The 72,089-nt window shown below is 37.0% G+C and overlaps 1 protein-coding gene and 1 long non-coding RNA gene across 3 annotated transcripts; both read left to right on the top strand.

Moving 5' to 3' along the window:
• The first annotated feature begins 13,399 nt into the window (after positions 1-13,399).
• PPDPFL (pancreatic progenitor cell differentiation and proliferation factor like) lies at positions 13,400-17,513 on the top strand. The gene is made up of 4 exons (XM_068671710.1): positions 13,400-13,558; positions 14,454-14,543; positions 14,632-14,731; positions 15,118-17,513. Exons 1-4 carry the CDS (start codon positions 13,504-13,506, stop codon positions 15,128-15,130), a joined length of 258 nt encoding a protein of 85 aa, XP_068527811.1. The 5' UTR covers positions 13,400-13,503; the 3' UTR covers positions 15,131-17,513.
• A 4,427-nt stretch (positions 17,514-21,940) lies between these two features.
• On the top strand, positions 21,941-45,827 carry LOC137851014 (uncharacterized). 2 transcript variants are annotated; one of them, XR_011092955.1, is made up of 5 exons: positions 21,941-22,601; positions 25,911-25,979; positions 27,394-27,430; positions 37,540-37,591; positions 38,424-45,827. It is a non-coding gene; the product is annotated as an uncharacterized lncRNA (long non-coding RNA). The 2 variants fall into 2 exon arrangements; XR_011092954.1 differs by lacking the exons at positions 37,540-37,591; positions 38,424-45,827 and having other exon boundaries at positions 21,956-22,601; positions 27,394-31,398.
• The last annotated feature ends 26,262 nt before the right edge of the window (positions 45,828-72,089 follow it).

Here is a 72,089-nt window from a genome sequence, read left to right as displayed (position 1 = left end):
TATATATACATATTTTAGAATGAATCCTTTCATCAATATTTATAAAAAAAAATAAAAATCTTTAACCTCGGTGTTTTGGTGTCCTTGGGTCTCCCAGATTAGACTATACAGGTAGAAGTAATAATTTGATAAACTGGAAAGCACCTGTACCCAGATCCTCAGAAGTATTTAGCAATACTCCTCTTGATTCCTGTCCAGGCACTGGCCCTTCTAAATGCCAGAAGGACCAAGCTCATGAGTTATAGAGTAGATGTGTGAGAAATAAAGCTAGTGCGGGGCAAAACTACTTAATTTTGATAGCTTATCCTAACTTTACCACCCTGTGCTTGTCCCAGCACCAATAGGAACCCTTCTTCAGACAAGCATAGCTACCTGTCCCTAAAGGTGGCTCATAAGAAAACTGAAGGTATAATGAAAAGCTGTTATTTTTAACAATTACTTCTTAAAATTTTGTTCCTATTACTTTCTGGCAATCCTGAAAGAGCTTCAGGTGGGTTGGTCAAATATCATGTGGCAGCAGTTCTCCCTCTCAGGTTGGCAGTAGCTGTCGTAGTAACAAGTGAGGACAGCCTGTGATTAGTGGCTTCAGGATTTTACTTTACCCAGGGAAGTGATAACCACCTTCAATTGCCAACAGCAATTCATTCGCTCCAAGGTGAGAAAGAGAATATGAACACTTGTGGCCTATTATAAGCTCTTCTGTCTTTGTTGGTCTAGAAGAGCTGAGCTGCAGGAAAGTCTCACTGCAGGGAATTGAGATGAATCAAGCAGAAGCAATATTTTGAGAGTTGCATAATCCAGTTTTAGGTATTTCTAGGCTCTCTGAGCTCATACACTCCATTGTCTGTGTCTGCACTGATACAGATATATGAAATTAATCCAACACTTCTCTCAGCTTCTTTTGCTCCCACCTTTCTTTGGTCAGACAAGCAATTGGAACATATTCATTGGTTATAAAAAAAAAACTAGCAAACCATAATCAGTAATGACACAGACATGAACCTCAATCATTTGTTACAGATTGACAGTTTTTATTTACTGAGGATATAGAGAGTTCATCAGAGATAGATAATCCAGGATTTGATTGTGTGTCTTCTGTCCTGAATTCTATTCTTCAATTCTAAAAGCACAGGGTAGTTCAAGACACTACATGGCTCATTTGCATATGATAATGAGTTCTTTAAGCCTTTAATAGGTCTTGCAAGTACCAAAGAAAAGCAGTGTTTGAAAAACATATTTCCATTTCCACATAAATGTGTCACCTGGTCTTATTTTCATATTCAGAATAAGTGTAACACGGACACTGGCAATGCAAATTTCCTGTCTCACATACATGAAAGGATAGCATCTTCTAACTTCTTTAGTCTTTAGTCATTTGCTTGGGCTGTCAAGGATGGATCCAGTTAATAACAGTTGCACAGGTGCATTTTATCTATACTACCACATTAACATCTATTTCATAAGAAAAGAACTGATGACACTGACTCACTTTATAGGCAACAAGCAATCATTCAATCATTGCCATTATTATCATGGTCAATGGCAACTTTTAATCAACAGCAATGAATCTATAACTCCTCTTGAGTTGGCAATCTGCAGGTAACAATTTTCATTCCATTATCAGCCACAGTAGTAGTACTGTGTTATTAAATAGAGTCAATATTTTGTTTCCACTACCTGAAAGAATGAAGTGTATGTGTAAAAAATCAGAGCTAAGGCCTACTGTTATCCTTGATTTTGTTATGCCTGATGTCTATATTGCAGATGATACACTTCCACAGCAAAGACTTCAAGGAGTCCGGATGAAAAGATGTGCGCATTGTTACTTCTGTGCATTGCACAGGATTATAAATACCACAGTTTCAAATGCAGCATTGTACATTTTTGGTCATGTCAGTCTGTGTTAAATTTTAGAAGAAGCTATGTGAAGAAAACCTCATAGGGATGTACAGATATATCTAAAGTTTTAAAATATTTTTAAGTATGTTTTATCTTGGTAGACTCTAAAATAATAATTCCCCAAGCACAGGGGAGATTTCAGAAAAGCTGGTGTTTGGTTAACACCATAGTTGCGTTATAGAAATATTACTGTAAATGGGTGGTGTGCAAAAAGAAACTGAAAAAGATAGATATCAAGCTTGAAATTATTTACCATTTTGTTGATGAATGCTGAGTTATTAGTTACTTTTAAACCACTTCTTCAATCGCTTTTTTTCTTCTTATTATTTTGGTTTGATTTTCAACTTTATATAAACTGGTAGAACAACAGCATCAACACACCTTTCATGTAGCAAAGATAATTTCCTAAGCCGTATCTAGATTTCTATATATTTGTCAAGACTCATATGTCACAGTGGCTCTTTGAAGAGAACAGATTAATTATCAAGCTTTCTTTGTGGTACAGGAGGGATCACATGCTTTTAGTTTGTAGCACTGTAAGCAGAGCAAAAATTATTGTTTACTAAACCAGAGTTTGGAAAAGGAGAGTCTTAGCCCACCCTTTGTAATTTTGTTGGGTTGTTTGTTTGTTTGTTGGACAAAACATATTTTTGATGAACCTACTCTTCCCACAGAAAATATTCAATTACATCTTTCCCTTTTTAGTTTATAACTATGATGTAATCTGTTGAAAATCAGAAGGCTGAGAGGTGCCTCTTTAGACATTTTTAATATATACTCAACTAATGCAATTCCGGTGAAACTGTCTGGTTTTGGCCATGATTCCTCCAGAGGACCACCAGAAAAAGGCAAAAACTGAAAATGGAATTTCACTGTACATATGAGGGTGATCTGCTATTATTTTGTGATTAGGTAAACAGTTTAAGTGGACTTTAAAAGACAATGATGTACCTCAGACTAGAGCTGGAATTCCTTTTAACAAGTGAGTACAGAGAACTTAGTAATTGCTTTGAGGAGGTCTTCTGATCTAACTCTCGGCATGGTAGCCGTGCTTTTTTTTTTTTTTTCCCCCTTCCCACATGAATGGATTAATCCATGAATTCTTATTTTCTTTGTCAGTGGGCTGAGTTCATGCTTATCACAGTATGAGAGTTGTTCAGCTTGTCACTTCAGTCATCATTTTTCCAAGTTTCCTCTAGTCATTTCTTTTGTCTTCTTTGAAGACTCATTCTATTTTAGGCCACTTAAAATTGGATGATACCAGGAAACTGAAATAGGTTTAACAGTAATCTTGTTCTTCTTTGTGTCATCCTCCTTCACAAGGCAATAAGCCTCTGCTTTTCATCCTAGATGTTTATTCAATACTTATCTTTTCATTTTCTGTCTGAGAGTCTCAGGTGGAGGGATCTATGACATTGCAAGACTTTTCAGTCATGAACTGGTAACTCAATTTCTCTGTGGGAAGAATAGTCTATAAGATTTAGAGGCTTTAAAAAACCCGCATTTCATGCATTGGGTCAGTTTGACTGTTGCTGTGCTCTAAACACAAATCTGTATGTCCTTCACTACCATTTCCACTGCATTTGCTCATTCTATTGCTTTGAGCCAGTTATTACATTTCAATCCTCTAAATGTTACCGCAAGACAGACATGTGTCCTATATTATATCCTCCGGGATATTTTCAAGTGTTTAACAATCAGACATTGTTTCTGTTTTTATAAGAGTGACTGTTTCACCTTGTCTGTCCATTCCACTATAAAGACTGAAATGTTACTTTTGGTGGCTATAGCACATTAGTGGCTTTGGTGGTCTTCTATAATTTAGTGGTTTTAACAAGTAAATTCTTCAAATGGAATAGATTCAATTGCCACTGACATGAGAAGATGGAAAACAGGAGGAGGGATAGAGGGAGCAAATCAGTGTTAACCTTAATCTGTGATCTCATACATAATAATTTAGTGTACCTTTTCAATTGCTGCCAATTTTATTTTTCTGCCAATAGTCAATTTTCACACAGAGTGTGAAATGCTTTCCATTTCCAAATTTGTAAAGGATCTGTTGGACTTGAACTCACTCCAGAAACTTGCAGTTAATTTAACCATATCACAAGTGAAATGAAGGGAAAGATTCCACTTAAACAGGGCGAGGGAAATGGGCAGTGTACTTTTTGTCTGACCGGACTCCTTTTAGATGAGACTAATGCTTGCAAGGCCATTTTGCAGCTATTGTATTTCAGAGGTATGAATATAAATGATAAAATTCATATCATTCATCTCACTGGTAAATTAGTGTCTAAATTCACCCCTTTGTACAAGATCTTGTTATAAGAAGTACATAAAACTGATCAAAAGAGAGTAAACATGAAAATTTAATTTAGCTGTGTTATGCTTTGACTACACTACTGATTGAATTTTGTAGACCCCTGTCTAATTTTTGGTTTTCCTTATTGGTTAAGAAAATCTACTCTGAACCTGAGCAGTAAAATTATATTACAAGTATACATGTGTTTCTGAAATTGCTAACCTCCACATAGACATCACTTCTCATTTGTCAGGGAGAAATGAAAGGAACTGATGCAAGGTTGAGAATATTTTAAACTATAAGAACAGAGTGATGGTCAAGGAGAGAGTCAAGCAGCTATATGCAGAGTTTTCTCTTCCATAAGTACGGAGAACAGTCACTGAGGAGAGGAACCTATAGCTTGAACAGAGTATGGTCAGCCTCCCAGGTACCTTCAGGAGATATCTTCGGCCAGTAGCACATCAGTCTAAGCACCCATTTCTGTGATTTTACATCATATTTTATATAATGAAATGCCATTAGACATCATCATGTCATTTGATATAAATCAATGTCAGTAAACACTACAAAAGCACTAGGTAAACCAAGACTGGTGGATAAATTGCTTATTCTCCCACTAGCACATTTAATAAGGGAGGAATAATAAATCATTCCTGCCTTGATCAGAAAGAGGATCATTCTCCCTCCAGCCTAACCACAGGCTGTCACCTTTAGACTCTGGGGTCTGGCTCGCCTGAACAGGATACTTCTATAAACTGTCAAAGCAAGCTCCCAGTTCAGAAACACACTGCCTACCTGGCAACGTGTTGTTTTTTCCTTTTCTGAAAGCCTTTCTTATCCTTTTGGAACTCCTGTCTCTACTCTCTATGCTGTTTTCTGGACCCTGAACTCCCCAGGAGCTGGCTGTGCTGCCTTGCAGCAGCTGGTCGTACAAGGAGATGAAGACTCAGGGGCCCCAGAATTACTCACAGAAATGAGAGAGGTCAACATGCCTTTAACAGTTCAAACATATTTATTCAAAGAGGAGAAGGGAAAACTAGGTCAAAGACCAAAACCAAGCAAAACAGGATAGGAAAACAAAAAACACCATGCAGATAAGAACCACAGTACATAGCCAAACACAACATGAACTAGCAAATATCACACAAACCATGTCAAAAAGAGTTCTCAGGCATAAACATTTGGATGCATGAGCAAAGGGACCTGAGAAAGGCTTTTATCATCTTTCTTCGGCTTCAGCAAAAGCTGTCGACTATGCCTTCATTACTAGTGAGGCGTGATGGTGGTTGGCATCAATTTCTGCTGGAATGCTGGGTATCTCTTACCCTGAGACTCAGCTTGGCTCCCTTTGAGTTTTTATGGAGGCAACTTGAAGTGCAGTGTCAGTATGTCACATCTAGAGGCTCAGCAATGGTTTCTAGCAGGTCTGAGACTAGAACTAAAGAAGCTCACAAACAAAACCAGAGTTAAAGCGGCTCCTGAATAAGCTACTTGTTTTGTTCTTTTCACTTTTTTTGATCTTAGGGAGGTCTTAATTTGTCATAGAGGCAGGGATTGGCAGTGACTATTCTCTACCTTCTTCACTGCTGTCATGCGGGATACTTCAGGCAGAACGCTCCCCACCCACCACATATTTGCTGAATGGGACTATGCACCATCTCTTGCTGTGCTGGAAGACTTGAAAATGGGATTGTACAGGCAGCTTTGGAAGAAAGTACAAAAGACCCACTTTTCTTGTAAACCTATTTGGCTCTGGACCTCTTACCCTGGGCATCAGTGAAGTTGTATCATTTTAGCTAAACCATAAGTTAACACTGAGGAGCTTTGTCAGGAAACTGCTTTGCCAGAAACTTTGTCAGAAGCTGATTGTCTATGCTATGGAATAGTTAGAAAGGTGCTGGGATGGTCTGTGGTTTTCCCAGGCTTTCTCTCCAAAAAGTCCCAGGCAGCTTGGGGTTTATCACAAGCAACAGACAATTCTTCACAGACAGTTTTTAGCATACTTAACTTGTTTTGCAGTATAAAACATTATGGATACGGGCTTTTCCACACCAATTGTCTTCAGGGCCAGAGAATGGTCCCAATCATACTTAATTACACGTACAGACAAACTTAAAGTGTGTGGGAATCTAGAAAAAATGGCTGAGTCCCAGGTCAGCCATAATGGTATTTCCACTTCTGAGGCCAACTGGTTAAAGTGTGGAAGAAGAAACAATAAGTATAAAGAATTGAGGATCCAGCCTGTTGCTGTTGCGTGAGAAATATAACACTGTTGGTGTTCCTCCATGATGCCTCTCTGCAGACTGATCTGATTTGTGAGTGAATTAAGACTTTTATGCTACTTCAGGTGTCCCTGGATGGAGCAGGCATCTGAGATATTCAATGACATGCTGGATATGTTTATTATAATGGAGCAGATAATGGATATTATAGCAGATATTAATGGAACAGGTTGCCCAGAGAAGATATTGCTATATGATATTGCTGTGATGTGCTTTTGGGACACTAGAATCCTTGCAGATTGTCCACATGCAGAACTATTTATAATTTCTTGCCTCATGCAAGGCTTCCTTCTAACTAAATTCCAAGTGACTCATATCTGGCAGACATCATATAGCCTGTTTTAAAAGAGGACCAAAGTGGAAGTAAAGCGGAGATTAATGGAATAGATCACTTCATCATGACAACAAATTATCACTATCTTATCTTCCTGAAACTGTGAACCCGCCTTACCACATTCCCTATCTCATTCTCAGTTGTGAGGGATGGTAGAGAACATTCTTTTTCCTTTGCCAGAGTACTCTTTATCTGATAGATCTGTTGGTGTATGGCCTTCCCGTGGCTGTCCATAGCCTGAGGAATCTTATCATGAGAGTATGGCTAAAACTTGGCCAGAGATTTCTCAAGGATGTATCTCTGTTGTGGTATATCTCTTCCTGAGACTATGGCTTAGACATGGGCAGACAGAAGGAAAGCTTTCCTGGAGAGATATATGGGATGCCAGAGGAAAATGAGGTCACATTAGTGTTTTGAGTCATGCCATAAGAGTGCAGTAAATAACAAAATAACAGTGCTGTTATATTACTGGTTATGGAGCTTCGTGGTGCTTTTTTTTTTCTTTTTTTTTTTTTTTCTTTTTCTTTTTTTTCTTTCAGAGTACATTGTGCAGAATTTGAAACTTCACTGCGTCTGATGTGGGATGTCACTATCACATATGTGAATTGAAGTCTGATGTATGGGGTGCTCTAAAGACCTTAGGAGACTTGAATTAGTCAGGAGGAGATCATGCTCCACCACAGGAAGCAGTTGACTTCTTCACCATTGTATTGTATCTGTTGCTTTCCTTCCCAAGGACAGCACACAACCCTGAAGTGTGATCAGCAAGGAATAACCCCTTCCTACCTGTTAGAAGATACAAAAGTAGTATGGAGAAGAAAAAAATGTTAGCAAAATGAGCCGTCTAAATGGGGCTTCTAGGTCTTCCTGAAAACACAGCTTTCACTAAATCAGAGGACATTTGTCTTTTATAGAGTTTAGACAACTGCTGTAGAATTACAGAATGGCTCAGGTTGAAAGGGACCTTAAAGATCATCTAACTCCAACACCCCTGCTACAGACAGGGATGCCACCCACTAGATCAGATTGGCCAAGGCCTGACCATCCAGCCAGTTCTTCATTCTTGTTCCCAGGAATGAATAACCATTCACACTAGCAGAATGAGTTCCTGCAGCAGCTTACCTGTTTAAGCTTCCCAGAAGCTTAATTTCAGAAATGGCCTTCAACACTGTCAGGACTGTTGTATGGGCTGAGCTGTAGGTTATTCTGATGTGACCTGTCAGGAGGACATTCCTTCAGCCTTCTAACCACCCCCGCAGAACTCAGTAGGACATTAGCAGAGGGGTTCTGGAGATAAGGCAGGGACAGGGGAGCTTACCATCTCCATCGAAAGTGCCACAGATCATCTGACCACAGGACATAATCACCTCACTGTGTGGGGCTCCTACATGCTCATGACTTTGCCTGTCCTGACAGTCTGGTCTAACCCAAACATACAAGTATATTATCTTTGACTTGTCAAATTTGAAACAGTTCTGTGGTGTGGTGGATGCTGGCCTGGGCCAGCTCTGTTCCTCAGTGAATGGGAAATTTTTCAGCTGCAAAATTATGAATGTGTGCTTCATGTTCACAAGCTCCTTTTGCACCTCATGCTGCTCCATTCTGAGCATCTGGCCTGATGACAGAGCAAGTAGCCAAGAAATGGGGATGCCAAGAGTGTCATATCTCAGTGCTGTTTGTATACTGTGGTACATGTTAGGCTATAAGTACCTTCTAAGACGTTTTTGCAGAGCAGTGGAGGTGTCAGGTTGAGTCTGATGTGGCGAGGCTGAGTCCATGCTACTTGCAAGGACAGAAAGAGGGTAGGTACAGAAATAAATCAGAGCAGAGACTGTGTGAGCTTCAAAATCTATGTTTTGGAGACAGTCAATGGCATGGGACTCAAGTGCAAAATCAGAAATATGGAAGTATATCATGTCTACACAGACACAACTGTAAGTCCAGAACACTCCAACAGCTGCAAGGAAAAGTCTTTAGCATAGATCTGTAGTATATCTGAAATTTACATTTGAATTTATAAGAAATGCATTAGATGTAGTGTCTGGATTCCAAAGTTTGTAGGACTCTCCTGATTATATTTTCATGCTTCTTTTCCTTTTTTTTTTTTTTTCTTAATTAATGACAATATGCCTTCTAACATTATTTTTCTACATCTTCTGTGAAAAACGTGTTTCATGTTGCACTGCTGCATGTCTATCAAAGGAAAAAAGTATGAAACCATAGGAACTAAAGTGACTTTAGTTAAATTAGATATTCAGTTCTGCTTATAGAAATCAGAAAAAAAAAGTAGATGCAACACAATAAAATGCTTATGTGATCCAAAACAGACAAAGGTACTAACCCACTCCCACCCCCCTTTGGACATATTGAAGGGGTATATTAATATGCATATGATTCAACTTGACTTCTTTCTATTGTATTTCATTCAATTGCATATTCTGTTTCATAAGAATACTATTTATAAGCCCCATATGTGGTCATGCTGGAACCTTAGGTTTTCTTCTTTGGAATACTTGAGAGATGAAAGTAACAAAAAATCCAAGTTTCAAGAATCCAAAATTCATATGCTGCCCTAAAATGATGTAAATGATATAGCTGTCTGGAAGAATTTAATCAAGCTTGTGCAGCTTGTTGTATCTGGATTGAAACTGTCTTTCAATTAATGCTAAAATCGAGCTCAAATGACACACTTTTTTTTTGTCTTCAGTATAGTATTCCTTCAGACATATGACTGAATGAAGAGAAACTTGTAACAATTACTTTTGCAAACTTGATGTACGTATAAGCATGCTAAGTTGTACCTACAGTTCAGCAAAATATATAATTTTGACAGTGCAGTTTACAGCTCAAAAAATGTGTTTTCCCTACTTTTGTTGACATTTCAATGTGCATTATTAAGAGATGTGCTGCCTGCAGTCCAACCTTCAGTATTTACCCTTTGCTTTCAGTGTCATCTCATCTGATGTCTAAAAACTTACAAGGAGATTGTTGTTGTTTCCTCTGGGGAAGAACAAATCATAAGACAAGAATTTCAGTATTTGACAGAAAGAGAATAAATGGCTGGGCATATCACAAAAATAACTATTTTTCTTTTGACTAACTGTTTTGTTTGTTTGTTTGTTTGTTTGGTTTGGAGTATTCCCTTCACATTTGTAGTAAGGATTAGAAAATTAGGGACTATTATTATTAATTAATTATCAATAATAATAAGTGCCAGAACTGCCATGAACAACTACTTCATGACCAGGAATTGTCATTACTAGAGAGCTGATGAATTGCAGTGGTGCCACCCACTGCAGCAGTTTTTGCTTTTGCAGTCTCTTCCAGAGTCAGAGTGCTCAGGATCTCCCCGGCAGCTCTATGTCTCTGTGTGTCTTTTGTAGGATACATATGACAGAATATTTCATTCCCCTGTTGCCTTGCACACTGCCACTTAATTCTTCACCTGTTCCTCAAATCTTCTTGGATAATCTTGATAGATTAGCCCCACATTCCTGCAGAGCTGTCTGACTTGAGGAATATTTGAAGAGTAAAACAAATGAAGGAAAAGATAACAGGTGGCACTGGTCCTTGGAAGTAGCTAACAAACCCAACAGGTTTTAATAACTGGTTTTTGCATATCAAAGGTTCTTTACATAGTAGGGCTCCTTCATTTCTTTAATGGAAGCCTCTTTCTATATACTCCTTTTAAATTTAGTCAAGAAGTAGTATGCAAAATAATTTGTTGAGGCAGTTACTGAAAGACATGTGAAAGATGTGATCTCAAAATGTTAATATACCTATTATAAAAACCTGCTCAGGGAAATTCATATTTTTCGTGGAAAGTTATGCCATCATATTAAACCACAATTTCCTTCAAATAAGAGTAATTTAATCTTTCTCTACAAAACTTGATGGAAATGTTACTTGTGGGTAGGCAATGAGACTGGACAATTAAAGATGTGCAAAATCTGCTCTTCCAGAAGCCTGGAAGAAGGGAATAGTCAACCACCATTTGTTTAAAATATACATTTCTGCATATGCATGTGGAGAGATGCTTTCACAGAATTTGTTTGCATCTCTCTAAACATTTATAGCAGAATACCTGTGCAGTCATTCCAGGGACACAGGCACAAAGCAACACTACAATTTCAAATGTCACACTACTCTTCCATAAGGTAAAGCAACAAGGAAAATTCAAAAAGTTGGTGCACAAATGCATAGAAGAAAACAGCCAAAACATGTCCCAGAAAAGATAGGCATCCTGTTCATGTGTTCCAAGAACTGAAAGAGTAGCCATGTTTATTAGATAAACTTTTTCTAGTGAATAATTAACAGATCAGCTTCAAGGTGAAGCTCAAAATAGACAGTTCCTTTGTTTTTTATTGTTGTTACTGAAATATTTTACTGTCTGAAAATGGGTTATATCAGGTAATGCTGGCAGGATTAGGTGGGAGATTCATTCAGTTAATGTGTCACATTACTTTAATTTTTAGATCTAAGTTATACATTTGATAAGTATCTATGATTCATGGGATGACATATAATCCAATGTTTGGTTTATTTTATAATTATGCATACACAAATGTTAAAGGAACATGTTTTTTAAGGTCACAGTATTAGTCAGTCAAAAGACTTAAAATACTCCTTCTGTAAATGCATTACTATAAAACTGGGGATTATATACCTTTTGTTTTCTGGGGGCCCTGTCTCTTTTGGCATGAAACGTGGATATGAGCTGAAGCTTGTGAAGTTGCAGTGATCTTAGAGTACATTAAGTAGGACTTCCACATTCATGAAAAGTGAGTAGTGACTGCAGCAAAGGCTTCCAAGGGAGAAAAGGACTGGCTGGGGGTTAAAGCTACTTTATGCTGTCATGAAAGCTAAATTATAACCTTGCTCCTGAGTTTGAAATTGACACTATGGGATTTACTTACAGTAAATTTATCATAGATGGTCCCAACCTATTTTTTCAGTCTGATAAGAATCTGATTCTTATCCCCCTTATTGATCTCCTATCAAGGGACTGAATGCTTAAATCTGGATCTGAAGTGAATGAGAGCTATAAGTGGGTAAATAAAATGTGGCATAGTACTGAATAGGTATAAAAATCAAGTCCTAGACCTCTCTCAAATGAGACATGGAAGCTGTGTGATTTCTTTTATCTGTGCTCCTTTGAATCTCAGAACTCCTGCTTGTCAGCTTAAGATAATAGCACGCCTTAGTTGTAATTCTGTGAAAATAAATGTACTAGTATTTTAGAAGCATTCTGTCAAAATAACCATGGCAGAAAAAATGCTGGCAAAATACATGGGTCTGTATTCAGAGCATTACTTGAAGAGAGTACAATAGATAGGACATAATGCCAGACTGAGTAGGAGAAACAGTGGAAAAGTTTTCATCAAATTACGACTTTCTATTCCAGTGCAATGCATGAAACAGGACTCCAAAACAAAACCAGTAAATGACCATGTACACTAAATTATATGCTAAAATAATATGCATGCAGCCATGAAGCAAGCTAAAGTTTCACAGAGCTGGTGTTTCCCCAGCTCCTGATCGTTTTGTTGTAACTCCAATGTGGGTAGATATTCATGAGGATTGCTGCAGAACCGCTTATGCCTGCATTCTTACCAAATACAGTGCCTAAACCATGGGCATTTTAGATCCTGAACAGTTTTGTTGTTGTTGTTTTTTTAAAGTAATGACCTTGAAAAGGTTATGAGTGTATTAAATCAAGTTCTTAAAGCTGGAAAAAAATGGCAGATACAGTAAAAGACAATGTTACTAGCTCAGTCAGGACACAGTGTTGCCACTACAGATGCCCAGACACAGGGCAAGGAAGAGCTGTGAAATGGTTATCAAAGCACTTGCAGAATTTTCTACTTTGTTGGTGCTTTTTTACATAACAAGATAAACATAATAGTTAATTCATGCAAGTTCTTGGTACCAGCCCAGATGCAAACTGTTTTATGTCTCAGTCACAAAGGTGACCCTTAAGACTTTGCTCAGGAAAGACCACCACGTTGTCAAAGATTCAGGCGCAGGTCAGTAAAAAGGCTCATCTGGCCCAGCTGCTGTACAAGTTTTATCTTACAAGCAGTTTCCCTGCAGTACGATTTATATGCTTAGAAATACGTGAGGAACTACTATGAACTATGTCCTTATCATCTGAGATAGGGCACAGTACTCAGGCGGTCAGATACATTGCAGTACCATGGTATATCACACACCACCCATATTCTGACCCATGACTCTTGTTATGAAAAAAAAAAAGTGATAAAATACTTCCTTGTGGAGCAGGAGCACTTCAAATAGCCAAAGTTACTTTTTCACCATTAAAGACTGTGAGAGGGAAGGCAGCACATTTTACGACAATTTGCCTTGAGATAAGGTTTAAAAAAAATGTAAAGAGGGTTGTGCATTTATCGAGGGGAAGATTTTTATTTTTTTTTAATGCACCACGGAAAAGTGTCCTGAGGAAGAAGTCCCAGGCTGTGCCCCAAGCACATGCCACTGTCAGTACTGTTGGTAGCACGGAGGGGACACGGGTTGGGGGCAGCAGCGCGGCGTGAGCTGGCTCCATCCCATCCCATCCCGTGCCGTCCCACCGCCCCCAGGGAGGGCCGCCCGCCGCCGTGACCCATCTATATAGGGTCCTCCCGACGGCTGCTTCTCCACCGGAGAGAAGCGTTTTCCCTGCTGCTATGGCCTCAGTACCCTCCGCCGGCTGCCTGCTGGCCAAGAACCAGTACTACCGCAGTAAGTGCTCTGGGGGGTGCGGAGCTGCCCCGCGATCCCCCCGTCTCGGGGATGCTCCGGGGGCTGAGAGACACCCGAGTTGTTGCCGCAGGAGAAAGTTAGGAATTGTTTCGGGAGATTTCTGAATGAGCTGGAGGCAAGAGGGTGTTTTTGCTGTGGTCTTTTTTTTGACTTGCTCGGAGAGTTTTTTTTTTTTTTTTTTTTTTTTTTTTTTTTCCTCCTCTATCCAGGAACTGCAGTTTTAATGAGTATCTGCTTCTGGTTATTCACCTATTTTTTTTTTTTTTTTTTTTTTTTAGAATAGCTCATTAGGAATGCATGGTATCAGTCTTCTTACTGTAAAACATGACATTGAAAAAACATTAGGCAAACAAATCTTGGCTTCTAGCTGTATTTCATATTTGTTTTGCAGATTTAGAATGCATTATCAACTCACAGATTTGTTTCTTAGTACATGAAGCAGTTGCCAGTGTGAGACTACATCTGGTCTTTTTAAGACCCTGTAGCACAAGGTGCAATGCTATAGCACAAATACAGTACTCTTAATTGTACCACAATGGAAGGTATAGATGTTGTTTTGTGCCTGATTATAGTATAATGTGTAAATGATCATGAGATACATTGCTGATTTCATGAAATCTGTACAAGCAGATCTCAACATGCTTTTATAAGTAGACTGAGATCATTTTGATCTCAGGTTAAAAGCTTAAACCTAAACAACCAAAGTAAATTGGTATATAAAATATTGAAGCCATACTCAGCAGCTAAGTGCCTGTAGCTAAGTTTATCTTTTACAAACATTGTTCTCTCTGAGATAGTAGCAGTTCTGAAAATGTATTGGTATAGAAATCCATTCATTTTTTCCATAATGTATGTCCTTCTTTTCTGTGAACAGCAAGACAGAACTCAGAATCCAGTGTTTCTTCCAGCTCCTCCTGCTCTTCAGATCCTGTGAATGTTGCAGACCAGGACAAAGCATTTCATGGTATTGTTCCCTTCTTGCAGTATTCTGGATTCTCTCTCTTTGTTATTCTGCTAGTGTCTAACAGTGTGAGCTTTTTCCCTTTTTCCAGGGTTACCTGAATTACTTGATAAATGTTGGTGGATAAAAAGCTTTTTCCACTGTGAACCATCTCCACCAACTGTTGGCAGAAAAACACTATCTGCAAGCAGGTGAGTCCTGTTCTTACTCATTGTGTTTTCCCTTTGGTAAAAGTGTTAAACAAGTCATAATCAGCTAAAACAATCTGGGGGAACAATGCTATTTTGATGACTTAAATAAAAGATACTGCAAGGGTATGGCTTCAGAAGCGTCCCACATTTTCATTTTAATAATTGGACTCATATTATGTATTTTGCTAGTGACTATTATTGTCATTTGTAGCAATATTTATTAAATCATCTACCCGTAGCACTTGCACACCTACTTATGCAGTTCCATTTTACTTTGTTAAAAAGATTACATGAATGAATCCAAAAATACTTAGGCAGATAAATACCATTGTGGAAAAAGTAATGATAATCTTACGCATAACCTTTTTGTATATATACTTCTGCAGTGCCAACAGTTGAATATGACAGCAAACTGAATTACCGACTGAGATACTATGCACAGACTTATTTTTCCAAGAGGCTTGGGATCTTCTGAATGTCTGGGTTCAACTGCGAGAAGACAACAAGACGTTTAAGAGAGAGGAAAGGTGTACTTTCAAAAAAAAAAAAAACAAAAAAAGTTTTGGCAGTAGCTTAAACAAAGTTGCTTAATGGACATGTCCATGACTTACCTTTTTCATTACAGAGTTACTATAATTTGAGATGACTAATGAAAGTTACCTGGATTAAATATCCTGATATCCTGATGACTTACCTGGATACTTAGAAAAAAGGAGAAAGGAAAAAAACGATGTAAGATAGTGTAGGTTTAGGAGAAATATATTTATGGTATGACTTTGCAATAGCTGATACTGTATCTAAGTTTTACCTCAAATATGTCAGCTCTGTAGACAATCACTCTGCTGTAAACAGGATAAAAACAGAGCAGTCCTGCTCCGGACTGTAAGGTGTATGTTTTTATCATGTATTAAGTATCACTAACAGTGAGCAGAGTTTACAAGCATGCCTGCTAATAACTTTGGTTTTATAAAGCCTGATTACACAAAGAAACAGTAATCAGTTTGTTCTTTGTTCCAGTTGGGTGTGTAGATCCCAAACTTAAATGCACAGGTACAACTTTCATTCACGTCTATGCATGTTTAAGGATAAAATAGCAGAGATACAAGAAACCAGTAATCCTAATGGACACTGACATTTGCCAAGCAGAAGAGCAACCGTAATCAGAGTTGATACCTGCAGCTCTGTTTTACTTTTAGATTACTCTCACCTGCCTCTTAAAGACCCACTTGTTCTCAAGTGACTATTAGTATTCACTGCTGTCTGTCAGCTTAGTTTCTTAGGTCTAGGAACTGGCAGTATGTTCAACTCAAATAATGTTATTAACCAAGTCTACCTTTGTCATGAATCTTGCTTTGAAATGTACTCTAGTATACTTTCATTTGGCCTTCAGCTCTGCAAAGCAGTACATCAGGTTGTTTATTCTACTGGGTATGACTGAAATGCATCAATGGTCATAGAAAATTACAAATATTTTGCTGGATGACATCACTTCTGTGCATCTATGCAACCTTTTGATGTACTGTCACCAAATCTATCTGACCTTTGTCCATCACTGGATGAAGTAACAATCGCAAACATCAATATAAGTGTAACTTTTGCATTATAAAGTAGTAGTTGTTATGGTTATGCTTAAAAATCTAAAGTATATCAAGCACCAGTTTCAGGAAGCTTATAATTTTGGTGCAGGTAATGGGTGCCTGGCACATGACAGCAGAAAAGAACACAATGATAAGCACACAGTTTCAGGAATCTTTAAATTGCCTTGTTGTATCTTTTTATCTTATTTTTGTTGTGCAGCTTCATCTTTATCCTTTCTCTAAGTGTACAGAATGAACTATTTTTTACATAAAGATTTTTTTTTTGTATTAATAAAGATTTAATGTGACTTATTTTTGGGCTCTAATACAAACTGTTATTCACTGTTTCTTGTTTGTTTTTGGTATTAAATGTTATTTTGGTCATGTAAAGTAGAAAAATTCAGAATTCCACTGAAAACGTAGAGGAGCGACATTCCTCCGTTAGCCACTTTAAACTTTTATGTGTGTTGAAAAAAAGAGGGATGGAACATAATGTAGGAAAAAGACACATTTTAATGTAACCTTGTATTGTAAAAGAAGGGAAGAGGAATCTGCGACTGTTAATTTTGGAAGGGTGATTCAAGCTATTTCTGAAGATCCTTGAAGCCATAGAAGAAAGAAAGGAAAAAAAAATAGAGAGAATTTAAGATTGAGAAACTATACATATATAAAATCTGAATTCAGGTAGGACAAAATGTAAATAATAATCACCAAATCATTAAGGTTGGAAGAGAACTCCAAGATCATCTGGTCTAACCATCACCCTACTATCAATATCACCCACTAAACCGTGTCCTTAAGCACCAGGTCCAACCTTTCCTTGAACACCCCCAGGGACTGTGACACCACCACTTCCAAGTATACAACAGTGATGGCCTTATAGATTCTGTTTTGCAATGTCAAGGTGGCTAGAATTTGGAAGAAATATAAATTTGCATTTTTCTTTCAAGAATTTTCTTGCCTACATGTGAGCTAAAGAGACTTTATGAGAGTATCATATGTCATACTACAAAAAAAGTATCATACTGTCATACTACATATATTGTATGGACAAGAGTAAGGATTAACTGTAAGGACTATAGCTATTTCTAAGAAATTAGATTTTATTTTTGTATACTAGCCTGTTCTGTAGAAGCAAGAATGATAAGTGAACCCACTTAAGAAACAGGTTTTCAATAAAAGAATAAACCACAAATCAAACTCAATTTGAGTTGTCAGGAATATTTTTTTTTCTAATATGTGCATTGATTAAGACTCCCATAAACAATGTACTTTAGCATTCATTTGTAACTTACTTTAAAGCTTTGTTTCTGTTTGTGATATCACACCTTCCTGAAATGTAAAATATGTGCAAATCCCTCTTCATTTTCCTTTATTTTATTTTTGTTAACTAATCGTATATTATTTCTTCATGAAAGCACACCCTTAATGTCACTTCTCAACTCTTCTGCAAAGGAAAATCTAAACAGGGTTCATTCAGTGCCAGGATCAATATTGTTTGCAAAATATTTATTGGATTATTGCATTCACAGCTGGTGATCATGAAAATTTTGACCACGACCATGTTCAGTGTGCTGGCTGACTTTTCAGTTATGGAGGGACTCTGTCAAATTTCTCTTGTGCGCTTTGTCACATGCCATTTTAAGCAGTAGCAGATGTGAAATATACTGCACATAGTCACCAGGAGATATGTCTTTGTAATAGAAAATGGCTATCACTAACAACGAAAAGAATCAGATCAGTATAATGGGAGGAAGCCAGGGAAAAACAAAAACAACATTTTTTCCTTCTTTTCTTTTCTTTTCTTTTCTTTTCTTTTCTTTTCTTTTCTTTTCTTTTCTTTTCTTTTCTTTTCTTTTCTTTTCTTTTCTTTTCTTTTCTTTTCTTTTCTTTTCTTTTCTTTTCTTTTCTTTTCTTTTCTTTTCTTTTCTTTTCTTTTCTTTTCTTTTCTTTTCTTTTCTTTTCTTTTCTTTCCCTGCTTCTCTATGCTTCAAACGGCAGAAAAAGAAATCGCTGTTTTTCAAACTTGTGCCACCTTCTTGTACAAAAGAGAAGATTCAGCTTCCACTTACAATAATCAATTTTATGTTCAGAGTCACACTACTGGCTTTTTCTCAAAAGTAGAAATATATAAGTTTCTGTAGTCATTATGATGGGACACAATTGCAAGAGAGAAATAGTTTTATAAAATCAACTCATAAGAGGAAGAGGAAGGGCCTGTACATTCAAAACATTGTTTTCTTAGCTGTCAAGCACTGCATCTTCTTAAATCTTTGCCATATTTGGCTTCAAGAGAATTTATTTTCAGTCATAACCATAAAGCAAAACCTGTAATCCCACCTTAGTTATTTAGCTGAAGTAGCAGTACAGGGTACAAGATGAAAATGTTTTGTCATCTTTAGAGTGCACTGAGATTCAGTATCTACTGTAACAGAAGAGGACTGACAGAATTGGTTGTGTGTCAGTCTCACCACTGGCATCATGGAGGCTAAGGCCAGGGTGTCCTGGAGAAATGCATCAGTACTTTGAATAATTTTTCCAAAAGAAATTATTATTATTATTATTATTATTATTATTATTATTATTATTATTATTATTATTATTATTATTATTATTATTATTATTATTATTATTATTATTATTAATTTTCTCTCTTTTTTTTTTTTTTTTCCCCAAGAAAGTGAAAAACACCTACAACTGACTTTGATTTAACGAGTGATGGAAAGTCCGTAAAACACCCTAGCAAAAAAATTCTACAGTTGATCACCCCACCTTTACAGATCTTTCCCATTTTTGCCAACTTGAATTTCTGCTTGAACAGCAGTTCAGGGGTTAGTCATGAATGCATGACACAAGTAACAAACAAGAAAGTTTTAAAGTGCAGATTTCACCACCTCTTCAAGGACCTTGACAGTGATTTCAGAAGAGGTTGTATCATTTTATTTAATCCCCAGCCATACCTACTTCAGGAATTATTTCAGCACAATAGGAGTGGATCAATAGATGGAAGCAGCTGGAGATATGCTTTTTGCTTCTGTGGGTGAAAGCTAAAAGCCAAGCTTTTAGAGTATGTTCCCACTCCATAGTTTACTTGTTTCAGATAAGGTGAGCACATACAAACCATTGCTAAGAAAAGTAAATGAGAAGGAAAAAGGTTATATTGTGGTATTGCAACAGCATAAAAACGTTGGACAGTTTGAAATCTTGGACCACATGCTTCATCACAGTTCTTTTGAAAATGAAACTTAATAAAAAGACTTAAATATCTGAAATCTTGATATATTTAAAGGCCCTACTCATTACAACAAGCTATTTGTATGAAATAGTACTTGCACTCATTTTTATTTTTTTAATTTCATTTTAAAATGATTTTCAATCACTTTTTAATTACAAATGTTCTGTATTTGTCTCTGTGTGTGTAAATCACATTATAAATATTATTATCTGCATTTCAAAATTAGTGCTAAATTTTAAGGAAGATTTTGCCATCTATAAGAGGTTCTTAAATGAAATTATTTTAGTTGTAATCTGTCTCTCCAAGAACCTCTAAACTGCAACTTTTACTGCCTCATAATAGTGCAGAAATAAAAAGAAAGTTACTAGGGATAAAATACATAATGTGATAAGTTGTTTTGAATGGGTATTTTCCCGTTACGTTTTAACCAGGTTAATTTAATTCTGCTGTGACTCCGGTTAAGCCCCACTGTATGTTTAAATTCAGGTGAAGTCTGGAATTACTATTGAATCACACCAACAGAATGTTTTGGGAGCTAGAGTATCTCCCCATGAGAGTAGCAGATCAAGTGAAGTCTTGAATGCAAAAGGCAAGGCAAACATACATGGTATGTGATAATTCCTTCTTATTGTCACGAAAAAATATCACCTGCAAAAAATGCAATCCGTTTTAAAACAAACAAACAAACAAACAAACAATTGTTCTCTTTTTGTGCTTTCCAGAAACAATTTTTTCGTAAGTGAAGCATTAGTTGTTTTGTATTTCTGTCTTCATTGCAAAAGAATGACAGGCTGAAATGCATTAAGAAAACAGATTGTTACTTCCCCTCCTTATTTTTCCTGGCTGTCATAATTATTGTCCTTCATTAATCTTCTGTCAGTATTGGTTAATGTATTTAGAGAGGGAGGTATTTGTTCTCTCTGTATCTGCTACCTTGCTGTGAATGCAACAGGATTGTTATCTGGAGGGGGCAGCTCCATGATGTGAGTGCTTTCTAAACACCCACGCTGCATTACTGCAGTGCTCCACTGACCAAGCAGCTCTGCTTGAGAGTTCCAAGTTAAATTTGTGCAGACCCCAACTTTCCCATCTAAGGGCTGAGTTTTATTCTGCATTTTGCAACATAGCATTTGATATTAATCTTGAAAGACGTCAGCTGCTAGGTATTATAATATTACATAAGCCTTTATAGCTAATTCTGAATATGGTTGTCTTTTCACTTCTTCTTGGACATTAAAGCACCCACAGCTTTTATTATATATTTTAAAGGAATGCATGCCATGAGTACAATTTATTGGCCCAAACATTTTTCAGCTAGAACAGGACTATTTCAATATCAATCAAATACTACATCCTCTATATATTTAGCTTCCTCACTCTCACAGCATTTATTTTAGCTCCCAAACAGGAAAGTCATTTGAGATTTATTCAAACCAAAGGTAATTCTTCTTCAATGTCACCTAATGCTGAAGTTCACTGGGATGAAAGTGCTTTTTGTAATAAATACATGGAAATTCTTTGGTGGTGGATATGAAGTTAAAAATAAAAAGGTTACAAAATGGACTGTTGTGGTAGTCATTCCCACCTACTCAAAATCCCAATTATAAACATAAATAGGGATCACTAGGCTCAGAGATATTTATGTTTGTCAATGCTCACTCACTCTCTTTAGTTACTCTCTGAAATAATTAAAAATAATAAAAATAATAAAAAAATACCTTTCTGTACCTAAGCAGCAACAACACAGAAACTATGTAGAAAGGTCATCCAAGGCATTCAGAAATTCCTATATTATCCTAGATTGGGTCAACCTATCTCCAGGACATACATCTTTTAATCTCTGGAAGAAAAATGAAAAAATAAAGGAAAAGTTAAAGTTAAAGGAAAGTTAAAGTTAGGAAAAGGAAAAGGAGGGAAAAAAAATGAAAAGGAATTAAATATTTCAGGAAATAATCAAGGACATACTAGAAGTTCAGACAGATCAGGCACTGCCCAGTATCTTTTATGTTGTATCAACTCTCAGATAAGGAAACTGGATTGAGAGTCCACAGCCTTGCTATAAAACAGCAGATGGAACTGCAGCAAAGTCTTTTACCTCAAATAAACCTTTTCTTTTTGGCAGAAAAATAATATTGCTGAAATAAGTTGATGGTTGTGTGATGGCTAGTGGGAGTTTTGTTTAACAGCTTTTTTATGGGCTACTCTCTGAAGGAAATACTTGTTTGATTCCCCTCAGATTTTATGCACATGTTGCATTAATGTGGATTAAGTCCTTACAGGGAACACAGTGATATGCTATAGCCAGGCAAAAACTCCTTGAGAAGTACCTCAGGTGTGTACTCAACTTAAAATTTTAAGAATTTAAGAATTTCACTGGGAACATCTCTTTTTTTTTTCTTTCTCTCTTTCTCTCTTTCTCTCTTTCTCTCTTTCTCTCTTTTTCTCTTTTTCTCTTTCTCTCTCTCTTTCTCTCTCTCTTTCTCTCTTTCTCTCTTTCTCTCTTTCTCTCTTTTTCTCTTTTTCTCTTTCTCTCTCTCTTTCTCTCTCTCTTTCTCTCTTTCTCTCTTTCTTTCTCTCTCTCTCTCTCTCTCTTTCTCTCTTTCTCTCTTTCTTTCTCTCTCTCTCTTTCTCTCTCTCTCCCTCTTTTTTTTTTTTTTTTTTAAATCTGCGTTATTTCAGTAAAAGGACAGATAAAAAACATGTCAAAATATTCTGACTGACAATTGTTACAAAGAATGAGTTGCATTTAACATTAACGTTCAATGTCAGAGAGAGAAACTATTTTCCTAATCTCTAAGAAAGCAACACTAACCTCTATAGCTATGTACACATGGGGACCTGATTCTCCCTTCCTTTCAGCAGTGGCAGTGAACTAGAGCCACAAAATATGCAGGCTGAGAGGAGGTAAACAGGATAAATAAACTGAGCTCTCACTGACTGCCACATGTTTTCAGGAAGAAAATCTGGAGGATCACTTGGGTTCCAGACAATATGAAAAGCATTTCTTGTCACAGGTGTAGTGAAGGAGGTTGCTGACCATTTTACAGTAAAGATTCAGGTACTTTTTTTTTTTTTAAACCCTACAAATGCCCCAGCTATAGGAACTGAAAATTCTAGAGCTGAAACTCTTGATTAAATGGATAACAAGAGAATGATACTCTTATTTTTTAACTCCTGAAAATTGCTCCCTGAAACCTAGTGACATATACTATTGCAATTTTGATATGCATTTAATTTAAAATAATGCAGTTCATCATCTGCAGTTACTTCCAATCTACATCACTTACAATATGAAACATGACTATGCAGCTTAAGGCAGAATATATGTAAGGACATATTTTTAGCAGGATTTCAGCTACTTTGGCATCCATTTAGTTGATAACAGGGATGTACTTTCAGAACGAACAAATAAAGGATACTTCATGGTATCTTTTCAGGATTAAAAAGAGTATTCAGCCAAATGTAAAGTTCAGTTAATAAACCTTACTTTCATTTCCCACATGCAAAGGAGTGACCTAGAAAGAGCACCACTTGCATTTGGCTGCTGAAATACTGTACTACAAATACAGCACAAGTATTTCATCTCATGTAGCTCCTTATTTCCAAGAAATTTGAGTGCCTCTGGTATTACCTAAGTCACCCAGGACACTGAAGCTGAAGTTATTGTGCTGAGGCTTGCTTAGCACTGTTCTATAATTAGTGGGCAAGTCAATTCAACATTTATTTCAAGTGCATGAAGCAGAAGCAGATTCATGAATTGATAATAGAGAATACATACGTTGTCTGAATGCATTAGTTTAAAAATGTTCTTAAAATACTGTTTTATTTAAAACATGCATTTGGAGATCTTAGAGTATTCCATCTGCAAGTCAACACATTATGTGCATTACATTTGTATCAGATTACTATGTGTCTCAGCTAAATAAAGACCCTCATCTCTGATGCTTCACATTTATGAGCCTCCTATGGTAATGCATGTAGAGGCACATGGGAGAGAAGCAGAGAAAGAATTCTTTGTACTTTCAGCATTTATTGAACAGTGCAGTTTTTGGGTCACCACAAAGTGTAGGCACAATTTAAGCAGTAGAAGCAAAACCAAAATCTCTCTTTTAAGACTGTCCTTTTCAGAATTAACAGGATTTCATTTAGCATTGTCTAATGTCTTTCTGACATAGCATGAAATAGTAACACAGAATTCTAAAGTTGTGGGGCTGTGTGGGGCTGTTTCATGAGTTGTAAATGGAAAATTAAGAAATATCAACATGCACACTCAGTATTTAAAGAAATAGAAAGCCAGAAAGGTTTGAGAAAGGAGGTATAGAAACAGAGAATGTGGAATATAAACCCCCTGACTTCAGCTTGCTTCTTCCTCCTTCAGTTTTCTGAAAAAATTGAAATGACCATTTGTTATCAGATTGATTTCTACCATGTCATAACTATTCTGCTTCTGCCAACCATGCCCCTGGCTGAACAGGAATGGGAATACTTAACATCAGTGATTTGTAACACACAGCATATAGTAGTGAGAATCTAAAACCTAACACCTATAAGCACAAGACTTTTCTTTCAAGAAAAAGTAGAATGTTATTGCAAAGCCTGTATTAATATAAGGGCAAAGTAACAACATTCTGCCTTACCAAATGGAAAGATTACTATTTCTGAAACCATGTTCGCAATTCTATAAACATGTATATTATAATGCCCATTAAATATTAAACTACATATTTATTGAACTACAACCCCTCCCACAAAATTATATTACTATTTTATTTTATGCAACATAGTGTTTAGCATTTCCACATAAACTTTTATTTGCATATACTAACATTTCCGTCTGTAATCTTAAAACTGTATTAGCATGGTTTCTTTTATTTTATATAAAAAGGGTAATGCTGCATGTATTTCATAAAGCAATCTATTTCATTTCCTAGTTCCTTGTCTTTACTCTCATATCAAACCACCAAAGCACCACTAATGATGTCTTTACCTAATTAGTGGGGCCTGTACTAGAATAAGTTTATAATCAAGGATGCTGTGTAATGGTGCTTGCATTTCTGCAGGGAAAAAAGCTTCTGAACATACAAAATTCTTATAAAGCAGTTTTCTTTTTCCTAGCAGCTTGACTCGTTTTTGTAAAAAGAAGAATTTTCATGTATATTATTTGCATGTACATAAAAACTTGAATTTAGGAATGGTCATACTTTGTGCATTTAAAAAATGTTTTTATTATTAAAACCTAACAGTAATAATATTAAAAGTATTAATCATGATAGTCGTAATAATTCTTATGCAAGTATTAAAATGTTGTTTACTTTAAGCTGAGCTTCAGACTGCAATAAAATTTTACCTTGTCCAACTTCCAGTGTGGTTTATCTATCAGGCACTATAGTTTTGGTAGTGGATGCTACTCAGTTAGTTGAAAATATACAAAACATATATTCTGTTTTCCAGATCATGCAATATATTAACATGTCCTCATTTACTGGGTGAAGTTGCCTAGCCTGTATTGTGGAAAATGTTCTCATAAACCCACTAGATTTAGTATCATGAATCTGAGCTCATACTTTTTTTTTTTTTTTTTTCGTACTAAAGGCATGTTGCTTTAGGTTTTAATGATTAATCAAGTGAAATGATGCATAGATTATGTCTTTCTTCTTTTCTGTCTGAATTTTTCTCTCATTCTCCTTTAGCTTGGGATCCTTCAATGAGTTATTTGATCCCTCAGTATATCAAGAAAAATGGCCAAGTCCAGAAGTATTCCCAATACTCCTCATGACTACTTGCTAAAACATTCACTGAATACTGCTTTAAAATCTGCAATGCCACCTGCAAAAGTAGTAACAGTCTTAATTTGTTATTACTAGAAAAACTGCTATCTATTCCAAAGTCACTAATATCAACCATGCTGACCCAAAATGTTCTTCAGTTCTTTTGTCTATTGATAATAGTTTGTGTCTAAAAAAAACCACATGATAAACCTCAATTAACAAAGCCTTGTCTTGTGGACATCTTGTTCTTTACTCAAGATTGGATCTTATTTCCACTAAAATAATGATAATGATGTTGATCATAATAACTATAGTAAATCCTTACCTCTGTACTGTAAGAGAAGCATATTTCAGAAAAAGCAAGTTGTTTTGGTGTGGTCATAGATTAAGCAGAATTTTAAAATTTCCATGGCTTAAAGATACATTGATTCTTGAACATACATGTATGATCGGCCTTTACATGTACCATAGAAAAATATGCTCTTTCTTCTCATATAGTCAACATATTTAGGACAATTCACCAAAAATGAAAATCGGTGAGGTTGCAGAGGCACTGAACACTGCTAGAAGTCTCGTATAACAGGATTTTATTTTCTTAGTGTATCTAGGAATGACGAGTTTCATCTGCTGGGTCTATTGCTGTTCCAAAGTAGGAAGAGGATCAACAGGTAAAATGACTGAGTAGAACAGCAGTCCCTGAGATACACTGTTCAGTATAGTGTGTGAGTGAGTGTTTATTTTTAGTGCCGTAATGTGTCATTATGTTTATCTTTTTTATGTATAAGCTTTATCCTTTTACTAATAGAATGAAAGTGATGTGGAAATGGGTATTTTGTTTTCAGAGTCCTTGACATTCTTTACATAGCTTTCTAAGTGTGTGTGCTTACAAATGCTACAGAAATGACTAATCTGTATGAAAATACATTTTTTTTAGCAGCCAACGTGCCAGTTTCAAATACTGCAGGTTTTATAAATGGAAGCGAGAAAATTTAAATAACTTTCCAATGATAAGCCATCTCCATCCTAAAAGGATTCAAAAACACATTTTACCCTAGAATAAATGATTCTGTTTGTTGATTTTCTATGAAGTGAAATTAAATACGAATTCTTCAACAGAGACCAGAGGGGATAAATACAGAGTTGCAGAATATTGCCATCCAAGCAAAATTTTGGTAAATACACAGAAAAACAAACAGAATGGCTTGTCAGTTATTAGTTATGGTGACTGATTTACATTGTTTAACATATGCTAGGTATCAACTATGTGCTCAGAGTTGTGCAAAATGTGACTGCTGTCTATTGCTTAATTTTAGGAGTCAGACAGAATAGATGGTTCCAGTAACCATTATATACATATATATACACCAATATGAAATGCTTGGGATTATTTTTAATAATTGATTTTGGTATTGATTCAGTGAAAAAATGCAACATGACCTTTTAATAAATAAAGGTGTTTCATAACCTTTTTGAAAGATGACATTTCCAATAACTTCATATCGTTACTTGCCTTGATGAGCTAAATAATGTGGTTTTCAGATAGCCATCTAAACTTGTGCAGCTCTCCATTTTACATTTCTACTCAGTATGCGATTTATAAATCACAGTTTCTAATTGCTTTTTCATGGTTCAGAATATAAATACCTAATTTATTCCTTCATGCTTGTACATGAGTACAAAACTCCAAATTTTTGATATCCAACCCAAAAGGTCATTTAGCCCATGGTCCACGACATCAAGGTCCATGGTCCTTGATGCTGCTGTGCTGCTGGAAAACTAAAACATAAAAAAGAGAAAGGTATCTTTTCTTAATGCCCTATTGTTAGAATTCAAACTAGTGTATGCTAGACTAGGCTTCAGTTTGGATCAACTAAAGGGATCTGTGAAGATTAAAGTAAGACTATGTCATTCAGAAAATCTGCAATAGTCAACTCCTCCCTCTCTCTTCCTCCCCCCCCCCCCAAAAAAAAAAAAAGTGCCACCTTAATTTAGAGTCTCTGAGAAAAAAGGCATGAGACTAGTGAATCTAAATGTTCAACATACCCAATGTCCATATTTTTATTTACCTTTCTATTTTTTCAGGAACTGCTGTGGTTTGTTTTCTAGGATCTTCATATAGGTAAGGTAATTTTTGCATCTACCATTCTCTTATTCTAGGTGAAAACATTTGTGAAGTCTGGTCTCACTGAAGTGTCATCCAAAAGTGCATGAGCAATTTTTTTCTCAGTGTTTAGGTAAGCACTCTTAATTTCAGGAATGCAAATCAAATTACTTTTGAGTCAGCCAAGTCTTCTAACTCATGCCTTATGACAGCAGATTATTTTTTCCCAGATTTTTTCAATGTAGCAACCACAAATATTTCCACAAAACTAACTTCTATCGTCTTTAAGAATTTAATAGTCAATTTTGCAAAAGTCACTCATCAAGGGATAAACTGAAAGTCAAAGAACAACAAAATCACCTAAATCATAATTCACATAGGTGAGGGAAAAAGAAAAAGGAAAAAAAAAAAAAAAAGACTGAAAGGCTTCATCTTTTCTATGTGATTTTCAAATACTTGTGTATACAGTCACACAAATTGAAACACATATTTTAGCTGGTGGCTTTGGACAGCTCTTACTATTGCATACCAAAAAAAAAATAAAATGTTTTTGCCAAACATTGGCTCAAAGCATGGTTAAATGAATGCACCCTGCCTTTCTCTGTTGATTTTATAGGGAACCTAAGGAGATCAATTTTATAACTGGAGACACTGGAGACACTGAAAACAGTGCCCAAGGTCTGAGTAGGAGCAGACTACCTGTGCACAGCATAGAAACATGGAATCATAGAATCATTAAGGTTGGAAAAGACCTCCAAGAATATCTGGTCCAACCATCCCCCTACCATAAACATCATCCACCAATCCATGTCACTAAGCACCACATCCAACCTCTCCTTGAACACCCCCAGGGACAGTGACTCCACCACCTCTCCCTGGGCAGTCCGTTCCAATTCCCGACTGCTCTTTGTGAGAAGAAATTCCTCCTAATTTCCAAACTAAACCTCCCCTGGCCAAAAATATAACTTTTTTTTTTTTTTTTTTTTTTTTTTTTCCCTAATATGGATTTTATGGATTTTGAGATATATAACAAAATCTCTTTGAGATCCATGGGCTCAATGTTAAAAAACAAATGCACCTAGGGTGAAGGAAATCTACTTCATCCTGTCTGTATGTGCTCAGCCCAGATCCACCTCCGGGCTCCTTCTATTTCAAATCTGCACCACATAAGATCTGTAGACTTGTATTTTCTCATGTGCGGAAGGTGGGATATGAGAATGTGTGTGAAGCAGTTATGACAGGGATATAGGCAAGGCCATATCCACAGAGCTGGTGACAGCCATGTTCTTGTGTTGGTGCACAGCATCCCACAGCAGAGACTGCTATCTTCCAGCCCTTCCAACCTCTCTCCTCTCTCCCAGACTCCTGACCAGGAGACTGACTCCCATCAGAGTTGTTGTGGCAGGCCACAGGTTCATGTTAAACAAGATGCCATGTTTTAAGGGATACTGAACAAAACAGACTTTGCTGGAGCTCAGTGGCTGTGAGTGAATTACAAATAACATAGCAAAGGAGACCAAGCTGATAGCAGAAGAATAGCTTCAAGTAAGCTGAAATACATTGGCAATGTAACAAAATGGAGAAGGAATAAGCAGCCTCTCTTTGTATGTGCAAGAAATAGTTGTCATAAAAAAATAGAAAATCATAGGCAGCCTTTTCAGATCACACTTTGAAGCTTTTGTGGTCTTAACAGATACTCAGAGTGGAAGAGAGTGAACTTGAAAATCTATTACATTTATGGGATCAGTGATTAAATACATAACATAAAAGATATTGTGTTTAATAATACTAAGAAAATATCCACCTCTTGTTCCCTTGGTTAAAAACTGGGCTTGTCATCAAGAGCACTCAGAGCAACCAAATCATCCAAGAAAGCATTTGAGGCTATTTTCTAAGGATAAGGAAGCCCTTCATACAGAAGCACAGGTATGTGAAGGCTCTTTTATTCATTTCCCTGAAAGCATTTTCCATTTCCAAAATCAGCATTTTCAAGAGGAGTAAGATTTCTTGCCCAGTATATTGTTTAACTGAGAAAAATATGAGTGTCAGTAGTCACTAAACAAAGAAAAAACAGTGAAGCACCAGACCTAGGACGACCTGAAACAGGCATTAGCCCTGGCAGATTATGACAACAAGCTGCAGCACATGAATTTAAGAAGTACTCAGTGCTGCTGATGTGCCTTGGGGAATAGGTAAAGAATCTCTGAGTAGTTCAGGACACCTAAGAGATTATCTGAACACAGTTAGTAAATACAATATTCATATGAACTTTCTAAAGTAGTGATGGTCCAGTCTGAGCTCAAGGGAGAAAGTGGAATTGTGCAGCAGTGACATTAAAAGATGACCATGGGAACAGGTACTTCACGGGCCTATGCCAAGGAGAAAGCCAACTACTGTGACAAATCCATGCCTGTTGCTAAGTTCCCTCTCAATTAAATTAGTAAGATTTTGCTCTTCTACAAGGCAATGCCATGTGTCAAGCAACTGCATTTGCAGCAGTTCTGTATTGCCATGACACACTGGAACCAAGAATTCATTTGGTGTTGCTGTACAGTTTCATGAGAATTAACTGCATACAAAAGATTGTCATCAGTTTGCAGGAGCAGCTTCTGTTGACTTGGGTAAATGTTTTTATCCATGCACAATCTGACACTGCTGCAGTAATGACACTTTGGAACACTCCACCCAGAATGTTAATCGACACATTTAGGCATGCAAACTGTGCTAGACACAACAGGCATTGCCTCAGGGGAATTTCTACAACCATTTGAAATTAACACCTGGAAGGCTCCTGTAACCATCAGTCAAATACTTAGATGTGAAGGTTCACTAACTTTTCAAGCTGGTTCATTGCCTCTAGCTGATCCATTATCTCACCTGTGCAGATGACTAACTGGGAAGTTCCTGAAGCACTCCAGGAATTAATGTGCTGAATGCACTGAGCATGTATACAGGCACAGCTCCCATACCCAGATACACCACAGTAATAACATGAGAAAAAACTTCATTTCCTTTCATATAACCTACTTCCAACCTAAGTGCCACAGCCACAGTTTGAGAATTCAGAGAGACAATATTACTAAAATATATGATAAATATTCTGTATATAGGTGTAGTAAAATTTCTCTTTGATTTTTATTGTATACCTTTCTATAAGCTAGACAAAGAAAAGGAAGCTAAAGGAATAGTTTCTCCTGAAAACCATGGTAGGTGGAAAGACTGTTAATTGGAAAAGACAAAGATTTATGTGCTGATAGTTCTTATTTCAATTAATGGTAAATAAGTGGGAGAAATTAACAACAACAACAAAATACAAATGATAAAAAGTGAGAATATTCATGTATGTGGAAGATAAAGAGATCAGGAAAAGAAAAAAAGAAGTCAGCAAAAATAAAAAAATAAGTGGGAGATGAACAACAGAAAATAATGGCTTTATTTCAAGACTATCTTATGACATAAGAAATATGAGCCTTTATGGTAATTCACAGATGGCTGCTGGAAATTAACAGCTTGCTTATACATATAAGACTATTACAAAGGGTGACACTCATAAAGTGTGGGAAACAGCCCTGGCAAGGAGGCAACCATGGAGGCAAACAACTTCCACTTTTCTACTTTATGCAAACCAGTAACCTCCAGTAAAAAGGAATTTACTGTGGACAGTAACAGCATTTCATTGATATTTGCATAGATTTATTTTTGGATGAAAAGGTTTAATTGTTCAAACCCAGTGAACACGAAAGCATATCAACTGTTCCTTAACTGCAAAGCAGCTCCTCAGGGAAACTTACTCAAGAATTAGAGAGATACAAATGTTACAGATGTAGAACAGCTGGCTTCTAGGATATGGCTTGATGATAGTGTAGATCTGGACAATGTCTGAACCAAAGTACAAATCACATCAACTTATTTATGCAGACTAGTCTACTGTTGGCTCCTGCATCCCTTCTTTTGGACAGCAGAAAGCAGTATTGTTTTATCAGAAACATTTATAGTAACATTTGTATATATTATTGATTTTATATATATATATACATGTATATTACATACATATATATACACATACATATGTATGTATGTATATATATATATAATACATATAGTATATATATATAGTATATATATGTATAGTATATATATTATTATAGTAACAATTTTTGAACACTGTAGTGTTTTACTAAAAATATTAATACTAAATTTTTCAGAAATTGTAGTTTTCTTATGCCTCCTGAAATCAAATTCTTGACAGATTTTAAAAGTATAGTTTGTCTTAGTAATTCATATTTTACTTGACTGAAATTCCAGTAATGATGAACCTGACTAATACTAGTCCCTGGTTAACTTGTTTTAGATTTGAAGCTACTTTCTCTCCTGAATGTAAACCTTAACCCTAAGAGCTTGAAAGATGTGTAGACCTGTGCTGTGCCTGTTAAAAGCAACATTCTTGTCCTTTGCTCTCATGCATGATGGAAGAGCCTGAAAAGAATGAGGCATCCTTTAGGTCTGATAGCAAAAACTTAGGTTCAGTATTTTTAAACTGGCTATACTTGCAAAGAACAACTTTTTTGGTCAAACCCACGGTGTGATACTTGTTGTAAAAATGATCTTTTCTATCATTATTAAGATAGTACCTTTTTTGTAAATGGGAATGTTTGAGACTCTTTGGAAATGGTACAAGAGCTATTTAAAAACTGCATTAAGTAAAAGGTAATACAAGCCATTTTCATATGTATGAAAGGAGGTAAAAGACTTTTGTTTTGTTTTGTTTTATATTTTTGGAAAATGTTTTTAAATATTTTGTTTTGTTCCTAATGAAAAACAGATCCATTTAAAAAGTATCTCTTCCTCTCACTTCCTGGACAAAAATCTAGTTTAAGAAGAAAGCAAACAGGCCTGTCTTTGATTGGTGACTTCCTTGTGTTCATGATGTGAAGCCAGAAAGAGCTTATTTTTTTCTGGGAATTTGAAAATCTGAAGATCAGTAAAACTAAAATCTTCCTTCTGAATAAAAAATAATGTTCTGATTCCACTTCTGAATATCTGATTCCACTTCTGAATATGAAACAAATATATTTCTCCCTCCGATATGTAAGGAACCCCAGGCCCACAATTTGTCAGCTAATGCTGACAATTTACCAAAATGGGACAATGGGACATGCAGGATCAGAACATACACTTTGTTTAGAATCACAAATAATTTTTTTTTTTTTTTTTTTTTTTTTTTTTTTCCCCTAATGTTAGTTGAAATTACCCAGAGTTCTTACAAAAGATGAAGAAAAGAGCTAGCATTGAACTATTCTTCTACTGAAGTGACTTTGCTTTTTCACGCTTCAACTTACTATCTCAGGAAAACTGTGGGTACTCAGTTTAGAACTAGCCAAATAGATTTTTAAAACAGTTCTGACCATCATTCAAATTTCTCTTCAGACTCCTAGTCCGTAGTCCAAGCTTCAGTATTGAATACAACCCTGAGTGAAATCTCTAAACCAGAAAGTCTCCATCATCCATTCTTTTGTCATAGACAATGAGCATCCACTCAAGCTAAAAGTAATCATTATAAATGAATGAACTGAAACAAGTTGATTTTCCACAGGTTTTAAGATTACAAAATTTATTAGAAGTATCAAAAACATTGCTTCTGCAGCCTTCTAGAAGAATTAAAAAAATGAACAGAAATTACATCCTCAGTTCTATCCATAGCTTAGTTATTCATGCAGAACCTAAAATTACCCCTACATGTATTAGAAATACATAATTGAAAGTAAGTGACTCTTTGAAAGTCCTGAAGACCATCTCCTTTGAAAACTTCAAATCCAACAGGCTGTAATATTTTTGGCCTGTTCCATAATATTGGTTTTAAAGTTCCTCCTCATAAAGTAAAGCATCAAGCAAAGGTTTAAACTTTTTCATACAAGCACAGAATCATCTAGGTTGGAAAATGACCTTCAAGATCATGAAGTCCAATCGTCTTGTCTCCAGTTGATGGTCTGTGTATGCTTGATACTATGTATTGCCTTCAGATACTTTTGAAACAATAACTATCACTTATTTAAAACAGATTTTTGCTTTTTCGTACCTTGTACTTGCACAATCACAGTGCAACATTCTGTTAGCTTTCTGAAAGGAAACATCCACATTAAAAAAAAAAAGAAAAAAAAAAGGCAAGAGCAAAATAAAACAAAACTGTTCACCTAATTTAACTTTGGTAGATCATTACAGAGCTAGAAAATTTACTGTATTAAAGGAAAAATATGTTTTATTAATACCTTTATCTAGATAGCCAAGTAAATGAAAAATGATTGGGAAAATGAGTAATGACCCACAGATTAATGTGTGGGTGATGACCTGCTGTATCATAACAGGTAACTTCACAAGTATCAAGAAATATTTCTGGACAAATGAATAATCATAATTAAAACTTTTAACTTTAGAAGCTCTCCAGAAGCAACCACTATTATTGAGTTTATATCTACCACATCTCCTCCACATGTGGATGAATTGACTACGGGAAAGACACCTTAGTGTATGGGACAGAGTGTGTGCATATGTGCTGCTGAAAGCTGCTGGGCTGAGATCAAGCTTGAAGTAACTGGCAAGGGCCCCTCTGACTATGAAGGATATATATGTTCCCAAACAATTTTATTTTGATCTGACAATAGATCAGAAACTCAATGTGCTTAAAAAGCTTTTCTATCTTGTGTTCCTTTTGACAAGTTCTCTTTAAGAAAAATACCAGAAAGATTCCTCTCAAGGCTTTAGATGAAATTAATTCCTGTCATAATGTATTTCACTTTTTTTCCAGGGTATAATTTACCCAAATTTTGGATATAATCATGGTGAGATAGCTATAAATCATAGGTCGGCATTTTCAGTCTTGAATACCTAAACCCTGATATCTTAAAATACATGGCGTTTATTGATTTGCCAAAATAGAAGTTTGCCAAGACAAAACAAAACAAAATATTTTTTTCCTTCAGAGAGATCTCTCTTGTGGTCTCTTTTTGTAGCTGAAAAGCACAATTTAGGTGCTACTGAAGGTTAAATAAAAGGAATGTCAATAACAGCTCCTCTTATAAAGCAGTGAGAAATTGTTTCCATGGAGTGCTCAGACACTATAATGAACTGTGGTGAAGAAATGCTTAGCTCTTTAAATGACCTTTGGGAACACTGGAGTATTAGCTACTAGGAACTGAATTTGCCTTAAACTACTCTTCACCTATCCGTTGTGTGCACCTGCAGCCAACTGCATCCTAGGCTGCACCAACAGAGGAGCAGCCAGCAGGGTGAGGGAGGTGATTGTGCCTCTCTGCCCTGCCCTCATGAGGACCCTACCTGGAGTGCTGAATCCGGGTCTGGGGCCCCCAGCACAAGAATGTGGGACTATTAGAGCAGGTCCAGAGGAGGGCCACAAAGTTGGTCAGAGAGCTGGAACACTTCTATGAAGAAAGGCTGAGAAAGCTAGGGCTGTTCAGCCTGTAGAAGATAAGGCTCTGGGGTGAATTTCTTGCAGATTTTCAGTACTTAAAGAGGCCTTAAAAAAGATGGAGGATAACTTTTTACTCAGTCAGATAATGACAGGACAATGGGGAATGGTTTTAAACTAAAGGAGAGGAGATTTAGATTAGAGTTTAGGAAAAAATTCTTCTCTCAGGGTGGTGAGGAACTGGAACAGGTTGTCCACAGAAGCTGCGGATGCCTTGTCCCTGGAGGTGGTCAAGACCAGATGGATGAAGCCCTGGATGACCCGATTTAGTGGGTGGCATCCCTGCCTATGGCAGGAGGGTTGGAACTAGATGATCTTTAAGATCCCTTCCAACCTGGGCCATTCTATGTTTCTGTGATTCTATGTAGGTTTATATAATGAAAACTAAAAGCTTAAGGTAGAAAGTAGCCCCATCCAAGCTGCAAGTAGCTCCTCTTTCCCATGGTCTGCATGTGTCTCACTGCACAGGCAGACAGAACTGGTGTAGGAGTCATGAAGGCCAGGGCATAAAAAGAGTAGACACCTCACCTTTCATCTACCTGCTAGATGATGTGTACTGCCACCAAACTCAAGAGTGAAGACTCTCAGATGGAAGAATGCTACATCTCCTCTCAACAACTGCCATAGTAATAGGAATCAGTAATGTGTTAAATCTAGGCTACTGGAGAGAGAACTGTGATTATTCCTTACCCTTTGGAGGACTGTATTTGGAGGAGGAGGTATGGGCATTTACACATGATCAGACATTTGAAATTATTTAGGTTTTCTTTTATAGAGAGAACATATAAATGTGAAAATGTTCTGGAAAAATGCTGTATGGGAATTAAAAAAAAAAAAAAGAAAAAAGCCACCACAATCTTAACCACAAAGTTATTGCTTTGCATTGTACAGTAATCTGTGGCAAAAGCAATCTTCTTAAATCTGTCACCCAAAGTAGGCAAGTTACTTCCTTTTCTTCCACTTATGAGGACTAGAAAGATGAATACTGTCATAAAAGTAACAGTGCTCAAATTGAAATTTTTGGTAAAGGAAAGAAAAAATATGCAGTAAGAATTTGCTACCAAGTTAATAACAAAACATTTGCATTTGCAAAAAAATGTAAAATATCAAAATCATTTTATGATCAAACTCCAAGGGTCTAAAATCAGCTACTTTTGAATTGACCTGGATGGGTGAAAGTTGACCTGGATGAGTGAAAGGTTATTCTGTGCACTGTGAGGCATCAGAGTGTTAAAAGAAATAAACATTTCCTACTAAGATTTGTGTATTATAAAGTTTTATATTCTAATTTTAATTAATACTGTTTTCTTCTGTTTAAACATGAGCAATTAATGATACAGGCATTATGAGAGTAAGTCTCACTAAATTAAAAAAAAACAATAAATTCCTGTTTTTGTATATGAGCATTTTATATGACACCTCTTTTGAGGCAGTTATTGGAATAATGATTTTTAAAGTTATTTATTCTTGTTTATTATAATAATAATACAATTATTATTATTATTATTATTATTATTGAATTACTATTAGGTACTGATAACAATAAAGGTATGTAAAATGATTGTGAAATAAACTATAATTAAATTGAGCTTTATACATTTTTCCAAAGGTGCTCAAACTGTTCAGTATATTCCTGTGAATTAGCTTGTTTGTGTATTCACTGCTTGAACAGCAGTGGAGAATATTTGTTCCTGCTCTTGTTGATAGCATCTGCTGCTGCTGCTACAGGCATGAATTTAATTTACTGTTGCTATGACCAAATATATTTTACTATGTTAATTTTAATGTTGTATATGGGCACTCTAAAAATGTCCCTATTCCCGTGTCTTTAAACTTTAACAAGTATTTGATTTATACTGACAATATTACTTTTGTAAGGAAATTTTATGTTCCAGTATTGTGGAGAATGTTTTTATATCTAGTTTAGGGGAAAACACTTGTCAGCCATTAGAGAACCAAAACCTTCTATCTGACACTATAGGCTGCAATGAAGAAAATATGATTATTTGCTTCCATAATATTTCTGAATGAAGCAAATAAAGATTTCTTCTTTACTACAGATAATCGTAATATGTAGGCATGATAACAGGGGAGCAGTTTTAATCCATTAGAATCTGAAGGTAGTACTTTTAATGTTATGCTTTTTGTTTTATCACAGCAAAAGAAAATTAAAAGTGTGTTACAGACTTTCATTTCAGAATACATGGTAGCCAAAAAGAGAATTGTTTTCAAAATACCAGTAGCTTAACCAGCTTGCAATATAGAGTAGCTAAAAATCGAGGCTAACGTGATAGTGCAGATTCTGCTGCTGTGCATCTCCCTCATTCTTTTTTACCTTCCATTGCATACAGTCAGGTCCAGTTGAAAACTGTTCACAGCAGACATTTGCTTTTAATTTGCCTGTGACCTTGAGCTTTAATAAAGCATCAAGTTCTCTCTAGGATTAGCCAGAAGGTAAATTCCACCCCATAAATTACAGATTAAACTTCAGTAATATTTGTGTAGCTTTGTTCCTTCTTGGTTTGATTATAAGGCAGTCCAGGTAGAAATAAAAGCTGCAGCCTTAAGGAAAATGGAAATGGAACAGCATGTGTAAGTAACTCTGCTAAGAAACATGACTGCAGACTTGTTCTCTGTTCTCTAGCTAATCCTACAATGCCTCACAAAGCTTCCAAAGGACTAATGGATTCCCAAAGGTAATAAGGAGATATTCAGCCCCTTCTTTCCTTGTTACAAGACCAAAGTACTATTCTTTACTGAAGCTTTAAAAAGTATAGTATATAATGAGACATCGAGAAAATAAATCCTCCTAGACAAAGTGAGAAACCACAAGGAACTCCTCTGTAAGTTTCTGCTTCTTAAAGTTATGGTTACAAATTTTATTAGCAGTAGTCAAATATTCCACAGCTGAAAATCAAGCAAAGATGCAATAATATAACCTGTACCTGGATAATTTTTCTATTTGCTAGAGACTATAACAAATAAATTACTTGTGGTTTCCATTTTGATACTGGTTGTACTTCATTCATTAGGTAATTACATATTCAGAAAAAAGATGCCAATGAAAGCATTTTACGTATGAACTCTTGCAGGAAATGCTTTGCATAGAGAAAAAATGCTGAACTAGCATATCTGCAAAACATAGGGAAAAGTGACAGATTGCTTTCATAAAGCAGTCACACAGCTTACACTGGCAACTGTTTGATATGCTACTGCAGTATTGATCCAAGAACCACGTCACAATCAATCAGCCTCTTAGAGGACCACAGAATTGCAAATGCTTAACTTAACAAAGCACAGTAAAAAGTTTTATTAAAATAAGAAGTGACTATTTTCAGCTGCAGATACCTCCTACATATTTTTATCCTTTGCTTGAAAGAATAATTATGTGACCTTAATAACACTCTTTACAACTACCAAGATCATAAAACAACTCATTTTGGGAGCTATCCTCTAATAGTAATGTCAAGTCACATCAGAATGGCAAAATGTGCCAAAAAAATCTCATCAACTCTAATTTAATTCTAGGTTTCCTTCAGTATAATAAACCTCTTCTGCACCATTCTACACTGAAAATCAAGATGCAAGATCAGCAGATCAGCAATATGTGTCTACTCTGTCTCTGTACTAATATTTGTTTTATGAGCACCACCTTCAAAACCTTTAATTAGTACTAGGGCTTCCTTATATATATAACATAAAGAACCTTATGCTGAGGTTGCTGTGACTCAGTAGAAATGCCTGTGCCTTTATCTAGTAGCAATCAGCGTAGACTTACTGTCCCTTTCTGTTCTCTCACATCCCATTGAACTGTGTTTAAATGGCAGTGGTCTGGTAGAAAGGAGGCTGCAGGGATGGTCTCTGCGAGCAGAGCCCAGCAGCTGCTCCATGGCAGATCAGAGCCAGCTCCAGATGGCTCCAAAGGGGACCCACACCTGGCCAGAGCCAAGCCAGAGAATGATGCTGGTTGGGCTTCTGGGAAAGCAGATTTAAGAAAAGGAAACAAACAAACAAACAAACACAAACAAACAAACAAATCTGCTGTGCAGCAGCAGTTGGGAGAGAGAGGGGTGAGAACCAGCCCTGCAGACCCCAAGGTCACTGCAGGAGGAAGGCAGGAGGTGCTCCAGGCAGGGAGCAGCAGTTCCCCTGCGGTCTGTGGAGAGGCCCCTGGTGGAGCAGTTGGATGTGTCCTGGAGGAGGCTGTGGCCCATGGAGAGCCCCTGCAGGAGCAGGCCCCAGGCCAGAGCTGCAGCCCATGGAGAGGAGCCCACACAGGATCAGGGGCTCTGGGGGGAGCTGCCACTCATGGGGGACAAGTGCTGGAGCAGTTTGCTTCTGATGGATGGACCCCGTGGTACAGAGCGATGTGGGAGCAGTTCTTGAAGTGCTACTGCCTGTGTGCAGCCCCTGCAGGCTCAGTTTGGGAAGGATGGCATCCCGTGGGAGGGACCCCACGTGGAGCAGGGGCAGAGAGTTATTGTGAAGGAGCAGCAGAGACAAAGTGTTAGGGACTGACCACAGCCCCAAGTCCCCATTCCCCTGCATTGCTTGGGAGATCCTCCCTATGCTGATCCTGCTTTGTCAGTGATAACTGTTGAGTGCTCTCACTGTCCTTATCTCAACCCTCAAGCCCTTTCCATAGTATTTTCTTCCCTTTTTCTTTGAGAGGGAGTGAGAGAGCAGTGGTGTTCAGCTTCCTAGCAGAGTAAATCCACCACATCCTTCCCCTCCCATCTTGTTTTATTTCACAAAGAGCAGGCTTGGGCACGTGCCCCAAAACACCATTCAACAGCCTAACTTCAACATAATGTACTGGCCTGGACAAGTCATTCTTTCATGAGTGCACTTGTGTTTTTGTCTCATGGTTTCCCCATCCTGGGTCTGATTTTTGTCGAGAGAGGATAAAATGCAGGTCCTCGGAAGATATTTTGCTGTTAATTCTTCCATGCCTGTGTATTTACATGTGCCTTCTCTGTTATACCATGTGATGTCTTTTTTTTTTTTTTTCTTTTCTTTTTTAGTGAAACAGCAATAAGTTCATCAATAACTAATCAAAATCTTACCCTGAAAATATAGAAGGAGAAGTTCTTCTGTAGATGGCATATATTCCAGCTTGTAACTAAAATCCCAACTGTTGTTTGTAGAAGAAAGATCTATATCTTATCTATAGACTTCAGGAAAAAAAAAAAAGGTTATGAAAAAGCCTCTCTCAGGCATTTTTAAAACTAAATGTTGCATGACATATTGTCTTAAATTAATTTTCAAAGTCCTCTATAAATAATTTTTCTGAGATTTGATTCACCCTGGCAGGTTGGTGCTGTCATTTAAGGTTTCTTGCTGCTTCCTTTCAAGAACAGATCCACAGATCAAGGCGTCATGTGACAGTATAAACTCATTTGAGGACTTACCAGAAATAATGTAAACTGAATTTCAAAGCCTCACACACTGCTGTTATTTTTAATTGAATAGTCAGTAGTGAACTTTCATTAAATGTATATTAATAGAAGAGCTTCTGCTAAAAATGATTGCATGTTTCTCATAAGTAGGTATAAACAGAATAAAAGCAAAATGCTATTAATGTGTATTTAAGTGCTTAACCTAATTCATTGTTCAGAATCAGCATGGTAGAATTACATTTGCATTTGAATACATATTTGGATAAAACGTGTTTTTTTAAAATAATTGGTTACTTTTGTAAGTGCCAGCTGTGGAGATACATAAACAATAATGTCGTTAACAAGAACTGGACTCCTACAGGCAACCTACCATTTGTGGTCTTAACCACACTGTAGTTTAAATAGCCAAAACACTGGAAACTAAAGCAAAGACATGCAGAACATATTGTAAGAAGCTGGATGTCACCAAAGGCTTGATGGTGACTCAGATGATGAGAAGAACTGAAAGCTCCCTTCATGCCTGTAGGGAGTTTTATTCAAATTTGGGTTTAGGCATGCAGCTTCCAGGAGAAACAGGGAGAACTGCAGTCATATTCACAGTGTTCACTGATCAGAGTATCTGTGCAAGTATGCCAATCCAGTGCCCCCTTTTTATAAAAAAAATATGAAAATACTGATGTTTAAAACTTTGAAAACCAAGAAGGTCTTCTGTGTATCTCAGTGTCTGAAGCAAATGTCAGCCTTGTCTACTAAGATGACAGATCTGTCATGAAACTGAAAGACGGTACATTAACCGCATAGCCCAGGAGGTAAGAAATCTCTGCTGCTTTGGACCTATAAAGAGGCAAAAGAGTGTCACCTCAAAGTTCAATCTGAACAACCCCTTTACGGCTTCTGGAAATGCTATAGGAGCCTCAGAATAGCTGGTCAATAACTGGATAGAAGTAAACAGATATTTGATCAAGAGAAATCAGTCCAGTAACAGGTAAATAGGATTTAGTGAGTCAGTGTCACCTTGCTGTCTATCTACACATTCTCTAAAGAATTTCAGAAAAAGACATGAGACATTAAGGTGTTCCTTGAACCCAGAGAAAAAGGAACACTATTTGCTAAAACTATTAGTGCTGAAGCACTGTGATCTTCAAGTGAGGTCAGTTATTTTTCCTGGGTAACCATAACTAGGTTACATTAAAAAGAGTATCAAGCAATCCCTGGAAAAATTGACACAACCACCTGTCAATGTCAGGACTTTGGAACAGTATTATCCATCCACTGATAAAAAAAATCTGGATGGAAATGTGCATACTGGACTGGAGCTGGACTGTGATGGATTACAGAACATCAACTTGTTAGATAGTACAAGGATACGAAATAGGATATCACAACATCTATTTCTCATTTAGTTAGAAAGACTTGCTTTATTGCAAGTGCAGTTTCTCATGTTTGAATTGCAGATCTGGTGTGCAAAAGCACAGATATATTGTTTGCCTCACTGTGTAAACAAAGCAGATTACCTAAGAAACATGCAGTGAACCTAGAGATAAAGGAAAGTTAAAGTGGTGATCAGGCTGTAATGCTTTTGTTTTGTGTTGTCTGTCCTATTTATTAAAGTTATTATGTACCCATTGAAAGTCAGCCTTCTCTGATCCTGCTAATACCTAAGCAGAAAGCTTTTCCTGAAGATGTTCAAAACTTGTCTGAGAAAGCAAAAATACTCAACCCTTACTCATTTTTTTACCCTCTCAGCTGACAGTCCCATTTCCTTACTTTATTAACTCTTCCTTGGTCATATTCCCATTTCTAAGATTTTGTATTTTTTATTTTAAAAAATACAGTTTTCTCTGTTTCTGGCTGTGGCTAACATCTTTATTATGGGACTGAACAAAAAACAAATCTGAAAGGACAGAGAGAAACATCAAAAATGTTCGTACTAAGACTTACCAACCTTGCCCTTAGGGCCACTTCACACATTTACTGTGTCTTTGCAACAGACGAAACAGCTCTTGGCTATGACCTTTCTTAATCTGTGGCATATCTGAAATGTGCAGCAGACCGTAACTTTTCTCACCAGTAACATTTTTTTCTATTCTCAAATGACTCCTTTCACTGTTGTACTACTTCTGGGCATACCTGGCACTTTCTCTTTCACACACATGTAAATACATGCACACAGTCTGTAAGACCTATGAACAAGCTTTCAGCAGCCTCAGAGGATATTTTCTAACATGGAATTCACAGTTAAATATTGTAAATATTATTTCCTAGCAAGCTCTCAGTCCCTTTTGAACCTCTATATCTCTGGTAAGTTAGGGCTCCTTCAGGACTAGTCCTTTAAAAGGGTGTCCTCTCCCTTACCTGTTCTAGAGCAATGTCCCTCTTGACAGTAAAAATGACACCGAGCATTTGTTTGCTCAGTGCACTGTAGTTCTGTAGCACTACCTCAAACACTGAACAAATATGCATGTTCAAGAAACAAATGGGAGCTAATAGCCAGGGTAATTGCAGCATTACTACGACTGCGAATACTTTCAAATGACTCTATGACTTTGAGTCTGCAATCAAGCTCAGTTACCATTTAAAATATAGATGTAGGCCATGCATGGAGTATGAGGAAAGAGACAACTTTACCGATGAGTATTTTCTCGTTTCTCTGTGAATGCGTATGCCAGTTGGTTTGTGCCCATCACTAATATATCATTGATAAGCAGCTGTTATTTTTTCCAGCACAAGAATATCAAACAAGTGCCAGGAGTGTCAATGCTTGCCAGTGTAGATTTGCCAACAGATTAGAATTTAATTTTACCTCTGTGTGTTGCTTTACATCAATGCACGTTAAAATATCAGATCTACTGGGGAAGAAGTCAGATCATGTACACACCAGCAGCAGCACTAAGTGTGATTGCATCTACATCCTAATAATACAGAGAACTGATAAAAAAGGAGCAGACTGTTGTAATAAATGATTGACGTTTTGATGACTGTGGAATGTAACACAGGTTTCAGATACATAAATATGCTAGCCAAAAGAGTTCTGCAGCATAAAACAGAATTTTAAAGCTGAAATTTAGCAACTGATAAAGAGTGCTTTAAATAAATCATGCAAACACCTACTCACATACACTGATTTTTTTTTATCTTGCTAGGCAAAAATAATTAATTAGTTCAACTTATCTTTAGATATTATATATTGATCTTATGAAAAAACCTCTAGATAACTGGGAGACAGATCTTAATGATACCAGATGCTCAACAGAGCTCAAGACAATGATGGTAACAATTTTCCATTAAACATATTGGGAGAAAAGCTACAGATTATTATTTTTTTTCTACTGTTCTTTATGGGTGGAGAAAATGTTTTTAAATAAAAGACTGAAACATTTCAAGGTACAGAAATAATTCAACCTACATTAAAGATAGACTATAAACGGATAAAACTGTGCATGTTGTACTGTCAAGGAAGAGCAATCACTTCAAATAATATCATTGATTTCTTAAAATTGTCTAAATATTAGACCTCTATTCAAGAGTGTTCTGAGGCTTTAGTGCCTGTAGAACTCAGCCCACAGAGGATTAGAGGAATGATGGCTTGACAGAGCAGTATTCAGTCTCTTACCGTAAGCTTGTTGAAAACTCAGGGAGGCTGGGGACAGAATACCAACAATAAAATGCAAATTCCAGTTCCTCAAATCTTTATAACATAAAGGGCCTGAGAGACAAGAATGCACAGTCTCACTTGGGCCAAGACCTGAGTACAACACAAAGCAGCTGATTCTAGTGAGCCATGCCATGGAACAGCAACAGGACAACCAACGATTGGACAGGAGGCCAAGAGCAGAAACTTAGATATATTGCAGTGCTGGTGTCTCGTTGGTGTCTTATGCTGATGGCTGTCTGCGAAGAGCCCCAGCAGTAGAGCCTGAGGAGATCATGGTCATGCAGATGCCTGCACCTCATGGAAGACGGATGACTATGGTGGCACCACTACAGCTGCGCCATGCTGATGAGACTGGTCAGAGGACACGTTTCCCTGGGGCTTAGACTGGGGAATAGTCAGACTTGTTAGTGTCACTCATAAGCACCAACCTTGGTCAAAGGGGAGTTGAGCAGCTTGCTCTTGTTTCTCTGTTATACAGACTTTGTGGATGGAGGTCTGCTAGACTGATATGAGAGTCTACTGAAGGAAGGAGTCTTGCAGTGAGTCTTTCAGTGAGTCTTGGAGAGAGTCTTGCAGGGTTGGCCCCATTTTGGTGGCAGAACAGAATCTCAGAGGCCATGGTACCCTGTGTGAAACCTTGATTATTTGTAAAATGAATATTAAAGTTAACACCCTGAATATGATAGTAAGTTTACTGAAGTACATGCTAAACATATATGACTATATTTGACTCTCCACCCCAATCATGCTAAATGTCACATGATGTTAGGAAAGAGTTGGGAAGAAAAGAAAAGTGTAGGGAGAAAAACAAAACTGGAGACCTAGAAGAGGTAGTCAATGGGCTGTGCTTCTCCGCCAAGACAAGGATGCCTTCTTGTTAAGTTCTGCACCTTCACCCTTTGGTGAGGAATACCTGGGATATAATTTTGCTAGCAATATTATCATATATTAGTGCTATTGCAGTAAGTGTATTTATCAACGGCATTTTCAAAACTGTTAATCTTATTAAATACTTACAGCTTTGCAAAACTGACTCAGCAGAAGTCCTTGGAAGGACTCTGAAACAGGCAAACATTGGACTCTGATAGTAAGTCCCATTTAACGCAACACTTGACTCTGATGACTCACTGGAGCGGTGACTGGGGTGGGCCCTGGCTGCTGATACTTGTGTCTGTGCATGTATGTGTGTGTGTGCATTTCCTAACACAGCTTGTCCCTTGCTTAGACCATTTTAGACATTGAGCTTAGAGGTGTCAACTCGTTTGATGTTCCTTTCCTCCCACCCTCAGGACACAAACTAATCTCCTGACATTAAGTACTCTGATCACTCTCTTGAGAAATAAAACATTTTGTCAGTATCTTCGTTAGGTCAGGATTTTAGCTTTTGTATCTAAGTAGGCAGGACATCACAGTTTGGACAATTCCAGTGACATAATTAGGGGAAAAAAGAAGTAGTTCTGATGCCTACACATTTTGGATTGACAGTTAAAAATTAATAATATGTAAAGTTATTAAAAAAAAAAAAGAAAGAAGAATTACCTACTGCTTTTGATATTTGGTATTTTAATTAAGAGTTGAGAGTATTTTTGCAGAGGTAAATATATATTAAAAGGGAACACTGTTTTTTCAGAGTTTCAAGAGTTCACATCATGCCACTAAGAACTATAATTTGCAGTTAATCTGTTCCGTTGAACAGCTACAAACACATACAAGTGTGTAAAACATTAAGCAACTTTAAATTCCACTTATCATTTTCACAATTAAAAATATATGAACATTTATTTATGATTGAGGATCAAACGTCTAGCATATAGGAAATGAGTCCAGGAGCAATCTCCTTTCAAATAGAGGTATATAACTACACAGTATGATTCTCAGCAAAGCTCAACATTGATCCTAACAAGGCTGAATATCACACTGCCACTCCCTGCCTCTCTCAGCTCTAGTCTAACAGTGAGATTGGCTTAGGTATTTGCTTTGCCAGGGAAAAGGAAGGAATCTGTGCATGACCGGTCTGCCTCAGTACCGCTGTGACATTGATACTGAATCTGGCCAGACCTAGGAAACAGAATTTGCACTTATAGTTTCCTTGCAATCCTTCCGTCTTCTGGATAATGTTAACTTCTTTCATATATGGTTGCCATCAAAGTTTCTAGTCGTGGGAGGTGGAAACCTGCCTTCCAAAAGCATTTTCCCATATCCATTCCGGCCATGTTGTCAACATATAGGTTAGTACAGATTCTCTTCAAGCATAAGCTTGTGCTTTTTCTTCCATTTTTTTGATGTAATTTGAATATGAAGTAGAACAGGCCCACATACAGATATTTGCCATAATAAATGTCAGTTTCACATTTGCCATAATTTACCATCTGGAACAGAAATACTGCAGAAAAAAAAAAAAAAAAAGAAAGAGGAAGAACATTTCACCTATCTCATTCCAGGACTCTATTTTTCCTTCCATCACTGCCAATCACTACTTTACACCCACATCCACACATATACATGTATATACACATACAAAAATGGAAAAGGTAACAAAATGGACAAATTTTATTTCAATATACTGATGAAGCTAATACGTTGGTATGTTCTTCATAAAAAAAAAGAAGACATTATTTTGCTGAAAGGTAGAAATTTCCATGTTTATGAAAGTAAATACTCTTCTCTTGCCTTCATCAGAAGAGAGGAGGAATGATGAGGAATAAGACAACTGAACAAAAGATTTACTCATTTAAAAGGAAAATATAAAAGCAAGCCAGAAAGAGAGCAATGTTGTTGTCACATTACAGAAAATTAAGAATTGTGCAAAAATTTAAGCAGGTTTTTCACTTTTACATCTGGATAGTAGCAACAAGTTAAGAATAAAAACACGTAAGAGAGAGAAAGGAGAGAAAGAGAGAGAAAGGGAGAAGAGAGAAGGAAGGGAGGAAGGGAGGGAGGAAGGCAGGGAGGGAGGGAGGGAGGGAGGGAGGGAGGGAGGAAGGAAGGAAGGAAGGAAGGAAGGAAGGAAGGAAGGAAGGAAGGAAGGAAGGAAGGAAGGAAGGAAGGAAGGAAGGAAGGAGGAAGGAAGGACGGAAGGAAGGAAGGAAGGAAGGACGGAAGGAAAGAAGGAAGGAAGGAAGGAAGGAAGGAAGGAAGGAAGGAAGGAAGGAAGGAAGGAAGGAAGGAAGGAAGGAAGGAAGGAAGGAAGGAAGGAAGGAAGGAAGGAAGGAAGGAAGGAAGGAAGGAAGGAAGGAAGGAAAGGATCTTTCAATTTTCCTAGTTTGGGAAGGTGGGAGTGAGTGAGAAGCTGTGCAAATGCTTAATTTCTGGCTGGGGTCTACCCACCACATCAATCACAGATGCACCATGCACTTGCTCTTTTTAAACTTAATGAAGTTATGGTCAGCCCATTGCTGGCCAAATCTCTCTGTATTGCAGCACTGCCCAGCAGCTGTATGGCTGTGAACTTCAGTGAACTGTGAGCTTCTAGAACTCGAACTAGGTTAAGAGAGATTTTTACAGTCACGCTTGTTTTCAACAGTCTTTTTGCAAATAAGTTGTTGAAAGAGACCAATAAATTCACTGAGAGTCACATACAATGTGTCCAGTAAAAGAAAAACATGGAAGTATTTGAAATCATTGTTGAAGAGGTGAAATATACAGTTCAAAAATAGTGAAAATAACACCTTCCAGGTAATGAAAGTTTTCTTAAGACTGTAAATTCTTGGCATTAACCACCCTAAAGCAAAACCTACAGATGCTACCTGAAGTCAGATGAAATAGAAAATAGATCTATAAATTTAATTATTTTAGAGTTGTGTTTCATCTCTGTTACACTGGTACATATTAATTGATTCTCATGAGCCACCTCTTATTTATAAACTTATGTGAGAGTTCCTTGTTTAAGCAGTGGTATATTATTTGCTGTCCGTGGTAGGTGTGACTTGGATGGATGGCTCCCTTCCTATATTCCTGGAAGAGAAAATTGGCACTCTAAAGCTTAAATTTTTTTTTTTTTTTTTTTTTTTTTTTTTTGCCTTGAACAGCTACCTGCATCTGGTAGAGGGAAATACATAAGAATGACAGTCTTCAAAATTCTAATTTCTAGTAGGTGTCATAGTGTACGAAGAACATTAGCTACTAGCCTGAACTAGTAGCATGTGACTGGTGTTTTGATTGAAAATGCTTTCTCCACTTTTACCCTTAATACAATCACTTCTTTGGACCATGCTCTAACAAAATAAACTCCTGCTAATTTCACAAAAACTAAATACAGCATGCATTGCAAAATATCCCACACAATAACAGGGAATCTATTGTGGTTTAATTTAAAAGAATGAACAATTTTTGCTTTGTTGAGTAACCTGGAACAAATTCTGCATGAATTATACACACCTTCAGGCTCAGGAATGCTGTCCCTTTGGAGCTCTGCTTTACCAGGTTGCAACAGGAATGGCTAGAAGGAGAAAGGGATTGCAGCATATGAAAAATTAAAGTGATATTTATGCCAGGACAGTGCTGGAGGCAGTTTTGCCTGGTTTAGCAGACCCAGAAATCAAAAATCCTAGTGGGCTCCTCACTATTAAACTGGATCTGACATCAGAGCTGTCAAGCTGTATTCCCTGCTGCCACTTCATTAGAGGAAGACTTGCTGCCCATTCTCATGATCCTCCTTCTCCACGCAGAGTTTGTCTTGCAACTGGAAGTCAAGATTGCTGCAGAAACCAGTCCTGGATGTCACAGATAGAATCAATAGCTGAAGTTTCTAATTCTGCAGGTTTGCTGTAACCATCATCCAAGCAGGGTACAATAAAGCTGTCTGGGATACAGCCAAACCTGCTTTGGAGTTGCCTTCTACTGCACTGCAGATATAACATCTAAATGTAAATTTTTATGAAGCAGTACTATGTCTTACAAGAAAAGGTTAATTGCAAATTACAAACTATTTTGCATTTTCTTGTAAATGGCAATGTCTGTCAATACAAACTATGGAGGTCTAGGATTGGGTTAAATACTTTCAGAAAGCTGTTTCACCATAATTACTGTGCACAACTTCCACATGCAAAAAGGTAACACAAAAAGAGATGCCTCTCCCTGCAGATGAGTGTGATCCCTTCTCTAGACTGATCTACTGAAAATATAAACACTCTTAATCACCTCGCTCAACACAGAGAGCTTTAAGTTTAGAAGTCTCAGTCCTCAGTGTATCAGTGAAGTGTGCCTGAGTAAGTGGGTGCACAGCTGTGATATCAGACCTTCAACACACTGCACACACTACAACCCCTGAGAAAGCATGCATTCTATCTTTATTTTATTTTATTTTATTTTATTTTATTTTATTTTATTTTATTTTATTTTATTTTATTTTATTATTTTATTTTATTTTATTTTATTTTATTTTATTTTATTTTATTTTATTTTATTTTATTTTATTTTATTTTATTTTATTTTTAATCTATTTAGGACCTAAGTTGATGAAGTCTCTTCCTTTCTAAATAGTGCTGGTGCTTTAACTGAAGATCTGGTAACTCCAGCTCTGAGCAGCTAAGAGGAATGTCAAACACACACAGTTATATACACAGTTATATACACACACAGTCACATGCATTTCAAACTTGGAACAAATTACATTTAATTCAGAGGTAAATGCAGGATTGACTGGATTCCTTTACATTACCTATGCTCTCCTTACAGATTTGAGATGTTGTTGTTTTGTAAAAGCTTATCTGTTAAAACCTTAGTGTCCAGACAAGAAGAAGATAAAGTGAGGCTCTGGCTATTTTAACCTTTGAACTTCGTTTATTGAAATGTGATTATTTATTTACTAATTTATTCACTTTGCTGGCTGTTAAGGTCTTTGGAGACCCTGTTATACTTTTAACTTCACTGTAAAAGTCTTAAAGGCATATTTCAAGGACTTTTCTATGACTGTAGAGTACTGTGATCCTTAGTTAGAAGGTGATCTCATATCACATTTCAATCTTTTAGTTAAGTTGAAGAAGATCTCAATTTAATGACTACTGAAACAAATTTATTTTCAAATTTGAGAGGCAGCGTAGAGTGTTAATCATTACAGGTCTCAGTAAAATTCTGGGAGAATTCTATGACAATTCCTTTAAGAGGACTGTGTGGCAAGTTCCTTTAATCTTTTTTGGATGTTCACTCAGCACTTCTCTTTGGACTAAGTTAGCAGCCTGTTAGCTTTTCTCCTCCCTCATAAAACATCCAGTCTAAGCTTCAAAGAATTGTCAGTCTTATATGCTGGAGACATTTACTTCATCCCGTACTTCTACTTTTGTATACATTGCTCCTTTTCAAAATTTATTTTGGTATTCTTAGCTTCTAAAGCAGTTGAGACAATCAGTTGATTTTGTTTTTTTCTCTTATTTCTATTTAAGGATGCCAATAATACTAATAACTTTTTTTTTTTTTTTTTTTTTTTTTTTTTTTTTCCTTGAAGGCTTAGGAGCATCCTAGACCATTTAACTGTTCATTTTCCCTACTACTATACTACTACTATATATCATAAAATATCAAATTAAGTCATTCTCTAGCATCTCCATTATCTCAGAATCTTCTATCAGGCCTGTTATTAAATCTCTGCCTTCTATTTTTTCCAGGAGTAGGTCAACACTACAGTCACTTTAATTAGTATATGATCTAACTGCATAATTAAGTCAGTTGCTACATCTCCTCAGATCAGTGCTATAAAATATACTCATAGATAGATGATCTTGGCAGGTAAGTCTTGGACCTCACAGAACATCCGAAGTAAATAGAGTGCATAGCATCTCTGAAAGCTGGGCTTTTGCACAATCATATATTTTACTATGTCTCTTCAAAGAGTGTCTGAAGAATTGCTTGAAGCTTTCAGATCAAAATGACTCTTGATATTGGAGAGGAGGGATGGGATGCTTATGTAAAGAAAGCTACAGAGCACAATATTTGTTAGCTGAAGGTACATTTGTTATCTGACACTGCAGCATGCATAGTGGGCCTGCTAATTAAAACATCTCTCCCATCTTTGCTTTTCTGGCCAAAATAAAGCCAACAGGAAAATTAGATTAGCAAGTCTCCCTAGTTTTAAATGAGAAAAGTTTCACATATAATTCTGTAGGTTGCCCCTGTTACCATTGACTTAATTGCTTCCCAGTATGGACAGAGACAGTTGACGGCTAGAACAGAGTGGAAATATACATGTTGGCCATGTTGCTTCCATGCATTCTTCCCCCAGAGAAAAGGATGCAGATACCACTCTGCAGAAGAGTGCAGTTTAGAAGAACCTAGATCTATCTAGGGAGGTTAGGGCAGCTAGAGCAGATGCCATTCCTAGCACTGGGAGAAGAAACTGAAGACCCTGCAACCTACTGCAGAATCAACTGCAGAAGAAGAATACCTGAGGAATACTTCAGAGATGAGAAAGAAGAAGAAATTCAGTTGCCCCAGTGTATACATCTGTGATGCAGGTTAGGAATCTCCGTATGTAATTACTGTAAGGACAAAAGTAATTCAGATGTACAATTCATTTCATTCTAATGTAAATTATATGGGCCTTAGAACTGGCTATTTTTCCCGAGAAACTATAAAATTAGTTCAGATACTAACTCAGGTAAAGATGAACACACAACAGAAATCTAAATTTAGGGCTATGTGCTGCTTTTACCCTGCTACACAACTGAACTCCAACACAACCTCTCACTTCTCACTCTCACTCTCTCACTTCTCAAAGAAAAAGGGGAAGAAAATACAATAGAAAGAGCTTGAGGGTTGAGTTAAGGACAGGGAGAGCACTTAACAATTACCATCACTGGCAAAGCAGGATCAGCATAGGAAGATTAATATAATTTATTGTCTATGGCTAGCAAATTAGAACAGTGAGAAAGTAAAAGCAAAGTAAAAGCAACTTCCTCTCATCCACCCTCTCCTACCTCCTCCCCCAAAGTGGCACAGGGGAATGGGGAACGGAGGCTGTGGTCAGTTCCTAACACTTTGTCTCTGCTGCTCTTTCACAGTCACTCTCTGCCCCTGCTCCATGTGGGGTCACTTCCCGAACTGAGCCTGTGGGGGCTTCCACAGAAGAAGAACTCATGCTGGAGCAGCAGACTGCTCTGGCATGGGTCCCATATGGGTGGCAGCTCCCTCCAGACCCCCTGCTCTTGCGTGGGCTCCTCTCCATGGGCTGCAGCTCCAGCCCAGGGCCTGCTCCTGTGGGGGGGCTCTCCATGGGCCGCAGCCTCCTCCAGGACACATTCACCTGCTCCACCAGGGGCTCCTCCCTGGGCTGCAGCATGGAGATCTGCTCCATGTGGGACCCATGGGCTGCAGGGGGACAGCCTGCTCCACCAGGGGCCTCTCCACAGACTGCAGGGGAACTGCTGCTGCCTGCCTGGAGCACCTCCTGCCTTCCTGCTGCACTGAGCTGGGGGTCTGCAGGGCTGGTTCTCACCCCTCTCTCTCCCAGCTGCTGTTGCAGAGCAGTTTTTTTCTCTTTCCTAAATCTGCTTTCCCAGAGGCCCAACCAGCATTGCTCCCTGGCTTGGCTCTGGTCAGCAGTGTGTGTCCCTTTTATAGCCGTCTGGAGCTGGCTCTGATCTGTCATGGGGTAGCTGCTCAGTTCAGCTCAAAGAGGCTGACACTGCAGAATGCTGCTACCAGACCCTTGCCACGTAAACACAGCACAGTAAGACAAATGCCACCTGAATAAAAAATGATGAATAAAAAATGGGTTACTATGGAATTCTATGGACTCTTCATGGCTCCAACATCATTTCTTAGTTTATATAGAGGGTAGTGGAGTGCACATGTAAGAAAACAAATTGAGTTTCTTTGTGGCAATTGCTCTGTGTAGATCACATGCTAAGATAACTCTGAAGACACCTGTTAAAAGTTTTTCATGAAAATCTGGTAACTTTTAGGTCATAGAGAAATAAAACACCTAATGAGAATTCAGAATATATGTTGGCACTTGAACCGTTTTGGAAAAATAAAGTAAAATTAATTTTAATACATACTGCATTTTTCATATTTCTGAGTAGTACAGAAGATGGCTCAGGAGACAAATGTTCCTCTATGAGAGTGAACAGTAGTTAGACAAAATAGAAACAAGAACGTGGAACGGTAGCATTTTGCTTTTTACTGAAACAAAACCTGCACAAGTCAAAATGTGTCTACAAGTAGTGACAACTGGAAAAGGAAATGAACTGTTGGAGGCAGAATACTCTAAGCTGGCAAAATGTACCATTGCTCATTAGTTTGCACAAAAACTTGAAATACCAAAATAAGTCAAAGCTGGTATTAGAGAAATAAAAGGCAGTATAACTTAGGAGGTACTAAACGTAAAGCTAAGAAACCTGCCTCTCATGTACCTCACTAACTCTCAGTAACTCTCCTGGATACTCTGCATATGCTTAGAATTCTGCATAAGACAGAGTGAAGCACCATCTACAGTAAAACCTCTTAGTATTCTGTTAATATCACATGCTTTTGTGATTCCAGGCCAAGAAAACAATTACATTTGACCATTACTAGAATAGATTAACATAGTATATCAGCACAGCATTCTAATAGAGAAGGGAGAAGACATGGGAGAAGAAAGAAATGAAGATAATTTTGTTTATTAATGTAGATAGAAAATAGCTGAGAAGGGGACATTATTGGTAAAGATTTAGAGTCATATTGTGTGGTTGGATAAGGCTAATATATTCAGTAGAAGCAATGAGGTCAGTAGCCTGGATTTATACTGATTAGATTGAGATCATGGTTTAGGCTAAAGAGTTCAACAATGTCCAGATTTAGACAAATAGCATAAAATCAGAATGAGCTACTTTATAGAAAATATTGGAGTTCATGCATTTAAAATTGTACAAGTCTTAGGCTATGCTCACCAACTATAAGAATCCCATCATTTCCTCTGATAGGAAAAAATAAAGCTGTTTTTCATAGCTGGGGAAAAAATGTAGACATTTTAAAGTATCTCTTAAAATTATCACTATCAAAAATAGCTTCCAGAATTTAAATTCATTCTACTGTTATGCTGACTTTAGGCATATGAAAGTCAATTCAACCAATTGTCTCTGAGAACAAATCAGATCCTTATTTCCAAAACATTATAACATGCATTTGAGTCAGTTTGATTGTATTCCCAGACAAAACTGTAAATATCTGGTTTGTTGAAATTAGATTATTTTAGAAACTCTGCTTGTAGAACATTTGGGATCATTTATATGTATATATTTATATATTAGTAGTAGTATATATTATTATTAGTATATATTTATATTTATATATAAATATAATATAATTTTTATATATTTATATAAATATATTATATTTATTTTTATTTTATATCTAATATTATATTTATATATAATATTTATATTTATTATTGTATATTATTTATATATAATAAAAATAAAGTAAGAACTGTTTCCTGGAGAGTCAGATCTAACTGCTGTGATGTCTTTTAAAATGAGTAATGTGCCAAACACACCAGTGGATCACCTTTGCTTGTGCAATGGTGAATGGTGGTAAACACTTCTATCAGCAAAAAGCTATTAGGTTGTCCAGGTTGTAAAATGTAACCCTTCATCAATAACTGTAAATAAATTGATTAATAGTAATGAAAAAGAGGCTAGCCAGGTCAGGTAAGAAATCTAGCTGTCTTCCGGTTAAAGTTTTACAAGGACATAATGAGAACTAAATCCACTCCCTGCCATGTACGAAGCCTCATTGAGAAGGAGCAGCTGGATGCTAACTGCCAAACAGGAGGTGAATACATGTACATCCATGAGATGAGTAATGTGTCTAGCAGGGAAGTATGTATTTGCTGAATAAGATTGAATAAAAAGACATATAGATAAAACCATGTTAATTTCAGCATGATGTTTGTCATTTCCCCCTTTTGTTTTATCCATCTGACAAAACGAAAACAAGAAGTGCTTAAGTTGTTATTCAGCCTGGGAATCAGAGTACCATTAAATGTGTTTAACTCTAATTGTTTCACTTTAGACATAGGTCTTTGGTGGAACTGCAATCTTGCTATGAACAGTCAAGGCCACATAATTCCATATTTTAAATTGAAATTGCTCAAAATTTATGGCTTGCCAACATAAGAAAAATTAAACTATACATTTCTAGTGTCTACAGAAATCTGTAATTCACTAGCTTTCCTCTGAAGGTCTCTGTGGGTACTGCTGTTGTCAGTTGCAAGCATTTCTGAAGTGTAAAATAAACACAGGAACAATTTGTTCCTCAGTACTGTCTGTTTAACCATCTGAGTAATCCCCAGCTCACTTTACTGCACTCTACGGGGACACATTGGATTAGTTTCAGAACTGAAGAACAGCCATATGACTAGTTTGAAGCCTAAAAAGTTTTATTTTCATGCCTATAGTCCTGACTGCCTATCTCTAATGTTGTGCTAAAAGCTTTTTGGAGAAGCTTTTCAATTTATCTTAAAGTAGGTTCTGCGGTTCTTCTGAACATTGTCTCCCTTTATTAGAAAATTCTTGCTAAAACATAACTATGTTGGTAGGTAGATCTATCTGCAGGAACAACAAAAAAAGTTGCAAGGAGGCAACAGAGATTAATTTCATATATTTCTTATATAACTTTGGTAGTACAGAAGGAATCAGCAATTAAAAAAACAAACAAACAAACAAACAACAACAACATACACACACACAAAAACAAACAACAAAATAAAATAAACACAGCCTCTGCAAATGGAATCCTTCTTGTCGTCCTCCACTTTCTCACATTTACAAAGCATGAATCAAATTTTCAGTGGCATCCAGGAACTGATTGGTGATAAACAGATTCCAGAAATCTTTCCACATAAATTTTTTCCTAATTCAAATCAGAGCTATTTAATCATCATCTATTCATTACCTCAAGTATTGTGTTGCAGAAGAGTTATGGATATACTTTACCCTTATCCTGATCCTATGCTGGTAGCTAACAAGAGTGCTACATCCGAATTGTAGGGCAGGAAGGTATTTTATGGAGTCCCCTGGTCCTGCACCTTCATACATACTGGGGACCTGTCAGGAGGCACTTGCTGCCATACACTTGGGTTTTCATCCAAAAGAAACCAAGGCATTAGAGAAGAGCAGGAGAAGGGTGAGAAAATCTTGAAACCTGGGTCATGGTGTTTATTTCTGGGATTGGAGATTTGGGAGTGTTTTCAAATTTAATGGTTGCCTAATGCATTAGAGTTTTATCTGCAATTTCTAGGCTGCCAGAAGAGTTTCTGGAAGTATTTAAAGCCAGGTTGGATGGGGCTTTGACCAACCTGGTCTAGCGGACAGTGTCCCTGCTCATGGCAGGGAGTTGGAATTAAGTGGTCTTTAAAGTTCCTTCCAACCCAACCCTATGGTTCTGTGATAATTCCTCTTCTCTTCTTTACATAGGCACTAGTATATCAACATATGGCTGAGATGCAAAGCAACTACCCAGCAGCAACATCTGTCTTTGGTTGTCCAAGGCAGACACTAATCATAAATCCAAGACAAAAATCAAAGGCAACTACTAGTTATGTTCTGAACAGTCTCATCTCTATAGACTTCACTGAATACTGAGGAACCAAGCATTCCTCAGCAATGAGACTCTTCCTTTCTAGTCTGGCTTCTGCTTTGAACTTGAAATCCTCCTTTCCAATTCAATAATACATGAAAATTTCAAATGTTCGGAAATACATTCCTCTTTAATGGTGAAACCCCTCATATAATTAATCTACTGAAATGACAGAGTAAATCCATGTTTCAGTAAAGTACTTATATATGTTTTTGTTATGCTTTTGCAATCAAAATCTTACATGAACAATCCCAAATACATAGGTGGATATTCCCATGAATTTAGCAGTATTGTGTTAGCCCAATTAACATGCTAAACCTTCTTCTATATCTAGTGTAAACTGCAAAGTGAAGGATGTTTCTATACAATCTGTTTCTCAGTATGTCAATAAAAATGGAGCTTTCATGGATAGCAAAGAAAAGAGACCAGGCTGAAATCACCATTTAAGATCCAGGTGCCTCACCTATTAAGGAAAACATCTTCCAGTGTTTACAATAATTGAAACTTTTCTTTTTTTTAAAAGTAAAACAACAAATAACTCAGCATGACATTAGTGCTGATTCTGGTAAATTACAAAAAAATTAACTATTTACATGCAAAATGAAGGTATCACAATTGCAAATAAAAATTCTATCTGTTCTAGATGACTATCTTGTTTTTCCAAGGTCATCTGTTTGGATGCGTAGCCCATTGTTGTTCTCAATATAAATATTTATGTATATCATAAGACTATTAATGCAGTTTTGCCAATAGTTTTCCATGAAAATACTAGTAAATACTAATACTAATATTAATACTAATAAATGATACTGAGATCACTCCACACAAGTGATATATACATTCATATTTCCTTTTCTGACTACAATTTTGAATTATCCATCAATATAAACATCACCATCTGCCATGAAATACAAAGATTCTGCAAACATGAAGACAATTATTACATAAACCTTAACAAAAGTATATTACTAAGTATATTATTATATTTTTATACCTCAGAATGTTCCATTAACACAAAATACTAGTGCAAACTTTTAAATCATTTTAGTATTTAAGCAGTAGAAATTTTTCAAAGTGGTGGTGGTTTGGGAAGTATCAAGCCTTATGCACTTTTAATTTCCCCAGTGCAATATCTTTAGCTTTCTATTTTTCAGATAGCATATCCAAGAAAGCTGCAAAGGCAGCAGGTAAAAATTGCTAGAGGCAACTGTAGGAATGAAAGAACTGGCAAAGGTATTTCAAATAATTCCATGTCCTACTTAATTCTCAGAATTACGATGGTGGATTGCAATTGTAGCCATTTTAAATTGACAATAGTTAAATGTTAACATCAACAAAGTGAATATATATTTGTAATACTTGACCATTACCTAGAAGTTTTTTTCTTTGCCTCTTCTATATATTGGTGTGACTTCTTTAAATGGTTCCCTAGTGCTTGAAGAATTAACTCTCCTTTGTCTCTTGGAGTAGGTGTTTCATTCATTACAATTAGTCATAAACCACCCTGTACCTTCAGTGATACAAGACCTGTGGTCCAATGCTCTAGTATTAATCTGTTTTATGAAGAATGAATTCACAGATATTTTAAGTATAGTCAATTTGGGGATGGTTGTTAAGGTATAAAGCTTTCTTGAAAAAATTTAATGCAAATTAAAAGGCAAATAGAAACTACTTGCTCATGTCTCAACTACAAATGGCTGTTGTCAAATAAGAGAAGGTACCTAGTCAAGTTTATTTTTAAACGTCTCTTTATGAAAAGAAGAGAAAAAGAAAGGGAAAAAGAAGAAGAAGAAAAAAGAAGACTAGGTGACAGTGATGATAGAGGAGTCAATTATTTGGCAAATAAAACACTTGCATTGTTATGGAGCAGACTGTAGAACAGGAAATTATGAAATCAAGATTGATCAGGGAACCATCATATGTATCAAATAGTTGCATCAAACAGCATGACATTAGAAAAAATCAGATCCACTGAATCCCAAAGGCAGATGTCACTAACAGATGCAAATGATACTTCCCATTAGATTAAAATAGAAGAAAAATACAGTTGAGAAGATGTTGGAATAATGCCACTGACTTTATTAAAGCTGCTCAGGTTATGATTTTGGGCCCTGGAGATCTATTTAGGTCATATCTGAAAAACAGTTAAGTATCTCTAAAAATAACTTAGGTACTTAGAAAGATGGCTAAGGAGATAACAGTAGATGAACATTAAAACAACAGAAACAGAAGAAAAAAATCAGTAAAGCCTTATACATGAAAGGTGATTATTTTTTTTTAAAACAACATTCCCCAGCTAGGCTAGCAATCAGCAAACTGACAAATTGCTTTTTAAAAAATCCTTTTTTTTTTTTTTTTTTCTTATGTAGTTTTTCTAAGCAGCCTGCAGCTGGAATACTGCTTCTTTTCTTTGATCTACAAGAAGCCCAAGGTGTTGCCAGTCCCATCAACAGAGGTGTTTCCAACAGAGTTGGGCACCTCTGAGGCTGTCCTGCTTGCTTCTTCAGGATATTCATGTCCTATTCATAGGAGAGGCATTTGGTGACAGGAGAAGCACTTTATTCTCCACTCCTGGATGCCCATGGCCAGCACCCACCCTTGCCTTTCCAGAAGGCACCCATGGGTGGGGATGCCTTGCAGCAGAAAGCCCAGCCCCAGGAGAAGCAGAAGCTTTCTGTGAAGCATCTGCCCACTGTGAGGTCAGTGATGGGAAAGTGTACATCATGGTGGCAATAGCATTTATGAGTGTACTGACATGGGGTGGGGGCATCTGGGCTCCCTGGAGAAGGCCTCTGATGATGGAGGTAGCCTCACCTGGAAGTGGCAGACTTGCGGGCTTGGTGGGTCACAGCATGACCTAGGAGAAGGAGTAGTCTAGGAGTACCTGAATAGCCTCAAACCACAAGAAGGAACAGTCAAGATGTAGAGGAAGCATAACCCAAGGGTGCCAGACACCTGTGTGTGGATTTATTTGCTCTAAGGTAAGCACAGGCTGAAGGATTGTGTGGTGGCAACAGCAGTCACCACCTGATTGATGTATGTTTGGGAAGCATTGAGGTTTGGTCAATGTCTTGCAGAAAGAACCACCAGGTCTGGGCTGGAGGAGGTCTCATCAGGGTGTTGCAGAGACCTGTGCACATCTTTATGTGCAGTATCAAGGACTTTTGTGACCTAAGTGAAAGGTGTTTTTGGGGATGTTCTGGTGAAACCTTGTCTGGTGAGGGTGGATCCAGTGGTGGGTGGAGGAAACCTTGCCCATAGGAGGCAGACGCCTGTGCACAGCTTCCGTTTGCTGTGTTTACAGTAGAAGCTGGCAACAGTACTTGCAAGCCAAGTGAAAAGCTCTTGGGAGGGAGATATTAAGGCAGACTGCTGGTCTCATGGAAGAAGTCTTCTGAGCAGGGAAGTGTTGTCCAGGAGGGGCAAAAATGCTTCTGTGTCTCTTTACTACTTGACTAAATACTCAGTAGTACTGGAGCACTCTATCCAGTTTGTGGCCTTCCAGGATAGGGAACAGAGTGATAAACTGTGAGTTTGGCAGAGGACAACAAGAATGGCTGGGAATTGAAGCACGTACATGTCCTTTGCAAAGAGTCTGATGATGAGAAACTTTTTAATATGGAGAAGAGAAGGCTTTGTTGTTGTTGTTTGTTTGTTTGTTATTAAAGCAATGAATTGGAAACTATATTTGGTTTAGTCTTTTTTTTTTTTTTTTTTTTTTTTTTAAGACAAGAATCTTAATTCTTATTTGCTGTACATAAAATGTTTCCTCTGGTGAGACTAGAAAAACATTTTTATGCTCATTGAAAACTTTGTTATGTGAATGCAACTTAATGAATTAAAAAAAAAAAAAAAAAGGAGGGGGAGGAAATTGGAAATTGTGAAAAGTCATAGAGCATTTGAGCCTGTTCATGGAAAAAAAAAAGTGTGGAAGAGGTTAAAAATACCAGTTTTGATTAAGGAAAGCTGATCTTCCTAGACTTCTAGTCTCAGTGGAAAAGCTGCTCTTTGATGTCTGAATCAGAGAAGCTGGAGTTCAGGTCCTTCTTAGAGCTATCTAGGCAGAAGTTGAAGTCAGTGTAGACTGCAGCATACAGATACCTCTGCAAGCTGAAGATACTCTTTAGGAGTATGCTATTCAGTGTTTGGCTTACTGATGTTCCTCTGGAAGGACGATAAACATCAACAAACAAGCTTCAGACTGCACCAGAGACTTTATAATAATTCTGAAGCTGTGATGGTTAACATTTCTGCCATTCCTGATGAACTTTGTGCTACATATGCCAGGTAACGATGCTGTTACCTGTGTGGTCCTCAGTTACTGCTGCTACTCATGCTGAAATGTGTATGAATGGATTGTACATTTACTTGGCTGTAGTGCTGAGTTTACCCTGAGGAAGAAGATGTAAGAGGAGAATTATCTTCCACTGGAAGTGTGTGGCTGGATGGGAAAGCTCTTGCTTATCAAGATGCTTCTGAATAAAGTTAAAAGCAAAAGAAAAACCTCATTCAAAGTTCTGTGTCTCTTGCATGTTTTTTTTTTTTGTTAGTTTGCTTTTGTTTTTGTTTTCTTCCAGGCAGGAAGCAATTCAGCTTCTAAAGTATATTTCAAATTAAAGATTATGTAGCAAAATGCATTACGCTAACCCAGGAGATGATAGTATTTTTCAAGCACAATGAAGTACTGGAAAAAAATCTTAAGTTTTTGTTTGAGTTAATAGTTTTAGGAAGTGCATATATAATTGAATCATAAAAGTAATTTCTGTTATATGACTTGATTCCTGCAATTAAAAACTTTCCCAATTTCTGTGAAATTTCAATTGTTCTAATAGAGGTAACAGCCATTGCATCACAATTAAGGCAATAAAATGACATGCACAGGTAAGATCTATCCTGCAGGTTTTAGGTCTTCATTCACAGCATATATGACCACTTGCATTGTATGAGGTCTGAAGAAGAATAAATTTTCTGATCTCAATTCTATTGCAGATGAGTACTTATGACATTAAAGTCATTATATAGTTTAACTGTGTGTTCTAAGGAAAATTACCTTCCTCTGTTTTGAATCTGCATCTTAACAATTTTCTGTTGGATTTTAGTGACTATTATGGATGATGGAGAACTATTCATCATTAAATTTCTCTATGCCACATGAAGTTATTCAAGGGTATTCCTCCTCATCTATCTTTTCTAGGCTGTAAAGTCCTGCTTTGTTTCAATGCTACTATTGTGGGAAGCCTTTCATTCATTTAATAATCTCTGTTGTTCATTCTCATAACTCTTCCAATACATTCTGAGAGTGAGGGGAATCAGGAAAGCAGGCCATGTTCATATATATCTATGTATGGATTCATTCAGGTTGTTCTCAGAACGAAACAGTCCAAATAAACTAATCCCAAAATTATATTTAAAAGGGAAAAAAAAAAAAAGTTCCTCTAAACATGCCTCAGACATGACACAATATACAGAATTTGCAAACATGGTAGTTTTACGAAGCACTCCTTTAAGTCAGACTTCAAAGTGTCTCTTCAGGCTCCATAAGTATCAGTTAGCATGAAGGTGTATTCAATTCACTTGTTCAATTCACAGGTTCTTCTACAGCAGACTGCTACTGTGTCATCTGCTGGAACTTTAACGTATTAGAAAATAAGTGCTATTCTTGCCCAGCTCCCAAAACATTTTTAAAATAATTGTCTCTTCCTGCTAATTCTGTTATTGCTGGTCTATCTGGAAATTTGAATTTGTTCCACTTTTTACAGAAATGGATTTTGCTGCTGTTCATTTCTGACTATTATAAAATACATTCTTAATTTCCTAGTATTTATATTCTATCCTTTCTCTTTCCTTTTCCATTTTGAAAACAGCTCAGCTTCTCACTACCTGCATAAACCTTCTACTAGAATAGGTTTGTTTATTCTTCTTTGGCTTGATCAGCAGAGATGACCCAATTAGACCCTAACAACAAATAAGGGTTGAATATTTCAAAACTGAAATGCAAAGAAGTTTTTTTCTCTACAAGCAGAAAGTTCATCTGATAAAAGCCTTGCAAAGGAGGAGCAATGAAGCCACTTTTTGTCCTTTCTAAATAAAGCAGAATTTTCCAGCAATATAAAACCATGCATGTGTATGCACAGCAAAATTGTGATCACCTTTAGGTGTACCAGTTATTCTTTCCCAGGCTGCTAGTATGTCATATCAGCATTAAGCCTGTCATATCTGATTTACTGCTTTGCCTCTGAATGCATCTGGACTTGAGATGGAAAAGTGGATTCTCTTCTCAGCCTAAGATGACTTTATCTAGCTGTTAACTCTTCCTAGGCCTGTATCCTTTTTAAATCCACTTTAATCCATGCTTCAAATTTCTTGTGGTTTCTTTTGCGATATTAGTGTGTTGAAAGTAATACCTTCTAAAAGACCAGTATGTCTGCCTCCAAGGAGAGCATACAAGTTCACTCCAACACTAGAAAAGGATGAATTGCAATTTGTGTTTAAGCTTTAAAAATTTGCATCAACAGTATTGACAAAGGTCACTAATTTGGCAAGTACTAGGCAGGTCTCTGGTTTTAGAGAACCCTGAGACTATGTTTTTTATTTTTTTTTTTATTTTTTCTTCCATATAGCAAACCGTGGTTTAACTATAATATACAACAAATAGGTCAATACAAAAACATGGTGATGGCAGATTCATCACTTGGGAAAAAAAAAAAAAAAAGTGGGATACCAGTGGAGGGGAGGAGTTTCTTATGCAACACTCTGAAGGACTTTGGCCTTCAAGCAGTTAAGGGAGGGGGACTCAGCTAACTTTTTTTTTACAGGTATCTTCAGGTACAACTGTGGTATATGTGAATATGCATGTAAACCTTTTTCTACCACAGTTGTGTATGTTTTTAAACTCTTAAATGATTGCAATTTCCCAAAATGTTTATTCTTACTTACAGCAAGTGATAAAATTCCTTGTTGGTGGAATTGTCTTGTCTCAGACAATGTGAAGAGACTGTTCTTCATAAAAGAAATAAACACATCTTGCTAATGAATCCTGCATGCTAGACTACCTAACACTTAGTAGGGAGAGAATTTGAGTAAAGACAGCTGCCTAATGCAGCTCTTTGAAGATGAGAGGTATATATCATTCTAGTAAATGCTCTGATGTAAGTAGTTCAATCCATTTTCAATTTGCTGCTTGCCTCACTAACTTCCCATTAATGTTTCTTAAAAGCCAAGGTATGTTGCAATTTTGCTAAAAAAAAACAAACAAATACAAAACAACAAACATCTTGTTTCCAGTTGCTGTTAATTTATTCTGTGATTAAAATACCATTTTGGCAGTGCTATTTGGATAAATTTCCCCTATTCTTCCTGATCTTTTTTTTTTTCCCCCACTTATTTTGTGCAATTCATAAAATAACAGGCATGTGTTTTAGTTAAATATAGTATCAAGGATTGCTTAGTAAATACTTAGCTTTCATGCCAGTGGGAATACTGTAATTAACTACATGAGCAACTAACTCTGATCAAATCTTCTAAAGTTTTGGATACAAGCTAGGCTTGCCCAGTTTCAAAATAACCTAAAATTCTAAACCTTATTAAATGTACATTACATTTTTTTACATAGCAATTCCAGTGATATAAGAGAGGTTCTCTAGTACCTCCTTTTACACAGTGAAACAAAGTTGAGGTACCTCAACTATGATGAATAGACAAGTAAGGCAACATGAAATGAACATAATAAAGATGTCGATACAACAGAAGAAAGAGATGCCATCCAAAGAGACCTGGACAAGCTTGAGAATTGGGCCCATGTGAACCTAATGAGGTTCAAGTCCAGCGGCAAGGTGCTGCACCTGGGCTGGGGCAATCCCAGACATGAGCACAGACTGGGTGAAGAACTCATTGAGAGCAGCCCTGCAGAGAAGGACTTGGGGGTTCTGATGGACAAAAGGCTCAACATGAGCCACCAGGATGCACCTGCAGCCCCAAAGGCCAACTGCATCCTGGGCTGCACCAACAGAGGAGCAGCCATCAGGGTGAGGGAGGTGATTGTGCCCCTCTGCTCTGCCCTTGTGAGGCCCAACCTGGAGTGCTGCATCAAGGTCTGGGGCCTCCAGCACAAGAAGGATGTGGATCTGTTAGAGTGGGTCCAGAGGAGGGCCATGAAGATGATCAGAGGGCTGGTGTACCTATCCTATGAAGAAAGGCTGGGAGAGCTGGGGATGTTCATCCTGGAGAAGAGAAGGCTCTGGGGTGATCGTCTTGCAACTTTTCAATATTTAAATGGGGCTTATAAGAAAGGTGAAGAGCAACATTTTACTTAGGTAATGACAGGACAAGAAGGATTGGCTTTAAACTAAAAGAGGGTAGATTTATTAGATGTTTGGTAGATGTTAGAAATTCTTCACTCAGAGGGTGGTGAGACACTGGAAAAGGTTGCTGAGAGAAGCTGTGGATGCTCCATCTCTGGAGGTGTTCAAGGCCAGGCTAAAACAACTTGATCTAGTGGGTGGCACTGCTGCACATGGCAGAGGGGTTGGAACTAGATAATCTTTAAGGTCCCTTCCAACCCCAGACATTCTATAACTCTATGATTCAATTGTACTTTACCTGCTTGTACTTACTGCAACTGCAGGGCTCTCTTTTTAATGCTTGAATTAAGACAGATATTTTGAGCCCTTTGTGCAGGATTATTTTTGTGTTTAAAAGAGATGACTGTCTAAGAGTTGAAGCAGAATTGTAATTCTTGTTGCATTCCCCAACTCCAAGAGAAGTTTTCTCTAACGAAAAATCACTCTTAATTTCCCACAACTTTCAGAAATAAACTGAACCGAATGGACCATAGTGACTGTGTGAGATGCAGGCATTGTTCTAAGGGGTCTGTCCTCTTGGTGTTCTCCATCTGGCTTTAGAAATAGCATTGGATTTTGTCCAAAGTAAAGAACAGTAACAGAGTAAATCTACACAAAAAAGGCTGTCTTCTCAGTACTCTGAGTCTGAGTTCCAAACATAAAGTCTATTGTTATCTAGCTTCAACTTCACAACCTCCAGGATGTTTTAAGGCAGAAGTCTGACATTTATGAAGTCTTTATACTTTTTGGAAGACTGCTGTACCAGGAAAAGATAAAAGTAGTGCTGCCAAAGTCTTCATATTTTGTTGAATCCCTCGTGCTTCTTTCCTTCTCTTGAGTAGTGCCTAGCTTTGTTTAGCTGGTGTTTTTCATGTAGAAGAAAAGGCAATTTTGAAGTATGACTTGTGCAGAGAAATACAATACAACAAAGTTTCCTTTAGGTGGGAAAGAAAAACCTCACAGTTTTATCTTTAAGTGTGCATATATTTCTTTATCTACTACTGCTTTGAGAATGTTTTAAACTTGGCTACAGAAAATGCTTTGGTTAATGATTAAGGGGTTTGCAATGCTTCAGTGAAGGTGGACATAGAATTGTTGTAGAGTCATTGTTAACTAAGAGATTTTAGAGTTTCCTGGACATGAGGGAGGCATCTCACAGTTTGTATTTTCATTGCTGTAGTAAGGATGCCATATTTTTACAAGCAAACTAAGTTATCTAACTCATTTTCCCTCTCTATCTTAAATAGGTGATTGTTAAAAAGGTACTGAATAAAGGTGTTAATTTTAGGTGACTAGTGAGAGTCATACTTGAAGGTTGAAGGATAGAACTGTTCATAACAGAATACTAGAATAAAATATATTTTCTGGGTACTTTGAGTCAGAACATTTCAGAATTTTTATGAAATTTTGTACTTAGGATGTTAGCCTGGTGATGTATAAAGTTTTAGAAGTTCAAGTGAGATAAAGCATGTTGGATATAGAATAAAAAATGATGGGCTACTCAAGTATTTTATTAAAAAACATTATTCAAACCTGAGTAACTTGGAAAACTGGTTCTTTGAACATATAAGGCTTGAACCCAAGCTCTGAGTTTTGGGATGAGCCTAAGAATAATTATTGTCATCAGAGTTTTTTTTTTTTTTTTGTGAAACTCATGTGACTATAAGAATGTGAGCTGGATGCTATGGGAGCCATTTCTGGAAAACTAAGTGTGAGGCTGATTAGATTAAATTTCAGTCTGAAGGTTGAGTAGACGTTATGAAACCTACTAACCTGTACTTCTTGTCTTTGTGATTTTGATTTGTTTGCTGCCTCCAAAGTTTAAAATAACACATCTCAATTGTAAACATAATTTTGTTCTGCTTATTTATTCTGCTTATTCTGTAAAACAAACTAACAAACAAAAAAACTCTTTATATGATTTAAGGAGTTACTTTCATCAATGAATACAAAGTTATTCCTGATAATGTTGAAATATTACATACCACAAAAGCTATTTCATACATGAAAACTTTCAAATGAATTTTAATTCAAAAGCTATTTCTAGCTGTTTTTATATTCTTACATTTTTTGCTTAAAAAAAAAAAAAAAGAATTTAATGGACAAATAAAATTGAAACATTTCAATTTTGAAAAACTTGTCAAAACTATCTCAAATTAGATCTAATTTTCTGTATGATGCAGTGGAAGAAAAGTAACAATAAAAAAAATAATTTTCCAATGGAGAGCAGTTTCTGATTTGAAACAAGTGCTTATTTATTCAGGAAAATTGAATGGGACCTTACCACCTAGGTATGTTAGCGTAACAAATACTATAAATGTCCAGAACAGTCAATCATGTTGCATTATTGTTTTCCTATAAAGTTTAATCAGTCATATTCAAAATCAGTAGATAATTCAGTAATTACATTATTCATTGCAGTAACTTTGAAAACCCCATACAATTTTGTGGATTTAGTATATATACTTGTTCAAAATGGACTTCCAAAAGTCTTTCAGTCAGAAATAAAAAAAAATATATATATCTTTATAGACTTTTAAGTGAATCATCTACAAGATTCACCCAACGTCTTATTCTGAATTTTATATTCCATTTGTTATGTCTTGCAAAAGAAGGGTATCTGAACTGACTTTGTTAGAGTGAATGCACTTATATGCCATTTGCAACCACGCTTAGAGAGATGTGGTTGTTAAGGTCTGGTTTTAAGTATATCTGTTTCAAATGTTCATGGATGAAGTAATGAAGGTTGTTAAAACCATCAGTAAAAAATCAGACATATATTTACACATTTGCACATATGCTTATGCATGCATATATTTGCATATATGCTCACATGAATATTTGTGTACATTTGTGTACGTTTACATGTATGCATACCTATACACATCGACTTATCTACACACACACATTTACATGTGTGCACACACATCTATACACCTAAGCCTATTTGATCACATATATACACATTCTCACATGTGCTGTTACCTACCCCCACCACCCCCACCCCCAACATGTGCAGATATTTTGGTAATATCACAACCAAATAGGATCTTAAGGAGGCAAGTAGAATAATGAAATATTTCAGCAAGCTCTTCATAGTCCTATAGTCCTAAAGAGAAGCAAGCAAGGAAGTAAGGAAAAAAATGAATGAGGAATTTGGACACCCAGGAATTGATCAAAACAAAAGAGTAAAAACTAGTGGTAAATCATAGAATATCCCGAGTTGGAAAGTGTCAGAAAGCACTAAAGGACTCTCTTAGACTGTGAAAGGGAATCAGTGCAACACAGTCAAATCAACAAGTGAAGAGGCTAGTTTTTATAAGCGTTTTTAAAAACTTTCATAGGGCATGATTGCTTTTGTCAAGAGAAGGTGATGTTACAAGAAAAAGGACACAGCAGGGTGAAGATCTAAGCATCTGTTTTGGCTGAGTAGAGGTATAGAAAAGGTTGTATTTAGCAATCTTATACAAAATGATATATAAAACTCAGCAAGATTTCAACATACCCTGTATCTGACGATTTATCTGGGTCAAAAAAAAAAAAAAGAAAAAAAAAAAAAGAAAGAAAAAGATACTTGGATTTATATGCCTGAATGACAGACAATATAACATTTAATAGGATCTACAGTCTTACAGTGTTCTGTTGGTGGATAGGAGAGTTGGCTCAGAGAGAGGGAGGGAAGGAATGCTTAGTTAAATCCTGCATGAGCTAATAACTAGAAACCTAGGAGATAGTACTGGAAAAAGAGGCCAGAATTTTTGTTATTATTTCTGTGCTGAAGTTAACCTTCAGCTATGGAACCTTTACAGACATTGGAAATTATGAATGAAAATATGTAATCTTATTATACCAGAGGAATAATACATGAAAAGATGAATGGGCTGACTCTTGAAGGGAAGGAATAATAGTAAAGATGAACAGAAAAGGAAAAACAAACAGAGAAATGAGATAGAAAAACAATAAATCTATGAGAGCAGAGTGGATATAAAATAACTGGAATATGAAAATGTCAAATGAGTAATTCAATCAGCATTTTTCAGTGGTGTGTTAGTAAGACTGGTCTCATTCTGTGGAGAAATAATGGAGCTAAAATAAAGCTTAGACTTGATGGATTTCATATAGTTTGTGCATGAGGAACTGGCAGAATGAAGAACTGGATTCAGATCTTAAGTCTATCTGTCCTGAAGTCTGCCCAAGCAACAGTACCAAGTGAAAACTACAAAATACAGCAAGGAGAAGATGTTCTAAAAAGGGATTTTTATTAATTCAACAGAAGATGAAGAGGTAAAAGATTGATGTGTCAAAGATATATAGTGAAATAGGAAAGTAAAAAATTATAAATATATAATTGCAATAGTGTCAACGCTACTATTAAGTTTTTCACTGTTTCACTGTAGAAATCTAGTCCTGGTGATTTGCTCTACATGTCAATGCAGATATTGCTCAGATATATTCATGAGTGAGGTGTTGTAAGGACTGTTATGTGCAGGCAGCATGAAATGATAGCTTTCTGAAGAGAGGTCTCCATTAGAGCAAGTCTAGTGTACACCAGGTACGTGAGGGTCTCATGTGTTCTCATAGGCTAGCTGGAAGGATCACTCCCATCAGTATGGCTGCAGAATGATATTGCTGATCAATTGCTGCACCTGGGGAAAAGGCTACTTTCCCATGAGCTTGTCACCTTCTGCAGCTTCAGATTATGATTTCCCTGCTTGGTCAGGCCTTTTCTGGAACTGTGATTTTATTTATAGAATTGTAGAATGGTTTAGATTGGAAGGGACTTTAAAGATCATCTAGTTCCAACCCCTCTACAGTGGGCAGGGACACCTTTCACTACACAAGGTCGCTCAAAGCACAACCCAACCTGGTTTTGAACACTTCCAGGGATGGAACATCAACATCTCTGGGAAACCTGTTCCAGTGCCTCATCACCCTCTGAAAAGATAATTTCTTCTGAATATCTCATCTAAATTTACCATCTTTTAGTTTAAATCCCTTGTACTACCACAACTATCTCTGACAAAGAGTCTGCCTGCAGCTTTCCTGCATGCCCCCTTTAGGTACTGGAAATTTGCTGTAAGGTCTCCCTGGAGCTCTCTCTTCTCCAGGCTGAACAGCCCCAACTCCCTCAGCCTGTCTTCATAGGAGAGGTGCTCCATCATCTTTGAGGACCTCCTCTGGACTTGTTCTAAAAGATCCATGTCCTTCTTGTGCTGGGGGCCCCAGAACTGAACACGGTACTCCAGGTGGGGTCTCATGAGAGCACAGGGAGCAAATCACCTCCCTTGCCCTGCTGGCGACACTTCTTTTGGTGCAGCCCAGCGTATGGTTGACTTTCTGGGCTGCAAGTGCACATTGTCGGCTCATGTTAAGCTTCTCATCAAGCAACACCCCCAAGTATTTCTCATCAGGGATCCTTTCAATTCATTCTCCACCCAGCCTGTATTTGTGCTTGGGATTGCCCCAAACCAGGTGCAGGACCTTGCACTTGGCCTTGTTGAACTTCATGAGGTTCACACAGGCCCAACTCTTAAGCCTGTCCAGGTTCCTCTGGATGGCATCCCTTCCTACCAGCATGTTGACCACACCACACATTGGCAAACTTGCTGAGGCTACACTCGATCCCACCGTCCATGTCACCAATAAAGATGTCAAACAGTGCTGGTCCCAATGCTGATCTCTGAGGAACACCAACCATTACTGATCTCCATCTGGACGTTGAGCCATTGACCACAATACTCTGAGTTTGACCATCCAGTCAATTCCTCACCATCCATCAAATCCATGGTCCCTCCAGCAAATGGTCCATTCCTCAAATCCATGTCTCTCCAATTTAGAGACAAGGATATCATAGGAGACAGTGTCAAATACTTTGCACAAGTCCAGGTAGATGATGTCAATTGTTCTTCCTATACCCATCAATACTATAACCTGCTTGTTTTCAGACATGATCTGTCTTTAGTGACGCCATGTTGGCTACCACCAGTCACCTCCTTATTTTCCACGTGCCTTAGCATAGTTTCCAGGAGGACCTGCTCCACGATCTTGCCAGGCACAGAGGTGAGACTGACTGGTCTGTAGTTCCCCAGGTCTTCTTTTTCTCCCTTTATAAAATTGGGGCTATGTTTCCCCTCCTCCAGTCAGTGAGAACTTCACCAGCCTGCCATGACTTAAATAAGATAGGTAGTGGCTTAGCAACTACATTTGCCAGTTCCCTCAGGACCTGTGGATGTATCTCATCATGTTCCATGGACTTGTGTACCTTCTGGTTCCCTAGATGCTCTCACACCTGATCTTCTACAGTAGTTCATCATTCTTCCAGTCCCATTCTTTGCCTTCTGAGACCTGGGCTATGTGGCTGGACCTCTTGCCGGTGAAGACTGAGGCAAAAAAGTCATTGAGTATCTCAGCTTTCTCCATATCCTGGGTGACCAGGTCTCCCCCTTCCTTCCAGAGAAGGTTCACAATTTCCTTAGTATTCCTTTTATCACTGATGTACCTATAAGAAGCCTTCTTGTTGCTCTTGATGTCTGTGGCCAAATTTAATTCTAATAGGGCTATGGCTTTTCTTGCTTTGGCTTTATGATTTGGACCATCTTGGAGTGGCTTCAAAAGACAAATTTCTATAATCATTTTCATGAACATGCTAATAGGACTGAAAATAAAGTTCAGTCCTGTTGTAACAGAAATATTTTAAATTTCTCTACTAGAAAGGTGTGACTTCTAGCAGACATTTTGTTCATTTAAGTTTTGAATGAACTGTTGGGGCCTTGAACGAAATGTACTAAATTTTGGTTCAGACATGGAAGAAATTGCTAACTGAATTTTTACCTACTTAGTGTTGCATTTCTGCTAATTCCCAAAGGATAGTTTCTGTAAAGTTATAGCCTTGCTTTAAATTGCTATGGATTTTACTATCTTGCTAATGAAGGACGATGAGCAATGCAAAGATTTTTACATTCGTAAACCTCTCAACCCTGAAATACACAGCTCTGCAATGTCCTGAATGTTTTATCAGCCTTTTTCCAAACCTTTAGGCACTGCAAGACGATTATCCTGCTGAATTTCTCATGCTGAAAGCAATTTATCTGTAGCTTTTTGTCCTCTAGGGACCTGTATCAATCCCAAGCTGTGTATTTGATGCCAAATAAAATTTATGCAAATGATTCATCTGTATTGAAATTTAATGATTTTATATCTTTTTTTTTTTTTTTTTTAACTCACTTCTTGTGCTTGTTAGACTGCT

This window comes from Anas acuta, chromosome 2 (genome assembly GCF_963932015.1).
Source record: "Anas acuta chromosome 2, bAnaAcu1.1, whole genome shotgun sequence".
NCBI lineage: Eukaryota > Metazoa > Chordata > Aves > Anseriformes > Anatidae > Anas > Anas acuta.
The sequence above is the reverse complement of the archived record's forward strand: the minus strand, read 5'-3'. Positions and strand labels throughout refer to the sequence as shown.

What these genes read in the sequence shown, in the direction of transcription:
- PPDPFL (XM_068671710.1), top strand. Translation starts at nt 13,504, where the DNA reads ATGGCCTCAGTACCCTCCGCCGGCTGCCTGCTGGCCAAGAACCAGTAC. An exon ending in CAAGAACCAGTACTACCGCA is followed by an intron (nt 13,559 to 14,453) that starts GTAAGTGCTCTG and finishes TTCTGTGAACAG; the next exon opens with CAAGACAGAACTCAGAATCC. An exon ending in CCAGGACAAAGCATTTCATG is followed by an intron (nt 14,544 to 14,631) that starts GTATTGTTCCCT and finishes CCCTTTTTCCAG; the next exon opens with GGTTACCTGAATTACTTGAT.